Source organism: Salmo salar, chromosome 19 (genome assembly GCF_965601325.2).
Source record: "Salmo salar chromosome 19, fSalSal1, whole genome shotgun sequence".
Taxonomy (NCBI): Eukaryota; Metazoa; Chordata; class Actinopteri; order Salmoniformes; family Salmonidae; genus Salmo; species Salmo salar.
In genome coordinates, this window is record NC_138309.1 from 65661513 (window position 1) to 65733601 (window position 72089).

Genomic DNA, 72089 nt, shown 5'->3' on the forward strand with positions numbered 1-72089 from the left:
GATACAAGATCAAGTAGCTGAGCTGAAACCAGATCAGAAAATTATTTTTCTGCATTGCATTATTCATCAGGAGGTGCTCTGTAAATGTGTTCTGAAAATGAGCCATGTTGTGGATACAGTCACTACAGTGATACACTTTATAAGAGCTAAATCTTTAAACCATAGGCAGTTTGTCTTACTGTTGGAAGAGACAGAGTCGGGTCATGCAGATCTCCCCTACCACCCAAACGTGAGATGTCTGAGTTTGAGGAAGGTGCTTGAAATGGTGTGAGACCTGAAGTTGGAGATTGCTGAGTTTTTACAAATGAAAGGAAAATATGTGGATTTCCTTCAACTGCAAGATAAAGAATGGTTGGCCGAAGAATGGTTGGCCTTCACCGTGGACATCATGGCCCTCATGAATGAACTGAATTCCAAACTACAAGGGAAGGGCCTTTTTGCACATCAGATGTACAGCCTTGTCAAAGCCTTCAAGGGAAACTTACTCCCCCTGACCCGCCAAGTAGAAGACAACAATCTCACCCACCTTCCAACACTACTAGTCTGTTCCTCATCAGATGACCAGTAGTTTTGAGGATTTCAAAGTGTTGTAAAATGACATGCTGTTGGTTTCCTCTCCTTCACCTTCAATGTGGAAAACGCTCCCACTGACCTGCAACTTGAGCGTATCGATCTTCAGTCTGATGCAGTGATTGGAGAACTATTCAAAACAATGTCACTGACAAGGTTCTATGCATCTCTCGATGAACAAAACTTTCCAAAGATTAGGAGTCATGCTCAGAAGATGTTTGTACTGTTTGGGTCAACCTATGTACGCGAACAGACATTTTCAGTGATGAAATATAACAAGTCAAGGCACAGATCATCTCTCATTGACTCGCACCTCTCAGTAATCCTGAGCATAGCGACGTCAGAAACTATACCTGACTTCACTGCTCTAGTCAATGCCCAGAGATTTCACACCTCACACTGATTGAGTAGTTTAAATGTAATGTTGAGCTCTCTCTCTTTCTTGTGTTTTTGTGCATACCCGTTAACAAGAGTTCTGTCCGTGGTGTTGAATGCACAGTGTACTTTTCCCTCCGTGTAGTTTATTGAATGTTTAATAATGAAAATACCTACCAAAAGGAGAACATGGTTGTGTTTTATTTCTGTGCATGTTAAAAAAGTAAAATAAGTAGCATATCTGGATGTGATTTACAGTAGATATATCTGTCGACACAGTCATACACATGATGTATAATCCTGTAATATCATTCTGGCCCGCAATGGCAAAAATATATTCTACATTTTTTTTTAGTCATTTAGCAGACACTCTTATCCAGAGTGACTTACAGTAATGAATGCATAAATGTCATACATTTCATTTCATGCATTTTTTTTTTTTGTACTGGCCCCCCGTGGGAATCGAACCCACAACCCTGGCGTTGCACACACCATGCTCTACTAACTGAGCCACAGGGAAGGCTAATGTGGCCCTCCATCGCAAATAATTGCCCAGGTCTGCTATAAACCATACAGTACTTCCATTTGTACTGCATTACTGCCCTACATGTCTACCATATACATCAGCTTCAGGATACCAATATTGAATAAATAGTATGACGTGTGAAAAACTATTTCAAGCGATCAATATCCTACTGATAAAATATGCATCGCCAAAATGAGGGGGCACCTGGATTTGAACCGGGGACCTCTTGATCTGCAGTCAAATGCTCTACCACTGAGCTATACCCCCGTTAACGATAAACCTTAAGATTTAAGTTTATGTAGTCTACACCACAATTGCCTTTGCTGTTGTTGCACTATGGTGTTCTAATAGTAAGGTGTTTTATGAAGAAAGGCAGCTAAAACAAAAATATTTCTAAACACATCTACCAGCACGGAAAATCTCAGATATGTTACAATGTAAATACGTGGCAATGTAAACCGCTGCCATGACACCAAAGGAGCATGTTCTCAATTTAACACTAGGTCGATCAAATCATTCTAGGCGTTTGTCTAATTCACCACAAAATAATAGGGGGTAACACATTTCTGGTTTCAATATTTGTGTATTTATGTATGTAGCCTATTATGTACTTTTTAAATGGGGGTGTGGGTTACATGTCATTTTTGTCATTTTCTTCTCGAATAATGGTCAACACATGGCATTGTTGTTCTCTGACTGAGCTTGGTTTTTTTTCTTTGATGGTTATTCGCCTAGCTACTAGTACATGTTGAAATTACTGCAACGCCCTAGAACTTGGCACACTCATCCAGGATTGCAACTTCAGTAGGTCTACCCCCTAAACTACAAGTTGCGAATGACTTGAATACCATAACCATACTTGTGCCAATGTTGTTTATAACAGCAAATACAAGACACATCTGCTGTGCTCCTTATAAGGTTATTACGGAGCAAATGGTCTGCTTGAAGGTTGTACATCATTACAGCGGTACCGCCTTCCCTCTCCGCTCTCCGAAAATAAGCCTCTCCCTCTCGCCTCATGACCGAGTTTTCATTTAATCAATTTCGTGAACGCGCGCGCCTAGTAAGAATTGTGCGCTGTCAAAAACCTGACTATTGGAATTTAGAACATCTGCCGATTTACCCGATGATATTTTGGATAGGTTCCCTTCAATAGGTCTACACCAGAATATTAATTTCATTGCGTCCCGTTATTTCTGAAAGAGGATTTCCCCTTTCGCCATGAATCCGTTATGTGGAAGATGCAGTAAAATGGTTTACCCCACGGAAAAAGTGAATTGTCTAGACAAGGTAAGGAGTGGGCATGGTTCGAGCGCATTTTGCCCTACGCATATTCACAGAATAGAATAAACTATATTGAGTTAGCTATCTTCTTTGTGCAAGCGCGTTTTGGGTTCATGGGTGAAAAAAGCAATGATTGATAAATTATCTAGTTGCACTAAAAGTTAATAAGTTTTGCTGTGTCAATGATAGCCTACAGTCTGCCATTGTCTGTTTACATTATACTTAGTCTTTTGGAAAATGTACAATGGATAGGCCAGCATATAAAACATTGTCTGATGTGGGTAGTATTGCTTATCTATCCAGCTCTGGCTAAATGTATCCAGTCCATATATAATAATACAATTTACTCCATGTAACATTTTAATGCCCTGTTTGGGAGCTGATTCATGTTGTAATCGGCTGTAACATGCAATTACAACTGCAAGGTGTGCATGACAAGCTAGACATAAATTCTCCTCTTTACATGACCAGTGAATTGGAAGCTCAACAAATCTCTATGTCCCTCTCTACATCTACAACATGGTGTTAATAACCCTGGTATTGTGAACAGTAGGAACATCATTTTGTTGTGTGTGTGTGAAGCTCATTGCATTTGTCATAGACCTGCCCAAGATCATATCATGTCTATTATCAAACACTTGAGGTTTGTGGCATGTGCTTATCTACCAGATAGGATTTTTGGTTATTGTTATTCTGTGTGTGTGTGTGTGTGTGTGTGTGTGTGTGTGTGTGTGTGTGTGTGTGTGTGTGTGTGTGTGTGTGTGTGTGTGTGTGTGTGTGTGTGTGTGTGTGTGTGTGTGTGTCAAATCTGGAACGTTGAAAGCACAAAAATCCCTCCAAATATATTTTACACTTGCTTTACGGATTTCTTCTAAATCAAGTCTGAAAACTCAATTTCCCATGTCACCCCACTCCGAGACCACACAGGTCAGGAGGATATGGTGGTTTTGTGAGTCATGGAACAGTGGTGCAGCTGTGCTTTAATGTTAGAAGAATGGAATTTTCCCATGCTGTCATTGCAGATTACATTTAATTTGCCATTACACTTGGATTTGATTTTCCCATAGGACAAACATTCCAACATTCATAGATTTAGTCATAGTTGAGTCGTGACACTAGTCCTAAATCATGTAATTTAGCTATTTTACCCTAATATTCCCCCTCTCTCCCTGCTCCCTGTCTCCTTCCATCTCTCTACCCCATCCTTCCATCTTTCTCTCTCTTCATCCGTCCATCTCGCTCTCCCTCCATCCGTCCATCTCTCTCTCTCAACCCTCCATCTCTTTCTCTCCATCCCTTTCTCTCCATCCGTTCTTCACAGTACTGGCATAAAGGATGTTTCAGCTGCGAGGTGTGCAAAATGACCCTTAACATGAAGAATTACCAAGGCTTCGACAAGAAACCCTACTGCAGTATGTGAGTATATCACACAGCATACCATTGATATTATCGTCCATGTTTGTGTTTGTCTGGCAGGCACTGCAAGCACGTTGTCTGGTGTGCTAGGTGCTTTTCATTTGAATTTTCATTCATGCAGGCAGGCAGACAGACAGATAGACAATGATCCCGCCAACTCCACTACAATGAGCTACGGGAATCACAAGACAGTAAGGCTATTGTCATGTCATTGAAAAGGTGATATAGAGAAGTGGGACTAGGCAGACAGACAGACGGGCGAAGGGAGGGAGGGACAGAGACAGAGACAACTCTGTCAGTCGTATGAGGATTGCTTCTTAGAGAGAGAGAGAGAGAGAGAGCGAGAGAGAGAGAGAGAAAGTCTTACATTTTCTCCCACACTCCCCCATGGTGACTAGATAAAATTAACCAAGAAAGGATTGTGCACAGGATGTATGACAGCGTGCAGTTGGCAAACTGACAAACACACACAGACATGCTGCGTGTCCATGTGTGTGCGCACACGTGTGTGTGTGTACTCACAGTAGTGTGTGTGTGTGGTGGGATTACCTGCTAATCCAGGATGTATTTTGCCTGTGTGCACACACCCTTCTCCAGATGGGGGCATTATAGGAGGGCCTTCTTAACATAGATTACCTTAGCTTCAACCACCCAAGTTTAGTTTGGTCAGTGCTCTGGAAAGGCCCAAAAATGCCACTGAAAATCAATTGACACTGGCAAAAAAGCCCTAGAAGAACGAAAAATGTACATTCTTACCCTGTGTATGTCTCTTCACATCCTGCTCTAATATCTCTTCTCTGTGGCTCTTTGTTTCAGGCACTACCCGAAGAGCTCCTTCACCTCCGTGATTGACACCCCAGAGAACCTGCGACTCAAACAGCAGAGCATGTTAAACAGCCAGGTTAGAACACAGATACTACTGAACTCTATGGGCCAGTTTCCTAGACAAAGAGTAAATCTGGTCCTGGACTAAAAAGCACAAAGTACTTTCAATGGAGATTGTCCATTGAAAAAGGCTTTTTTACTGTAGTCCAGGACACTATCTGTGTGCAACTTGCCTATCTGTGTGTATATACCCATATAATTAATTTATTTAACCATTATTTAACTAGGCAAGTCAGTTAAGAACAAATTCTTATTTACAATGACGGCCTACCTCCTTGGCCAAACCCTCCCTACCCAGACGACGCTGGGCCAATTGTGCGCCGCCCTACGGGACTCCCGATCACGGCCGGTTGTGACACAGCCTGGGAACAAACCAGGGTCTGTAGTGACACCTCTAGCACTGCAATACAGTGCCTTAGACTGCTGTGCCACTCTGGAGGTATAAGCGTTTATAAGAGTGCAAAGGCCCTCAAATCAACATCGAGGGCCTCTTTAACCAAATTGAAATTGAAACCAATGTATTTTAGACTAGGAATCAAAGACAACCCAGATTCACGTCCTGTGTGCAGAGATAGACTTTTAAATCCTGACATTAGACCTTACCTTGCAGGGCGCATAGACACTTGGTGTCGTACTGTAACCTCTCTCTAACCTTTTTCCTCCCGTCATTGCTACCCAGGTACCATAGTAATCTTTCTTTAATCCTGTGGCATGACCTCTTCTATCTTTCTTTTCCTCTCTCTATCTCCATCTCTTACTCCGTCACTCAGTAAGACAGATTGAACCCAACTCTCTACCCCGCTGTCATGACAATTGGATTCCTTCTACAACTGATGAATCCCTCTTTACCCTCCTTAGAAACTAACACACTCACACAGACACACACACACTTCATTGACGTTTGCATAGCCCAATTTGAACTCACATATTAGTAATGAGGCCATGGAACACACACACACACACACACACACACACACACCACACACACACACACACACACACCACACACACACACACACACACACACACACACACACACACACAAACACATACTTTATCTATCCAGCAATTACCAACATGGGTACTGCAGACACCCTACTGCAAAAGGTTACAAACCTAGGGGTCGAGATCAAGTTTCCTGGGGGGTTTGCAGGGCCTTACTTAATTTGAGGGGTAAAAAAATGCGATCCTTATTAAATAAATATATTAAATGTATAATGATGAATATCTCTGCAATGCTTTAGGCTAGAAACAACAAACCATAAACATTCAGAGCAACAACCTTCAAATGAGTCACAAATATTTGTTGCCATCAATTGAGCTATTCACTTTCTGAAAACTGCATAAAACCATAAAGCATTTGGCTACTTTGATAGTCCACAGTGTTTTGAATTGTAACGAGGGTCGTATAAAGGGGACCAAGGCACGGCGTGTAGAGTGCTCATACTTCTTTTTAATGAAAACACTTAAACAAAAAAACAACAAAACGACAGCCAACAGTTCCGTCAGGTACACTTGACAAAACAGAAAACAACTACCCACAAACACAATAGAAAAAAACCCATCTTAAATATGATCTCCAATTAGAGGCAACGAGGACCAGCTTCCTCCAATTGGAGATCAACCCAAAAAACAACAACATAGAAATAGAAAAACTAGAACTAAACATAGAAATAGAAAACATAGAAAACCACCCAAAACACCCCCTGTCACGCCCTGACCTACTCTACTATAGAAAATGACATCTTACAAGGGTCAGGACGTGACATGAATAAGAGGTTAAAATGGCTTATAATACAATATTACGACAATATTACGTCAAATTACCGGAAATTTGCTTTAAATTAGCAAACATTTCCTAGCGCTTCCAGGAATTGATCAAATGTAAAGTATGGTTGGGAATCCCTGTAAAAAGGTTAGGAACCCCTGTCGGGCCAATGTGATCATGGAGTCACATGCATTTAAAAATAAATACAAATATTTCATCTTTATTTAACTAGGCAAGTCAGTTAAGAACAAATTCTTATTTTACAATGACAGCCTACCCCGTCATTGTATATGCTCACACATATGCACACTCTCATGTGGCAATGAGCCAAAACTCACACACTGGCTTTCCTTCCCTATTCATACCTCTGATACAAAGCGACTAGATTAAGCAAAGTACTGTACTGAGTGTACAGAACATTATGAACACCTGCTCTTTCAATGACAGACTGACCAAGTGAATCGAGCTAAAAGCTGTGATCCTTTATTGATGTCACTTGTTAAATCCACTTCAATCAGTGTAGATGAAGGGGAAGAGACAGGCAATAGAATGATTTTTAAGCTTTGAGACAGTTGAGTCATGGATTGTGTATGTGTGCCATTCAGAGGGTGAGACAAAAGATTGTGTGCCAAGATTGTGTGTATGTGTGCCATTCAGAGGGCAAGACAAAATATTTAAGTGCCTTTGCACAGTGTATGGTAGTAGGTGGCAGGCGCAACGGTTTGTGTGAAGAACTGCTGAGAACTGAAGAGCTGCTGGGCTTTTCATGCTCAACAGTTTCCGTGTGTATCAAGAATGGTTGCCCATCCAAAGGACATCCAGCCAACTTGACACGACTGTGGGAGGCATTGGAGTCAACATGGGCAAGCAAACCTGTGGAACACTTTCAACACCTTGGAGAGTCCATGCCCGACGAATTGAGGCTGTTCTGAGGGCAAAAGAGGGGCGGGTGGGTGCAACTCAATATTAGGAAGGTGTTCTTAACGTTTTATACACTCAATGTACATTACCATGAACAAAGATGATCCAAACCAAGATGAACAATCCAATACAGAATCTCATGTGCATAATAACTCATAATCCTTTATGCATGTAGTTATAGCTTAAAGTGCATTGTGCATAGCTAATTAGGCACTATGAATGTGTTTATAATGCATTATGAAGAAGGTATTCATAAGAAGTGTTACCTATAACTCTTCCCTAAAACAATAGTCATGGATAAGGCTGGTCTTATCTTTTCACTTGTTGTATGACATCACATTTTATGTATATACATTTTATATATATTTTATGTATGTTTCTGCATATGTACCAAGATGATTAAATAAACCTAAACCTATTACTAGCCACACTGATACCACATAAATCCTCCCCACAGCCAAAGGTCAAAGCCCCCTATCGCTAAAGACGCCCTGTTCTGCTTGTCTTTCTCTATCACTATCTGTTGCTTTTTCTATTCCTTTCTTTCTCCTTCTATCTCTCGTTTCTTCCAAGGAAACGGGAGTATGTTTTGTGTGTTTTTAGGTTAGCAGCCACTATGCACACACAGCTGTACAGTATGTTTAGTATTAGCGAAAATATTAAGTGGCCAGTGTTACATGTAATTCTTCCCACTACCATAGATGCAGCTGTTTTTATATCAATATCGAATCATTTTTGGGTAACAATTAAGTACCTTACTGTGTTGTTATCAATTAAAATCATCAAAAAGAAACATAAATGGCTTCTTACCAAAGAGCAATTTCTCAAGCAACAATTTTGCTAGGACTATCTGGGAGTGGGGAGCTGAAAACTCCATCCCACCAAAACAGACAGAAATTTCACGCGGCCTTTTCAAACAGCTCTTACACTAAAAGGGCATTATCATCCTTTTCACAATTTCACAGTATTATTCCAACCACATAGTGTGGAAATATATATATAAAACACAGGAAAATTGACTGCACTGGGCCTTTAATGATAGTAGATACAGCCATATCTCAAAGATTAGCAATTCACATTTAAGTGAAAGAAATGCCTTGTCTGTCAATTTGGTAAAACTTTTAGGGGAAGGTTTGACAAAAGGGAAATGTTAATGTGATGTTAAACAATATAAATGTTTAATAACTTCTTAGAATCTTCCTATTGTAGGAGGGTACTTTCTGTGAACACTGTATGGTCCTTTCCCCCTCACTCTCACTCACCCGAGCAAGGCCTTTTTATTGTTCATAAACCATAACCATAAAAGTCGATGCACCCCTGCTCTCCCTCACTGAGAAAGCATATTCCTCATAGCATAGCAAGCACATGACTCACATCTGAGTGTGTGTGTGTGTGTGTGTGTGTGTGGCAAGGAGGAGTTCTCTCTTCTCTGCTATGGGTTGTTGGTAATTACTTTAGTACTTGTGGCTCCCAGCAGTTGGAGGCTTTAAAATTACGGGGTGTCTGTGGAACCCGAAATCTTTGGAACCTTCTTCCTGACAGCTAAAAGTTTGAAGCTTCTCCACATGTGCCAAATTCTCCACTATATGCACAGTTTCTGCTCTACTTGTTCGGGTGCCAAGAACAGGCTACTCTGGTAAATCTCAGTGAGGAATGGAGAATGGTGCTCGTTTATTAAAGTTATATCAAAGCTGAATCAATGTCTGCAAGATCACATAATGATAGTACTCTACATAAAATAACCAAATATAATAGAATAGTATAGCGTCATTTCTTATGAGATTTTAGGATGATTGTGCAAACGGTCAAATTTTTATCTTAGGCGTCCAAAAGTCAACAGCGTGCTCCATTAGGTAGGGCTGTTGCGGTGACCGTATTAACGCCACACCGGCAGTCACGAGTCATGACCGCAGTAAAATTCCACGTGACCGTTGAGTCACGGTAATCTCCTTTTATGAACTCTGGACATGCTTTGATAGTACACAACTTGCTAACAGCCATCAGGTCCTAATGGCCTTGTACTCAGTACTCTACTGTCCCTCTAACCACTCTGACATCAATGCAAATGCAATCGAAAATCATCAAACACTTATCATCAAAACGGTATCATGCTTTTAAAACTCACCTCAATGTGATGATCAATTTCAAGAAAGAAGTTCAACAGCAGGTTGAAACTGAGTGTAAAACATGGTCGTTGTGGATGTTGTTTCAAATCCTAGCACAATGAAATAGACAGCGCTTTCTAAGGTGACGATTAATTCGAAACATCAATACACATGTTAGAGCTTATGCTTAGGCTTATGAGCCCAAGTCCCAAAGGCTTACAGTTAGCCTACAATTATAGTGAATTTGTATTTGATTTTGAACAGCCTAGTAACAGGGCATTTTTTATATTTTCATAACTCACTGGGTGACACATTACCTCTAGCTATACAGAGTATCTCACCACCATGCTTTTCCATCTACTCCTCTCTCTCCTTTATTCCTGTCTCGAGCGTGTAGAGGGGCTGTCAACAGTTTAGGGAAATATGTTTCGTTTTGATTTCTAAGACATTGTAAGGTTTGAATCATTCACAATTAAAGTTGGCAAATAACTCTAAATCTAGCGTATAGGACCTGTTTCAAATGATCACATTTACGCTCAACATAGCCACTTCATATGCACCCCTCGCTCCGGAATGGGAAAAATATCCTTCCTATTTTATTCAGCTAAGTTCAATTATATTCTTCTTACTATAAAATCATATAATATATATAATGGCACAGGACATATCTTGTCAGCTAAATGAACAAGCCTACAGCATATGGCATGGCACATTGCCAGATAACATACATTAGGCCAACTCAAATTCTGTTCTTCTGAAATACATTTTCTTCATATCATGTTTCTTTAGACCTGACTAAAATACATATTGGATTTATTGTGTTGATTTATATTAAATTGATTTATTAAACTTTTTTAAAATGTAGATGTTTCAAAGGCGTGCATAAGTGTTTTGTATGCAGCTAAACTTGTTTATCCTTTTAGGGACAGACGTTCCGCTAGCGGAACGCCTCACCAATATCCAATGGTAGAGCGTGGCACGAAATACAAATACCTCAAAAATGCTATAACTTCAATTTCTCAAACATATGACTATTTTACACCATTTTAAAGACAAGACTCTCGTTAATCTAACCACATTAGCAAGCATATATGTCACAAAAAAACAAAACCACAGCTAAATGCAGCACTAACCTTTCATGATCTTCATCAGATGACACTCCTAGGACATTATGTTATACAATACATGCATGTTTTGTTCAATCAAGTTCATATTTATATAAAAAAAACTGCTTTTTACATTAGCATGTGATGTTCAGAACTAGCATACCCACCGCAAACTTCCGGTGAATTTACTAAATTACTCATGATAAACGTTCACAAAAAACATAACAATTATTTTAAGAATTATAGATACAGGACTCCTTTATGCAATCGCGGTGTCAGATTTTAAAATAGCTTTTCGGCGAAAGCACATTTTGCAATATTCTGAGTACATAGCCCGGCCATCATGGCTAGCTAATTTGACACCCACCAAGTTTGGCCCTCACCAAACTCAGAATTACTATAAAAAAATTGGATTACCTTTGATGTTCTTCATCAGAATGCACTCCCAGGACTTCTACTTCAACAACAAATGTTGTTTTGGTTCGAAATAATCCATAGTTATATTCAAATAGCTCCGTTTTGTTCGTGCGTTCAGGTCACTATCTGAAGGGTGACGCGTAAGCTCATTTCGTGACCAAAAAAATCAAAATATTCCATTACCGTACTTAGAAGCATGTCAAACGCTGTTTAAAATACATTTTTATGCTATTTTTCTCGTAAAATAGCGATAATATTCCAACCGGGCGACGTTGTATTCATTCAAAGGCTGAAAGAAAAAAATGGAGTAGTCTCGTGGACGCGCATCTCCAGTCTCACTGTTCCCAGCCTGACCACTCACAAATTCTCCTGCTGTTCTTCGCCCAGAGACTGCAGACACCCCATTCCACTTTCTGGCACCTTCTGAGAGCCAATGGAAGCCTTAGAAAATGTCACGTTACAGCACAGATGCTGTATTTTCGATAGAGATGCTACAGAAGGACAACAAATTGTCAGACAGGGCACTTCCTGTATGGAATCTTCTCAGGTTTTGGCCTGCCATATGAGTTCTGTTATACTCACAGACACCATTCAAACAGTTTTAGAAACTTTAGAGTGTTTTCTATCCAAATCTACTAATTCTATGCATATTCTAGTTTCTGGGCAGGAGTAGTAACCAGATTAAATCGGGTACGTTTTTTATCCGGACGTGAAAATACTGCCCCCTATCCCAAACAGGTTATGTTAATTAACGGTCACTTACCGCGAGACCGGCAGACTTTTGCATGACAATAACCAGCTGACAAAATCTCATGACTGCCACAGCCCTACGCACCACAAGGCAAAATATTTGTTTTGATGGAAACAAAGCACAGGTATGCTACAGTTTGTTAACACCATCTGCTCTAAAATCCACTCACCGTACGTAATTCAGAACAACAATGTACCTTGAAACAACACTGTACATAACTCAAGAAGATCTAAATGCATATTCCTGTGAAAATGATTGAGATGAAATGGTTGACATTCAGATGCTGCATGGACGTTTCACTGGTAAAACGTATCATTCACGATTTGTCACACCTGCTCCCGCTCTCCCTCCCTGGCGCTCAAGGGCGCTAGGCTGCCCAGCATTGCGCACTCCTACCACCATCATTACGCACACCTGCTCCCCTTGTCACGCGCATCAGCGATTCATTGCACTCACCTGGACTCAATCGCCTGTGTTCCTCCCGTTTATCTGTCTGTTGCCCAGATCTGTTCCCCGCTTCAGCATTAATGTTTGTTTGTAATTTTCTTCCCTGGTTCTGACGCTGTTCCTGTCCTGTTCCGTGTCTGTGCTACATTAAATGTTCAACTCCCTGTACCTGCTTCTCATCTCCAGCTTTGGTTCTTACACGATCGACAGATAGAAATGTGAAGCGAGGGTGACCACAAAAATGTGTGTGCAAATTAGGGGTAAAGAAACACATGCACAGAATGTGATTCGGATCTTCAGCTCTGGGGAAGACCCTTCCATGGACAACCTTACAATCGTTAGAGTGGAGGCAACGGTATGGAGTCACCATTGGTTTATTTTACAAAAAAAGTATCGGCGTTCCAGAATCCAGTGAGGAATATTAGCTGGGTGACCAGACTCTCTGGATGCCTCTTCCCGATAGCCAAACAACCTTCTGCGCATTTTATACTTTATACACAAATGTTTTTATGTAGCTCCGGTAGCTCCGCTGCTGCTTTCCCTTCCCTTCCAGTTCTCACTCACCCCCCCCGGCGATGATCAGACATCTTTGTCTGTTACAGCCTACGACATGTTGTACAAACTTCTTTGTCTGTTGTAGGCCTAACTATAAACAGCATGATCACAAACACAAATCGAATTTGGAAGTTGGAAGCACAGAATCATCTAGAATGTCATTGTATGCTGTAGCGTTAAAATGTCCCTTCACTGGAACTAAGGGGCCTAGCCCGAACCATGAAAAACAGCCCTAGACCATTATTCCTCCTCAACCAAACTTTACAGTTGGCACTATGCATTGGGGCAGATAGCGTTCTCTTGGCATCCACCAAACCCAGATTAGTCCGTCGGACTGCCAGATGGTGAAGCATGATTCATCACTCCAGAGAATGCGTTTCCACTGCTCCATAGTCCAATGGCGGTGAGCTTTACACCCCTCTAGCCGACGCTTGGCATTATGCATGGTGATCTTAGGCTTGTTTGCAGCTGCTCGGCCATGGAAACCCGTTTCATGAAGCTCCCGATGAACTGTTATTGTGCTGAAGTTGCTTCCAGAGGCAGTTTGGAACTCGGTAGTGAGTGTTGCAACCGAGGACAGACGGTTTTTACGTGCTATGCACTTCAGCACTCAGCAGTCCTGTTCTGTGAGCTTGTGTGGCCTACCACTTTGCGGCTGAGTCGTTGTTGCTCCTAGACGTTTCCACTTTACAATAACCTCTTACATCTAGACGTTCCGCTAGCGGAACACCTGCTCCAATATCCAATGATAGGCGTGGCGCGAATTACAAATTCCTCAAAAATACAAAAACTTCAATTTTTCAAACATATGACTATTTCACAGCATTTTAAAGACAAGACTCTCCTTTATCTAACCACACTGTCCGATTTCAAAAAGGCTTTACAGCGAAAGCAAAACATTAGATTATGTCAGCAGAGTACCAAGCCAGAAATAATCAGACACCCATTTTTCAAGCTAGCATATAATGTCACAAAAACCCAGAAGACAGCTAAATGCAGCACTAACCTTTGATGATCTTCATCAGATCAAATCAAATGTATTTTTATATAGCCCTTCGTATAGCTGATATTCTCAAAGTGCTGTACAGAAACCCAGCCTAAAACCCCAAACAGCAAGCAAAGCATGTGAAAGAAGCACGGTGGCTAGGAAAAACTCCCTAGGAAAAACTCCCTAGAAAGGCCAAAAACCTAGGAAGAAACCTAGAGAGGAACCAGGCTATGAGGGGTGGCCAGTCCTCTTCTGGCTGTGCAGGGTGGATATTATAACAGAACATGGTCAAAATGTTAAAATGTTAAAATGTTCATAAATGACCAGCATGGTCAAATAATAATAATCATAGTAGTTGTCGAGGGTGCAACAAGCACGTCCGGTGAACAGGTCAGGGTTCCATAGCCGCAGGCAGAACAGTTGAAACTGGAGCAGCAGCACGGCCAGGTGGACTGGGGACAGCAAGGAGTCATCATACCAGGTAGTCCTGAGGCATGGTCCTAGGGCTCAGGTCCTCCGAGAGAAAGACAGAAAGAGAGAAAGAGAGAATTAGAGAGAGCATATTTAAATACACACAGGACACCGGATAAGACAAGAGAAATACTCCAGATGTAACAGACTGACCCTAGCCCCCCGACACATAAACTACTGCAGCATAAATACTGGAGGCTGAGACAGGAGGGATCAGAAGACACTGTGGCTCCATCCGATGATACCCCCGGACAGGGCCAAACAGGCAGGATATAACCCCACCCACTTTGCCAAAGCACAGCCCCCACACCACTAGAGGGATGTCTCCAACCACCAACTTACCGTCCTAAGACAAGGCCGAGTATAGCCCACAACGATCTCCGCCATGGCACAACCCAAGGGGGGGGCGCCAACCCAGACAGGATGACACACCTAGGACATTATGTTATACAATACATGCATGTTTTGTTCAATCAAGTTCATATTTATATAAAAAAACTGCTTTTTACATTAGCATGTGACGTTCAGAACTAGCATACCCCCCGCAAACTTCCGGGGAATTTGCTAACAATTTACTAAATTACTCACGATAAACGTTCACAAAAAGCATAACAATTATTTTAAGAATTATAGATACAGAACTCCTCTATGCACTCGATATGTCCGATTTTAAAATAGCTTTTTGGTGAAAGCACATTTTGCAATATTCTAAGTACATAGCCCAGCCATCACGGGCTAGCTATTTAGACACCCGGCAAGTTTAGCCTTCACCAAAATCAGATTTACTATTATAAAAGTTTGATTACCTTTTGTTGTCTTCGTCAGAATGCACTCCCAGGACTGCTACTTCAATAACAAATGTTGGTTTGGTCCAAAATAATCCATCGTTATATCCGAATAGCGGCGTTTTGTTTGTGCGTCCCAGACACTATCCGAAATGGTAAATCAGGGTCGCGCGCGTGGCGCAATTCGTGACAAAAAAAATTCTAAATATTCCATTACCGTACTTCGAAGCATGTCAACCGCTGTTTAAAATCAATTTTTATGCAATTTATCTCGTAAAAAAGCGATAATATTCCGACCGGGAATCTCCTTTTCGGCAAACAGAGGAAAAATCACAAAGACGGGGGCAGCCAGGGCACGCGCCTAAGCCCACAGTCCCTTGATCGGCCACTTGAGAAAGGCGGTAATGTGTTTCAGCCTGGGGCTGGGATGACGACATTCAGGTTTTTCCCGGGCTCTGAGCGCCCATGGAAGACGTAGGAAGTGTCACGTTAGAGCAGAGATCCTTTGTAAAAGATAGAGATGGCAAAGAATTCAAGAAATGGTCAGACAGGCCACTTCCTGTAAAGGAATCTCTCAGGTTTTGACCTGCCATTTGAGTTCTGTTATACTCACAGACACCATTCAAACAGTTTTAGAAACTTTGGAGTGTTTTCTATCCAAAGCCAATAATTATATGCATATTCTAGTTACTGGGCAGGAGTAGTAACCAGATTAAATCGGGTACGTTTTTTATCTAGCCGTGAAAATACTGCCCCCTAGCCATAACAGGATAACAGCACTAAGAGTTGACCGGGGCAGCTCTAGCAAGGCAGAAATTTGATGAATTGACTTGTTGGAAATGTGGCGTCCTATGATGGTGCCATGTTGAAAGTCACTGAGCTCCTCAGTAAGGCCATTCTACTGCCAATATTTTTCAATGTAGATTGCATGGCTGTATGCTCGATATGAGCATCCCTGCCCTAAATTTTACATATGCACTAAGGTTGAGCAGCAAACTCTATTACACCTGACACTGATATTGATACACTGTACAAAATCTATTGATACTCTGTACAAAAAATCAAGGCAATCAGCTGCAACATGATTTCTAGTTTACATCTTGTATCATTCACATTTGTGGCTAATGTTAGTTAGGTGACTACGTTAGCTAGGTTAGGGTTTAGGGTTCAGACTTGGGCAGAAATTAGTTCTGTTTTGTAGTTTATTTTAAAATACCAACTTTTCAAATACTCAAGGTAGTCAAATATAGTTTATATAGAGCTTCAACTAAAAGGCAACTGTTTTCTGTGATATTCAAATTCAGAAAACCAAATAATAGTTGAAAGTATTTTGAATACCTCTCAGAAAACCAAATAATATTTGAAGGTATTTGAATATAATGATCATAGGCACATGGTTTGGAGGGCTCTTATATATTCAGCTTAATATAGTTTATAGCCTAAAATGAAATACATGAGGGACATGGAATCACCACAACATTAGAGTAGACCACTTTTGCAGCCTCAAAATGACTAACAAATATATTTTCATATTGAGTGACACATAAGGTAGTACAGTAATTCTTGACATCAAGCTCTTATACATGTGCTGTAACTTTGTGATTATTACAATAACAACATTGTTTTTACATAGGACTTTGGAAATAGCTTTATAATTGCATAATAATGGAGTTATTACATACTTGGAATATGGGACAGTCACTATACCTTGTTTACAGTAGTTACAAAATTCTCAGCTCATTGCTATGCAATTAAAATGCAATTACCAAAGTGTTATGTAACAACATGCTAATAAAATGTTGCTCCAATAGTAATTACAGTTGTATTAAACAGGTACAAGAACAGTTTAATTTTAAGTGTCACTGAGAATGCTAACAGTAACAAAATATGGGTATTAAGTATCGAAAGGAAACAAAATATCCCAAAACTGCCTTCTTGAATCAACTACAGACAAGGTAAGTAGAAAATCATGTTAGTTTATATTCTGAGTAAACCATCCCTTTAAAGATGGTATAGTGTGTGTTTAAAACAAGAACACTTAACCTCAGATGTAAAAGAGGTTAGAAGTTGTTTTCGCTCAGCATCCAACTTGCTGTTTGCAATATTTGCAAATGGCTTTGAATTACTCTACAGTATTTTCAGGTATGGTAAAATTAATTGCAGACTTCAAAATTTTCAGTGGCATGTTGAAAGAGTCGTACAGTAGTTGAGCGTCATAACTTATTTGTACTTATCGGTAGAAAATATTGGTAGTAATTTTAGTAAATAGTTGTAGTCACCTCCAAAGTAACTATGTGTTCCTCGGGAAAAATAGTTACTTTCCACAAAGCATAGTAAAACTATAATTATTCCAGGCCTGTTAGGGTTAGGTTGAGGGTTAACTAACATGCTAAGTAGTTGCACAACACTATGGTTGAGGTTAGCTAAAGTTGTGGTTAGCTAAAGTTGCTTTTTAGCTAAAGTACTCAAGTTGTCCCAGACGCGATTCGAACACACAACCTTTGGTTTGCTAGACGTTTGCATTATATGCCACACATCCTCCCGGGCCATCCTCCCTTCTATGGTTTTGCTAAATTTAGCTGTTAAGTACCAGTGTCCTGCCAAAAGCTCACACTGAATGAGGCCTGAGCCTTTTGCCTTTATCATGACTTTACTGACATTTAGGCAGATAGCTAGTAAACTTACAATTAGCAGACCAAGTGATATGGCCAATTAGCTCATATGGTAATTAGCTAGGTAGTTGGCTAGCTTGCTAATTTAGTCAGCCAGTTGGCTAACATAAATACGCCTGCCCATAAATCAACAGAACTGCTTTGAAAATGCCAGCTGTCAATGAAAGAGAAGAGACTGTCTGTTTGACAAACATGAACCACACAGACAGGTGAAAATAACTACATTCTAAAAGCAAATTCAACCATAGCTAGCTAGATAGCTACTAGCTAACGTTAGTGATGCTATCGCTACCTGTCCTATTTGTTTCCCAGTGCTAGCTAGCTAGCCTAGCGTTAGCCCATCGCAGAGATTTCAGATTGTGTGAGAGCAGAGCAACAACGTGAAATAAAATGTACAACCCTCATAGCTATACAATCAACACCCATTGCTTGCCTTGAGTGAGAATATATTATCTATACCACTTCTATAAATGATATTTTTCTCCTTCAACAAAGATGAAAATTTGCCGTTAGCAGGTGCCATATTACAGGACATGTACCAAATTAGCTTCCCTTCATTTTGACTGTAAGATTGATTTTAATTATATCAACAATACCTTTCTTAAATATTCAAACGGAAGTTGAAGGTCATAATTAATCTTTCTCTGTGATTCGAGTGTCACTATTGACAACTTTGTTGGATTTCTTTAATGTCTGTTCAGTAGTTGTCTATGGCAGAATTATAATTTTAAAACCTATCTTCGTGAAAGAAAACTGGTGAATGGATCTGGGCGTCGTGGTGAGCATTTAGGGAATGTAGTTCTTTGTGGACGTGCGCAATTTCGTTCCGGAATATGGAGGGTTCACGGAGAAAAGCATGCATTGCCCGATCAACACTATCACAACCACTAATGTCATAATTGTAGTACAGTATTTCGATTTCAGCCCTCCTACTGAAGTGTCTGTATGACCTACAGTAAGTAAGCAAGTGAAGAAATGTTGTTAGTATGTGAGGTTTTCTGTAAACCTGTGTGTGTGTGTTTCTGTGTGCGTGCGTGTGCGTGTCAGGCGCTGTACAAAGAGGAGTTTGAGAAGAACAAGGGGAAAGGCTTCAGCGTGGTGGCCGACACACCGGAGATGCAGAGAGTGAAGAAAACGCAAGACCAGATCAGCAACGTAAGTCTATTAACTCTGTATCTACATTTTCAAAAACAGAACTAAACCAGTATAGAATCAACATTCCTAATGAGCTACACCCACTTTCCTATCTCCCCCTCTTCTCATTTTGGACCAAAATATTTTAGCTGCAAAGGTCATTGCTACTAGCCTGGTCCCACATCTGTTTACGCTTAATACGTTTACAGATCTGGGACCAAGCTACATTGCTAATAGTGCTACGTACAAAACTGCAGTCCTTCTTTGCAGGCTGTACTGTTTTGTGCTCTCCCTTATCCTTTTTCCATCAGCAAACATAAACCCATTTTCTCCTGACTGACCAAACTAATAGACAGATTTTGTAAAATGGACTGGCTCAATCTATCTCATTCCATCTCTATATCATATATCAGATAAGGCTAAAAGAATGAGACTATTAGAGACTGTACTATTCCCTAGAGGTATAATGGAGAGCCATGGCTAGAATTCAACACTATCTCTCCTCATTCCGCTCTGCTACTGCTGCTCCGGGGGGGGGGGAGAGGAGAGAGAGAGAGAGAGAGAGAGAGAGAGAGAGAGAGAGAGAGAGAGAGGGGGATAGAGAGAAGGGAGTGGAAAGAGAGGGGAAAGGGGAAATATAGAAAAAGGCAAGAGAGAGCAGGGGGAAGAGAGAGAGAGTGAGAGTGTCTATCTGGGGAACAGCAGCAAACTGAGAGTGGACATTCACTTTCTCCTCATAGCTGAGGGAATTTGACCATATAGGGCAACTCCTTCTTGGGCCCTAAGAAATGTCTGAAATGTGACTTCAAGTGTCAGATTAACAGAATCCTCTCCACTGACTCCCCCCTAGTTCTCTCTGTTTATGTTTATCCTTTCATTCTTTCCTCTTACTGTCTGTGTTTCTGTCTAGATGTGTCTTCTCTCTCTCCGGTCTTTCTGTCTCGTCGTTGTCCTCCCCTCTCTCTGCCTGTCTCACATTCTTAACTCTTTATCTCTCTTTGATTTTTCTGAATACTTGCCTCAGTCTGTCTCTAGCTGTTATTGTCTTTATTCTATTCTAGCTATTTTCTCTGTTTTCTTGTCTTTCTGTCTTTTACATACACTCTATATTTGTTATCCCTATTTTCCTCTCGTTCTAAAGCTCCTTAGTAGTTTGTTTACTTCAGGTCGTTTGAGGACGAGGGGGTTACAGAGGGCTGCACTTCACTTCCTCTGGACATTCAGTCCTCTGTTTCCTCCATCCTCAAATTTCAATGGCTGCATTCCAGTAGTTGTACACAGTTCGGACAGATCGTCTCCTTTCCTTTCATGGCCACTTGTCTCCTATAAGGGTTACTAGATACAATTGCTACTGGTTTATGAGAACTACTAACCCTATCCAGCCCTTTAAGACAAGTGGTCATGAAGGAAAGGAAACAAGGAAAGGAACCATTGTAGGATTTTCTTAGCACATGGTTGTGGATGGGAAAGTGATCTCGTTTTAGAACTTTAGAGCAAACCTCCTACCAAAGTTATGTGATCAGGGCTTAACTTGGTTGCAAACGTATTCATTGTTAAATCACTGTTGTCTTTGAAATGTAATTTCCTCTTTGTTTTTTTCAATACCTCCAAAAATGGTACTTCACACAAACCTAGACTATTGCGTTGTTGATGGCAGAATTTGGCAACATAGTGACCCCTTCTGGAATGATCTATAAAGTGCAGTATTCACTCAGTACAATGTATGATGTCTCCGCTGTCTGTCTGTCTGTCTGTCTGTCTGTCTGTCTGTCTGTCTGTCTGTCTGTCTGTCTGTCTGTCTGTCTGTCTGTCTGTCTGTCTGTCTGTCTGTCTGTCTGTCTGTCTGTCTGTCTGTCTGTCTGTCTGTCTGTCTGTCTGTCTGTCTGCAGATAAAGTATCATGAGGAATTTGAGAAGAGCAGAATTAGTAGTGATGCCCCACCCCCAGTGAATGCCAGTCAAGGTAAATACTCCACACACATGCAGGCACATGCGACGTGCACACACTCATACACGCATATACACATACACACAGACAATAAAAAGCATACTGTAACAGACCTGGCTGGGTTCAAATACTATTTTGGGTATGCCACTAACTTATAGACATTTGGAAGTAAGTATTTGGATATATAGAGAGGGAAAGAAAGAGAGAGGGAGGAAGTTAGGGAGGGAGGGGGAAGAGAAAAGAAATAACAACCCAAAAGCCCATTTTGACTTGAGAATTGTTTCCAACCATGTTTTTGCTCATATGGTCTATTATTCATGATTTTTGAAAAGTCAATTGATAAGCTAATAATGCTTCTCACTGACATTCTCAGTACACAGTCCACTATCAGACAGCCTGATGCTCTAATACTACAAATTGTTTTATATGTCTATGTCTTCCTTGCATCTATAGTATCAGGCCATACTTCCAAGTCATTACCAAAAATGTATTAATTAATTATTCTGAAATGTTGCATAAAGTTGGAAACTTTAAGATTGGCTTCCCGTTGACAACTACATTTTAAGACAGATATTTCTAGAATTTAAAACCTAGTGGGCTTCCGTGTTAGTACTTGTTAGCATACTATATCTACTAACTAGTACTTGTTAGCATACCTACCTGTCTTTCTGTACTGGTTACCATAGTTACACTAATCAGCAGCACCTGGTTTGGGCTGGGATGAAACAGGCGAGCGCAATTAGTAATCAATCAATGATGTCCTAATAGAGCAGTTGAAAATACCAGCACTGTGCATACGAAAAATATTTAATTGGTGGTGTGATGCAACTTGACAGAAATGAAGAATTCAATAATTTCATCATTCACAAGGAAGTTGTACAATATTTTTAAAATAAGAAATATGTATTATTTACAGTGTATTCAAAAAGTATTCAGACCACTTGACTTTTTCCACATTTTGTTACGTTACAGGCATATTCTAAAATTGATTCAATTGTTGTTTTTATCCCTCATCAATCTACACACAATACCCCAAAATGACATAGCAAAAACTGTCATTTAGAAATGTTTGCATATAAATATCACATTTACATAAGTATTCAGACCCTTTACTCAGTACTTTGAATAACTTTGACAGCGATTACAACCTTGAGCCATCATGGGTATGATGCTACAAGCTTGGCACACCTGTATTTGGGGAGTTTCTCCCATTCTTCTCTGCAGATCCTCTCAAGCTCTGTCAGGTTGGATGGGGAGCATCGCTGCACAGCTATTTTCAGGTCTCTCCAGAGATGTTCGATAGGGTTCAAGTCCGGGCTCTGGCTGGGCCACTCAAGGACACTCAGAGACTTGTCCAAAAGCCACTCCTGCGTTGTCTTGGCTGTGTGCTTAGGGTCATTGTCCTGTTGGAAGGTGAACCTTCGCCCCAGTCTGAGGTGCTGAGCTCTCTGGAGCAGGTTTTCATCAAGGATCTCTCTGTACTTTGCTCCGTTGATCTTTCCCTCAATCCTGACTAGTCTCCCAGCCCCTGCCGCTTAAAAACATTCCCACAACATGATGCTACCACCACCATGCTTCACCGTAGGGATGGTGCCAGGTTTCCTCCAGACGTGACGCTTGGAATTCAGGCCAAGGAGTTCAATCTTGGTTTCGTCAGACCAGAGAATCTTGTTTCTCATGGTCCAAGAGTCCTTTAGGTGCCTTTTGGCAAACTCCAAGCGGGCTGTCATGTACCTTTTACTGAGGAGTGGCTTCAGTCTGGCCTCTCTACCATAAAGGCCTGATTGGTGGAATGCTGCAGAGATGGTTGTCTTTCTGAAAGGTTCTCCCATCTCCACAGAGAAACTCTGGAGCTCTGTCAGAGTGACCATCGGGTTCTTGGTCACCTCCCTGACCAAGGCCCTTCTCCCCCGATTGCTCAGTTTGGCCGGGTGGCCAGCTCTTGGAAGAGTCTTGGTGGTTCCAAACTTTTTTCATTTAAGAAAGGTGGAGGCCACCGTGTTCTTGGGGACCTTCAATGCCGCAGAAATGGTTTGGTACCCTACCTCAGATCTGTGCCCCGACACAATTCTGTGGCAGAGCTCTACGAACAATTCCTTCGACCTCATGGTTTTTGCTCTGACATGCGCTGTCAACAGTGGGACCTTATATAGACAGGTGTGTGCCTTTCCAAATCATATCCAATCAATTGAATTTACCACAGGTTGACTCCAATCAAGTTGTGGAAACACCTTCTTTGCCCGCTTTGAGGATAATACAGTGCCACCGACATGGCCAGCTACCAAGGACTGTGGGCTCTCTCTGAGTAAGACATTTAAACGTGTTAACCCTCGCAAGGCTGCCAGGCAAGACGGCATCCCTAGCCACGTCTTCAGAGCATGCGCAGACCAGCTGGCTGGTGTGTTTACGGACATATTCAATCTCTCCTTATCCCAGTCTGCTGTCCCCACATGCTTCGAGATGGCCACCATTGTTCCTGTACCTAAAAATGCAACGGTAACTGAACTAAGTGATTATCGCCCCGTAGCACTCACTTCTGTCTTCATGAAGTGCTTTGAGAGACTAGTCAAGGATCATATCACCTCCACCTTACCTGTCACCCTAGACCCACTTCAATTTGCATACCGCCCCAATAGGTCCACAGACGATGCAATTGACCATCACACTGCACACTGCCCTATCCCATCTGGACAAGAGGAATACCTATGTAAGAATGCTGCTCATTGTCTGTAGCTCAGCATTCAACACCATAGTACCCTCCAAGCTCATCATTAAGCTTGAGGCCCTGGGTCTCAACCCCGCTCTGTGCAATTGGGTCCTAGACTTCCTGACGGGCCGCCCCCAGGTGGTGAAGGTAGGAAACAACATCTCCACTTCGCTGATCCTCAACACTAGGGTCCCACAAGGGTGCGTGCTCAGCCCCCTCTTGTACTCCCTGTTCACCCATGACTGCGTGGCCATGCACACCTCCAACTCAATCATCAAGTTTGTAGACGACTCAACAGTAGTAGCCTTGATTACCAACTACGACAAGACAGCCTACAGGGAGGAGGTGAGGGCACTCGAAGTGTGGCATCAGGAAAACAACCTCTCACTCAATGTCAACAAAGCAAAGGAGACAATCGTGGACTTCAGGAAACAGCAGACCACTGGAGGCTGAAGACATTTGGCTTGTCACCTAAAACCCTCATAAACTTTTACAGATGCACAATTGAGAGCATCCCGTCGGGCTGTATCACCGCCTGGTACAGCAACTGCACTGCCCACAACCACAGGGCTTTCCAAAGGGTGGCGTGGTCTGCACAATGCATCACCGGGGGCAAACTACCTGTCCTCCAGGACACCTACAACACCTGATGTCACAGGAAGGCCAAAAAGATAATCAAGGACAACAACCACCCGAGCCACTGCCTATTCACCCCGCTACCATCCAGAAGGCGAGGTCAGTACAGGTGCATCAAAGCTGGGACCGAGTGACTGAAAAACAACTTTTATCTCAAGGCTATCAGACTGTTAAACAGCCATCACTAACACAGAGAGACTGCTGCGTACATACAGACTTGAAATCATTGGCCACTTTAATAAATGGATCACTAGTTACTTTAATAATGTCACTTTAATAATGTTTACATATCTTGCATTACTCATCTCATATGTATATACTGTATTTTGCTTATGCTGCTCTGTCATTGCTCATCCATATATTTATATATTCTTATCCCATTCCTTTACTTAGATGTGTGTGTATTAGGTAGTTGATGTGGAATTATTAGATTGCTGCATTATCTGAAGTAGAAGTGTTTCGCTACAGTCGCAGTAACATCTGCTAACCATGTGTTTGTGACCAATAAAATGTGATTTGATGATTTATCAAGAATGATCAATGGGAACAGGATGCACCTGAGCTCAATTAAATAAGGTATTTCTGTTTCATTTTTTTTTTTATGGGAAAAGATTGCTAAAAACCTGTTTTTGCTTTTTCATTATGGGGTGTTGTGTGTAGATTGATGACGACATTTTTTTATTTAATCCATTTTAGAATAAGGCTGTAACATAACAAAATGTGGGAAAAGGGAAGGGGTCTGAATACTTTCCGAATGTGCTGTATAATATTCCATTCAAAATTTTGCTATGAAGCATTGCAATTCATTATGTTGAGTAAAACACTGAATATTTCAGAATTTGTGTCCCGGTGTCATCATTGTTTTTCTTAATATACCCAAAGCAGCCTATGTGCCAGAATGTCTCTGCTTCTGCTTTAGAAAGCTAACTTGTCGTTAATGCAACACTGTCAAATCAAGCCAATCTTGAAAGCTTTCTTTACACTCTTGAGCCAGCCAATATTAAGCTGGCAAGAGAGACTACAATGACTGCATTTAGACAGGCAGCCCAATTCTGATCTTTGTTACACGAATTGGTATTTTATGACCGATCAGATCAGCTCTAAAAAATAACTGATGTGAAAAGATCTTACGTGATTTTTCAAAAGACCAATTAGTGTAAAAAATATCAGAATTGGGCTTTCTGTCTAAACGTAGCCTATGCAGCTAGCATTGTTGAATGTAGAACCAGTCAGGTACCCAGTCTACCCAAAGAGTAGGCTTTGAATACAGTACATCCAACACAACAATAAAAGTGTAACGTTTTAATAATTTGATGATTGTACATCAATTGCAAAAAAAAACATGTATTTACTGATGAGAACTGATGTTCTCTTTGCGAAATATCCAATTAAAGACTACATGTAGCCATCTCCCATTCAAACCTGTGTGAGAAAACCCAAATGGTCATAGAAGAAGACAGTTTAAAGGTAGACTCTGCAAAATGACGTTGCCATGAGCAGCACCAGAGATATTCAGATGAGCGAGATGCAAGACTTCGCTTTCACACGGTCAAACACAGTATCTGCGCATATGCATGGATTCACTTCATGCTGTTCTAAGCGTGGTAGCCAAGAATCTCAAATCTAAAATATATTTGTTTAACACTTTTTTGGTTACTACATGATCCCATATGTGTTATTTTATAGTTTTGAGGTCTTCACTATTATTCTACAATGTAGAAAATAGTAAAAATAAAGAAAAACCCTTGAATGAGTGGGTGTGTCCAAACTTTTGACTGGTACTGTATATTTTCTTTGAAATACACTGATAAATCCAAACAATTCAGATTTATATTTCTTCAATAGGTGTTTAATTGATGTGAAAATAAGTGGTTTCTCTAATAGGGGTAGAGTTATAAACTGTCTTGGTCAGGGGAGCCTTCAAGGACAGCGACACTGCATTACATGAATCATGGATCAATAGATCGCTTGATGAAGCCATCCATGTTGGTGCCCTTGTACCGGTGCTTGCCGGAGTCGTAGAACCCCCGTCTTTTGCTCTTGGAGGCGACCTTAGCACTTTTCTGGCTGTGTTTATCCAGGCAGTCGGGATGAAAGCGCCAGCCGCAGATATCACACTCTTTCAGGTTGAAGTTGGCTGATTGCAGTTTTGAAACTGCAGTAAAGGTTTCAGTAACTGCAGTCGACTGTGGGATTTTGTGTGCAGTGATTGCAGAATAACTGCAGTGTACTGAAATTGAACTACAATTATACTGCACTGTAGCACGGCAGTTACAATTATACTGCAGTTATACTGCAGTAAAAAAACTGTGTTATTTTGGATGCAGCATTTGCAGCATTTATACATTCTAACTACAGTTGTACTGCAGTTATACTGCACTCTGACTGCAATCTTTTTTTGTAAGGGATGGAGCAGCTCACAGAAGAATGACATCGGTAGCCGGTAGGTAGGATAGACTTTCAACTTATATCTACCAATAAATGCTAACTATGGCAACAATGGGTATGCAAACCAGGTATCAAAAAATGTTGGTCCAATTTGCGATGTGCAATTCAGTCATCATGCGCTGTTTGCATGAACATTTCTAAAGGCTTTCCCAAAAAAACATCCCAATTAAATGTTGACCGCAATGTAGGCTTACCTGATAGAATGATATAATGCTGATTTGTATCAATGGGGAGGGCATTTGCTTTGGTCAATTGAATTAAAGGGCAACTACACCCTCCATAAATATATTTTTGTTGATTTTTCCCAGACCTCAAATGGTCTGCTGATGTGGTTAAGCATTGTTGTGGACTTACAGCATAACATTTTTGAAAGTGTGATGTTGAAAGTGAAAATCTGAAAAATCGATGGGAAAACAGGATTTTTCACACAGGACGCCTTTCCTTTACACAGGACCCACTTCTACAGGCACCACTACACCACTGCATAGGGTCGATGGAAAGACAGCATGTCCATTCACTCTGACATAATAAGCCAGTAGGTCCCAGTCATAAGAATACAAAAACACAACCATTAGGCTAAGCATTTCCCAGTCGAAATGTACAACTGTTACTTCCCAGCTCAATTTTTTTTCTCAGGTTTAGCACACAAAGTAACCAGTGATCTAAAGTTGAAATGCAACAATGTGTCACACACATAAGTTATTTTCAAAGAGATGGCTACCAGCATGCAAACAGCAATAAAAAACACAGTTCCACTACCTCTTGTTGAAAGTTATTCTTGAAAAGGGAGAAGCTAACAAATAAGCAACAACATCCTCTTCAATAACACCTGCTGCAGCCGCTGCAAACTAGCCTACAATAAAAGCTAGCTAGCGAGACCTTGGGAAAACTAATGTTCGCTATTACACAGTTGACCTGTTGGCCTTCAAGAAGGCAAAAGTTTCCATACATTTTTGTAAAAACGGTCCCACCCATTACAAGTCAATGTAATTGGTTGATTCCACTGTCACTCCAACATTTTGCCCTAATACAGTTGAATGGCAGATGCCTTCTATCAAGCTTCTGATGGCCTAGCCCTCGCCAGTGGCTGACTTTGCTAGCTAGATGTATCTCCTCAGAGTCCACCAAAGAAGAATCCTGAATGGATCTTTTTTTCTCTTCAGTGTTAACCCTTTCCTTTTGAACAAAAACTGAAGAGATTAAATCAGAACATGATTGAAAAGAATAATATAAATAATGATTTGTATTATTTTATAAATCCTTAGCTTTTCTCTTAAAGCGTAGAAGGCTCTCATTGATCCCCACTGTTTTTGGGTTAGTAATGTTTTTAGACTGGCTCTATTTGAACTCTTGTTATGGGGACGATTTGACAAATTTACAATCATGGTCTTGAATTGGACTCGCATTTTTCAGGTCTCGGTCTTGACTCGGTCTTGTACCGCTCGTCCCCCTCCCGGTCTCAGTCTTGACTCGGTCTTGCCCCCTTTCGGTCTTGGCTTTGACTCTGACTCTTTTCGCTCTAGTCTTGGTCTTGAATCGGTCTCGAACACAACACTGTATATACCACTATTTCATAAAAAGAAAAATCACCACCCCCATTCCACCACTTTGACCGTAATTGATCCTACACCAGGCCGATGGCCTGGGAGGACAGGACTCTTTTATTCAACACATTTTGTAACTCTTCTGCAGTATAACCTCGCACACCAAAGTACTTCTCTGCAGCTGCTACCACAACATCTATTTTCTGTGATTTACATTCCATTTCTACAGTACAGTTGATAACCATGGCAATGAATGAATGCTAAGAAGCCAACCTTACTGAAGCACAAATTCATATCACTCTGTATTGGCCTAGGCCTACTACTCACCCTTGACCCATCATCCTCTACTCTCTTCACTGCCTCAGCATACAACACCTTCTGTTCTAGTCTGACCCTGGCAACCTCAACCTGTCTCTCTTGCACCAGGGACTTGTGATCCCCAGCAACATGAGTACTCACACAATTGACACACACAGTTTTTTCCACCGAAACTACACATTCCTTTATCCCATACCCTCCAGCACACTTCTCTCTCAGAATCTCCCTCCTAAACACTGCTGCAACATGACCAAAAGCTTGGCATCTGAAACACCTTGTGGGTTCGGCACAAAAGCTTTCACAGGATAACTGACATATCCTAACATCACTTTATCAGGTAAAGACTGCTTCAAAACAAAATGACAGACAGTGTCTTTTCAGTTTCACCAAGCTCGCCTCTGGGTCTGCGTCACACGAAACGGTGGGCATCACAGACATAGGGAATTTTCAATTTGCTCCACCTCAACACATAACATCACCCCAATAATCACTCCTTTCAAAGGCGCCCTGCTCCCAATTGCAGGTCACAGCTCTCTGCACTCGGCTCTTCTCCTTCTTCCTCACTGTCCATAACCACGTCTATCCTTTCATCGAGCTCATTCCGCGCCTTCATCCGCTGTACTGCTTGCAGAACACGCACTGATGGCCTTTCTCCAAAACCCATCTTCTGTTCCTTAGCCCAATTTACTAGTCTAGCAACAGTATCTCTGGCCTCTTCATGCTCCCAAAATGTGCCACAGTTGTCAGCCAGGTCTCTTCCTCGTCATCCATCCGAAAACTCCCAGCCTCTACCTCTTCTTCTCCTGAACCAGATTCAAAGTCACATGGAGGAAACACGTGAACAGTTACCTCGATGTCATGTGATATCTGTCATTTTTAATACTATTCTTGGACTCGAGTCTGACTTTACCTGACCGTTTATTGCAACAATAACTACATTTCCATCCACAATTTTAATGCAAGTAAAGTCATACCTTATAAAAAATTATCACGACAGCTATGATGAAAAGAGGTGGTTTCGGTACAATTTTATAAATGCCGAAAGATCATTTGTTCCTTCGACATAGTGGGATATTTTTTGTCTGTAAAATCTACTTAGACATTTCTGTTTCATTTTTGACAAGATATATTTTAATTTAGGCCTATAATTTATTACCCTCTGAATTGGTACGATGTTTATTGTGCACATGAACGTTCGCAAGACTCATGAAGTAGAATTTCTGTTTATTTACGGCTGCAATATATAACTTTTTGGGTGACCTGACCAAAGAACCCGATGGTCACTCTGACAGAGCTCCAGAGTTCCTCTGTGGAGATGGAACAACCTTCCAGAAGGACAACCATCTCTGCAGCACTCTACCCATCAGACCTTTATGGTAGAGTGGCTAGATGGAAGCCACTCTTCAGTAAAAGGCACTTGACAGCCCGCTTGGAGTTTGCCAAAAGGCACCTGAAGGACTCTCGGACCATGAGAAACAAGATTCTGTGGTCTGATGAAACCAAGATTGAACTCTTTGGCCTGAATGCCAAGCATCACATCTGGAGGAAACCTGGCACCATCACTACGGTAAAGTATGGTGGTGGCATCATTATGCTGTGGGGATGTTTTTCAGCAGCAGGGACAGGGAAACTAGTCAGGATCGGGGGAAAGATGAATGGAGCAAAATACAGAGATATACTTGATGAAAACCTGCTCCAGAGTGCTCAGGACCTCAGACTTGGGCGAAGGTTCACCTTCCAACAGGACAACAACAGTAAGCACACAGCCAAGACAACACAGGAGTGGCTTTGGGACAAGTCTCTGAGTGTCCTTGAGTTGCCCAGCCAGAGCCCGGACTTGAACCCGATCGAACATCTCTGGAGAGACCTGAAAATAGCTATGCAGCAACACTCCCCATCCAACCTGACAGAGCTTGAGAGGATCTGCAGAGAAGAATGGGAGAAACTCCCCAAATACAGGTGTGCCAAGCTTGTAGCGTCATATCCAAGAAGACAAGCCTGTACTCGCTGCCAAAGGTGCTTCAACAAAATACAGAGTAAAGGATCTGAATACTTATGTAAATAAGGTATTTCATTTGTATTTTTATACATTTGCAAAAATCTAGATTGATGAGGGGGAAAAATTATTTTATCCATTTTAGAATAAGGCTGTAACGTAACAAAATGTGGAAAAAGGGAAGGGGTCTGAATACTTCCCGAAGGCACTGTGGTTTCAATGTCGCAAAAAAAATATATTGTGACTTATGTAGTCTAATGGAAACGGCAGATATAGGAAAAATGTTCTAAAGATTGACAACATTTTTATCTGTTCGGTGGATTTTCATTTTGTCAAACTTTATTGCGACAAATGATGCTGGAATTAAATGATAACTAGTGTATAATGTACCGTGTCTGTAAAATATATATAGTATGTATAATCTGGATGTAGAAGTCTAAGTATCGTTCTCCATTAGTTTACTCCAATTGGGAGAGGGGTGGCAAGGTTATGGTAAATAAAATAAAATTGGTAAAAAATATATGGGTTTTGGAAGGGATGCAGACAATTACATTGATAGAACCCACAATCTATCTGCACATTTTTTTTAATCCTGGTTAGCATAGCTAGCATAATGAAATTGGTGGTGGTAGTCAAAGTAGTTTTTAACTTCAAAGCAGTTGATTGGTGACAATGAAATTAACATTTAAGGTTGACATCCATACAAGCATTATAACAACAGCCTAAATGTAGGCAAATTTTGCTGGGGGCAATGAGGAGACTGGATCTTTCCCCAGTGCGTTTCCATAGCAATTCCATTGTTTTGGGTTGAGTTCGATGGAACTCTTTACCACATCTATGTCACAACTGATCAGTGCACCTTGAACATTTCATTTGAACCATTTGGTGGCTGACCACTAAAACTATAACACAAATCTTCTAAACAGTGGTGGTAGAAAGTGCTATCAAAGCAATTTGCTTGCAATGAAGCCTCCAGAAGTTTACAAGGAATTACTGCAGGCATACCTGAAACTGAGGGAGAAGGAGCAGATGAACCAGGTGATCATCTGGATGATGAAAAGATATATTCAATTAGAGGATCTGTGCTCACAAGATGACCTCAGTACAGCTACTTTAGTACAGCAAAAGGCTAGACCGCATCTGCCATCCAGACTCCCTGTGCCACCGACAGCAGTTTATTATTTTACCCTAACTCTACCACCCCGCTCCCCTAATTGGAGTAAAGATAATGGACAACAACACGTAGGCTTCTACTTCCAGCCTATACATACAGTACTATATAAATTTTACAGACACAGTACATTCTACACTAGTTATCTTTTTTTACCCTTCAGCTACCCTCAGACCCTCCCGTCTATCTCTGAAAACCATCCAGTTTTGATTCCTACTTGCCATACATTTTTCAACTGTGCTGTGATGTTTCACAAAAGTTCCGAAACTTTCTATTCTCATAGTTTCTCCAGACTGTAAATTAAAGATTAACATTTTTACTAAGAGTATTATTATATTATTGATCGAATGACTATGGCTTTTTAAATCAGCCAGCAGTGCTATTTGCAGAGTCAGCTTTAGATAAATGTTGTGATTTTTCAGCCATTACTAAACATGCGACCAAAACCAAGCTACATATGGGCTGTACCAAAACAAGTGATCTATGGATTCTGTCTCTTCGCGGCAAAATCTGCAGAGCTGGGATGGTTGTGTCCATGGCCGGCCCGCTCATTAGGCAGGATTAGGCAGGCGTGCCAGATTGACAAGGGTGGCATTTTCGGAGCTAAACTGGCCAACAACGACAAATAAAACCTCACATAATTCTGCCCAAAAACAATGAACATTTCTCTCAACCAGTGGCATATGGTCTTTTTAGGTGAGCGCTGATGCCGCCCTTTGATAAGCAGTGGCTACTTTTTAAAGGCGGGCGCAAAATATTTTGATTCTCCATTCCCAGCGCGCCTCTCCAGGGTGCTGTCGGAGAGACGCATCTCTGCAGTGCTCCACCAACGTTCTGTAAAAAATCATGTAACATAAATCATATAGCAGATAGAGGATATGGTAGAAAGAGTATGTGGCCTTTTGTGTAGCCTACACGCTGAAGATAAAATGTATGACAATGTAATGAGATGGACACGTTTTACATCATGCAGGTTTCTCCGATCAAATAGCCTAAGCTAAATGGCACTCAATCCCCTCAAAAATACATTGTCATGTTAACAAACAACATATTCTAAAAACAGGACAGGTCAAAGTAAAATGGACAATATGGAATGGACAATCACAACTGTTGTCCAGGAGTTTCACCCCATTGTCATGATCAGTAGTTTGAAGTTTGTATCCATCAATTTTTGACAAGCTTATCATAGTGAAAAATAAATTACTTTTGCATTTCCCGCTGTGCAAATAGGCTCGCGATAACTCCTGATAAAGTTGGGTAGCTGATATTCAGAGCTTAAATAGCCAAATGAATTAGTCACAGGAATCAGGACTAATAAAGCCAATGCAATGGCCTGTTTTACAAATGGTGGGCCTACCACATGGATGGGCATTCATAAAATTCCATTGTGGGCTGATATGGTAGGCTATACCCCAGTAAGCACGAGCCAACGTTATTTGGACGTTTATTTTTTTCCTGCCCAGACGTCGTTTTTTGGTGTTTTACAAATGGTAGGCTTGCCACATAGATGGGCATTAAATACAATGCCATTTCAGGCAACACTGTAGGCAACACCTCAGTAAGCACTGACCGACGCCTTTTGGATGTCTTTTTTTGGTGCAGTTCCGGACCGCCCTTGATTTCCACATCCACGGACATTGGTTTTTGTCCATTCCAGACCAAATCTGAACCAATCATAAACATCTATGTTTGATTCAGATTTGGTATGGTCTGGACAGGGCTGTGGCGGTCACATTTCATCAGCCGGTGATTGTCAAGCAAATAACTGTCGCTATCACGATAATTGACCATTAATGAACATCAACACATTTAGCATCTCCTGGCTTCTACACATACAGTTGAACTTGGAAGTTTACATACACCTTAGCCAAATACATTTAAACTCAGTTTTTCAGAATTCCTGACATTTAATCCTAGTAAAAATTCTCTGTCTTAGGTCAGTTAGGATCACCACTTTATTTTAAGAATGTGAAATGTCAGAATAATAGTAGAGAGAATGATTTATTTCAGCTTTTCTTTCATCACATTCCCATTGGGTCAGAAGTTTACATACACTCAATTAGTATTTGGTAGCATTGCCTTTAAATTCTTTAACTTGGATCAAAAGTTTCTGGAAGCCTTCCACAAGCTTCTCACAATGAGTTGGGTGAATTTTCGCCCATTCCTCCTGACAGAGCTGGTGTAACTGAGTCAGGTTTGTAGGCCTCCTTGCTCACACACGCTTTTTCAGTTCTGTCCACAATTTTTCTATAGGTTTGAGTTCAAGGCTTTGTGATGGCCACTCCAATACCTTGACTTTGTTGTCCTTAAGCCATTTGCCACAACTTTGGAAGTATGCTTGGGGTCATTGTCCATTTGGAAGACCCATTTGTGACTCGTTTTACTGTGGGTATAGATACTTTTGTACCTGTTTCCTCCAGCATCTTCACAAGGTCCTTTGCTGTTGTTCTGGGATTGATTTGCACTTTTCGCACCAAAGTACGTTCAGAACGCGTCTCCTTCCTGAGCGGTATGACGGATGTGTGGTCACATGGTGTTTATACTTGCGTACTATTGTTTGTACAGACGAACGTGGTACCTTCAGGCGTTTGGAAATTGCTCCCAAGGATGAACCAGACTTGTGGAGGTCTACAATTTGTTTTCTGATGTCTTAGCTGATTTCTTTAGATTTTTCCATGATGTCAAACAAAGAGGCACTGAGTTTGAAGGTAGGCCTTGAAATACATCCACAGGTACACCTCCGATTGACTCAAATTATGTCAATTAGCCTAACAGAAGCTTCTAAAGCCATGACATCATTTTCTGGAATTTTCCAAGCTGTTTAAATGCACAGTCAACTTAGTCTATGTAAACGTCTGACCCACTGGACTTGTGATACAGTGAATTAATCTGTCTGTAAACAATTGTTGGGAAAATTACTTGTGTTTTGCACAAAGTAGATGTCCTAACCGACTTGCCAAAACTATAGTTTGTTAACAAGAAATTTGTGGAGTAGTTGAAAAACGAGTTTTAATGACTCCAACCTAAGTGTATATAAACTTCTGACTTCAACTGTAGCCTACACCTTCACAATAAATCCATTATTTATTTTAGACAGGTCTAAAGAAACATAATATGAAGAACATGTAGTCTATTTCAGAAGAACAGAATAGCAAACTCTGAGTTGTCTTTATGTTAGGTCCTGATGTGGCTATGCCTGTAATGGGTGCGTGCTGGTGGCAGGGAAGTCAGGCGCAGGAGAACGAACTTGGTATAAACGGAGTCGTTTAATTAGTGCTCACAAAACTCCGAAAACCAAAATATACAAAATGATAAAAGTGGGTACAAAACCCGTCGCGCACCAGAACATAACTTGCACATCACATACAAACAAACAATCACCGACAAGGACATAAAGGGAAACAGAGGGTTAAATACACAACATGTAATTGATGAGATTGGTTTTGTCTTGTCTTACATCACACCTGGTTCCAATGGAAAATGAAAAATGGATCAGCGATGGCTAGAAGGTCGGTGACGTCGACCGCCGAACACCGCTCAAACAAGGAGAGGGACTTTGGTCTTCCCTGTGGCTCAGTTGGTAGAGCATGGTGTTTGCAACGCCAGCATGGTGTTTGCAACGCCAGGGTTGTGGGTTCGATTCCCACGGGGGGCCAGTACGGAAAAAAAAATGTATGAAATGAAATGAAAATGTATGTATTCACTACTGTAAGTCGCTAAAATGTAAGTCGTGACAATGCCAAATGGCTGTGGGCTACACTAGTTCATTTAGCAGAAAAGATTTGTTTATAATTCCGTGGCATTATTTTATAGTATGAAGAATACTATTGAACAAAGCTGAATAAAATATAAATATTTTCTCCAAACATTTGAGGGAGTCCCCTTATGCTATTCTGTGTTGCTATTCTGTGTTGAGCGATTAACAAAGATAGGTTTTAAACGTTTTTTAATTTTTTATATATATATATTTAAAAAATATATACATTTGTATATTTGGGTTTAACCATAATATTTGTTGTAATATTTGTTTGTATTTTCTGGTGGATTAAACAGAAATTGAAACAGCTTTCTATGGGTTATTTTAAATACAGCAATATTTTGGAGATTATTTCATTTTCAAATAACCGAAAGTGAGACGTTGTAATCTGAATATTGGGAGTGAGGCTATTTTTTAACACAGGGTGAGCCAGTTCGGATTTAAGTGTAACTTTTGTATGTACGGGAGTTAGCATTTACTTCTTCTAAACCTGAAAACGTATAAATGTTGTGCTGCAAAAACAGCCAAATATATCAAAATCGGACTTAAGTAACCACATTGTGGGCCTGTTACAATACATAAACCATGATGGATTTGAGGAATATCCAATTTGTTAGATCAGATTTGTTGACTGTGCGCCAATCTGCTCAATGGAATGGTCTGCGTTCCATTTACTCCTTTACCGCATCTATTGTTTTTTATTTTATTTTATTTTTATTCAAAATACAGATCAACAATTTACATTCTTACATCAAAACATTACATTAAAACAGAACGCAGGTATTAATGATAAAATACTGGAACAAACAAAAAATATATAAAAAATGAACTATTCTAGTGCAATTGTAATCACTCAGAAAAAATCGTATTATAATTATGTAGGAAAATGTTATTCTTGTTATTGTTCACTAGGGCTAATGTTTTAATAAAATAGTTAAATTCAATTAAAAAAAATGTAATTCTATGATATCTAAATTTGTGACTATGGACGATATCTGCGTTTTCTGTGAAAAAGGTGAGAATCTGTCTCACTTGTTCTTTAAATTTGTGTCAGAATTTTGGGAAAACCTTGCAAAATACTTATTTACCATTATGAACACTACCTATGTTTTTGACATGAAAGATATGTTACTATTGCAATGATGACAAGACCACTGAAATGATTGTGAATTTTTTATTCTTGTTGCCAAATACTTCATACACAAACAAAAATACCGCATCTATTGTGGCTCACATTGTTGTGCTGTGGTGATGTCATAATAGCCCAGAACTGCCAAGAGTTGATTTCACTAGCTGATGTAATTATAATTTTGGTTTATATGATAAAAAGCTTGTGGTTTAATTATAACAGACCATCTTTTGGGTTATTTTAACAGTCTGCAAATTACCCCCTAAGTTTGTAAGATATGTTATAACCTGTTACATATCAAAGAAATCTCCTTGACTTCATCATTTTGAGGTTTATATGATATAAAAAGCTTGTTTATTAAAGTACACCATATATTAAAATCACTTTGAGCAAATTACCCTCTGAAATTATGTAAAATATCCACACGAAAAATCCCCTAAATCAACGGTTATTTTAGCCTCTCATCTAGATGCTACTGTATACTATTGTGTATAATAGTTAGATCTTTTTATATTTTGCCAGTCAATCAATCGAAAGGTTATCACTGTAATGTTTATCAATCGAAAGGTTATCATTGTAATTGTCATACATTGTTCCTTGAATCTCTTTACAAGAATGTGGAGTGTGCGATGTCTGATCCTGTGTCTGTAGATCCGCAGCCAGCCATCCCTCAGACCTACAGCTCCCAGCCGGATCCTGTGTCTGTTCCCTCTGCTGCTGCTGTACCACCACCTAGTGGAGGGGTAAGGAATAACACAGCAGTACATCACTGTATTACATTTGATGTCATACTGTATAGTCCACTGTTCTTTGTCTTCCTCTCTGTGTGCCCTGAGCAGCAATGGTAGGAGTGTTTTATGATTTTTTTTTTGTAGTGGTGATATGATCTGCTTAACTCTAGTGTGTGTGTGCACGTGTTTGTAGAGGTAACACCCACACAATTCTGTAGCCCTATGTTGATGAATGTGTGTGGTGTGCATGCATGGATATACAGTATGTCCCCATATGTGTCTACAGAAGCGCTACCGGGCTCTGTACAGCTACACGGCTGCTGACGCCGATGAGGTGTCTCTCCAGGAGGGCGACCTGATTGCAGACGTACAACAGATAGATGAGGGATGGATGTACGGCCGCATCGAACGCACCGGGCAACAGGGCATGCTACCTGCTAACTATGTCCAACCCCTCTGAAACCCTGGGCCTCGTTCAATTGGTTGAAACATTCAGAACACTGCAGACAGAAATGTAAGCATGGGTTGTGTTCATTAGACACCAAATGGAAGAAAATGGATTGAAAGAAGGCCAATTCGTAAGTCGCTCTGGATAAGAGCGTCTGCTAAATGACGTAAATGTAAATGTGTGACTGCCCGGACGTGTCCAATAAGAAGCGCTCAATTTACTTTTATTGCAAAGCATTTAAAACCCTTTCTGTTGCATGTCATAATGAACAAAACCCAGGTTGAAGGTTAGTGTCCTCTCTAGGTTGTATTTTTCTATCTGCAACGTTCAGAGTTTCATTCCACTGCTGAACTTAGTCCAGGAGAAATGGGGAGATGAAAAAAGGGGGGGGAAAATATGGGAAACAAATCACAGCCCAAGAGAGGGAGAGGAGGGAAGAAGGAGAAAAGAAAACAACTAGTGCCATTAAGACTTGAATATTGTCTCTGACCATGTTTTTGCTCATATGGTCTATTATTCATGGTTTAGCTAATAAAGCTTCTCACTGCCATTTTCAGTACACAGTCCACTATCGGACAGCTCAATGCCCTAATACTACTACACCTAAATAGTTTTAAAATGTCTAGGTCTTCCCCGTGGTTTATTTCTAGTGACATAACGACCCCAGTGAGGCCATACCATATTAAGTTTGCATCTATTAGGCAGTGTACAATATAGAGTTGAATGGTGGCTGCCATTCTTCCAAGTCATTCCCCAAAATGTATTAATTATTCCGAAATGTTGCATAAAGTTGGAAAGTTCAGGATCGGCTTACAGTTGACAATTGTACATTTTAGGACAGATATTTCTATCATTTAGAACCTAGAGGGCTTCCGTGTTAGAATACCTAAAGGTCTGTGTCTACCGATTACAATAGTTACACTAATCAGCAGCACCTGGTTTGGGCTAGGCAGAAACAGGTGTGCACAATTATCAAGCAATGGTATTTTATTAGGATCCCCATTAGCTGTTGTGAAAGCAGCAGCTACTCTTCCTGGGGTCCACACCAAACATAAAATAGAACATTAATAAACAAGAACAGAACTAATGATGTCCTAAAAGAGCTGTTTAAAATAATCACTGCTATGCATACAAAAAAATACTTAATTGGTAGTGTGATACGGTTTGACAGAAATTAAGAATTCCAAAATTTTACAATTCACAGGGATTCAAGGGTGTTTTATAAGTTTGAAAAATTAAATGGGTATGATTTATATTATTCTATTCTAAGTTTTGCAATGAAGCATTAAAATTCATTGGAGTAAAACTGAAAATTTCAGAATTTGTCTCATTGTTTTTCTTACATACACAAAGCAGCCTGTGTGCCAGAATGTCTCTGCTTCCGTTTTAAAAAGCTAACTTGCCTTGAATGCAACAATGTCAAATCTAGCCAATCTTGCAAGCGTTCTTTGAAATCTTGTGCCAGCCAATGTGTAGCTGTCAAGAGGGACTACTTCAATAGCCACGTTTAGACAGGCAGCCCAATTCTGATCTTTTTTCACTAAATTGGCCTTGATTAGAATTGGGCTGCCTGTTTAATCACAGCCTATGTAGCTAGCATTGTTGAGGTACCCAGTCTATCCAAAGAGTAGGCTTTAAATAGAGCACTTCCAACAATATTTTAAGTCAGCAAAATTTTATTAAATCAACATTAACAGAAAATACAACAACTTTATTTTCCTGTTTTCATTTTGTCAAGTTAAAAATGGGCTACTATTGATTGTACATTAATTGCTAAAAAAATGTTTGCCAAATATCCAATCTTACTACCTGTAGCCATCTCCCATTCAAACCTGTGAGAAGAGCTTTAGACCGATGCACAAATGAGACTCATTTCCTGATGAGCTTTAGAAATGTGAAATGAACAAGTTCTGATAAAAACAAAATACCACACTTAAACAAAACAGTCAATAAAACTTAAGTCATGTAAATATACTGTCAATCTAAAACCAGGTCCAACCATCTTTTATTTTCCTGGTTTGGGCCGATCCTGAAGAAGGACACTCTTGTCCACAGTCTCCTGTAGTTTGGGTGGCAGCCACAACAGCTGCTCTCGCAAAACATCAGCGTTACATCCTATGCAGTCTTTACATAATCTATAAAGAGAAATTGAAGTACAGGTTTGTTAAAACATCAACGGCTAACCAGGTGCTGGAAACTAAAAAGGTGTTACTATAGCTAGCATGGCAACCATATACAATGTGTGTAAATACAGACTTGAGAAAAGTAGTGATTGAATATCTAAAAATAGTTCTCTCTGGTTAAGGCTTAAATAATTGGTTTTAAAGTTTACGGTTTCACATAAAACATGTGAAATCTCTATTGCACATTTACAGTAAGGCTCATTTTTGGTTAAGTTCTTTATAAAAAAAATAAATAAAAACATTTACAAAAAAGAAATCAGCACTACTTCACAGTGGAAAAGCACAGCGAAATCCCACAACACAAACACTGGTGAAACAAGTAACGTTAGGATCAAAGTCGGAGCATAAATAGCACAACATGCTCAAATGGTCACTGTGGACTTTGTTAAACCACTTAGCCATATATGGTTGGGTTGAGAATGGACCAACACGTACACACACTTGCACAGGCGACCACTGAACATGTGCCAGTGCACTGGCTTACACATGTGGTCACAGATGTACAACAGTTTTGTAACGGTATGACTTTATGTAGCATTGTTCCTAGATTATAGCTATGTTGATTTGTCCTGGTATCAGTGGTTAAAAATGATAATATAACACCAAAGGCGAGTGAGTATATTCCCATATCAAGAGACATCACAATCCAAAATCAAAGTTTGTCAGTTGTTTTCAGACCTCAAAAGTGGACCTGTTGAGGATAACTCCACATCCCAAGTCCTCTTTTGTAGATTCGGCTATGATATGCCACCATCCAAAACCATTCATTTGAGAGTATAGCTGGACCTACACAACCAATGTCATGGGATCTGGACTCATCTTTACTTAGGCTACTTTTTGTGTCCTGAAAAGATCTAACAAAATTTGATTCAAGTGCAGCATATCACCAGGTGTGTGGCTTACCTGAGTAGGGGGTATGGCTGGGTCTGAAAGACTAGAACATCTTTGCAGTGGTTCTGTGATGGAGACCTCAAAACAGTGACCTGAAAGCAGAGGGTTGGCGTAGTGAGATGGGTAGATGAATGGATGGAGGGTATGTAGTGACATAACAACCCCAGTGAGGCCATACCATATTAAATCTAAACCCAAACATTGCATTTGCTTGACTAGGTTCTTATGTGCTGGATCCTGTTTTAAGTCCATTCATGATCCATATAGAAATGTATGAATCCATACATTTATACACAAAAGCTCAAGTCCACCTCACACCCAAGCAGTTGCGTTGGAAATCACCTTAACTCCATTTGAGCTTTGTTTGCGTCAGTCTAAACCAGCTCAAGTTTTGTCTACTTAGAAAAGGATTATAAGGCCCCTAAACAAGATGTTAAATAGGGAACGATGTGTTTTAACGTGTCGTTTCAGAAGTTTCCACATAGAAATGTATTCCTTGTGTTTGTGGCTTGGTTAAAAATACATTCTCCTTTCAAATATTTCACAAGGAAATGTAATCTTGTTTGCCACGTGAATAGACAAGGCTCTTTATTGTATGGAATATAGCTAGTGGACTCCTGATATCTCCAGGAGTGATAAGTATAATTTGTTGTCTTTATCTGTTCTGGTCTTGTACAGTCTTTTTGCTAGCTAGGGCCATCTACTTTAAGTGCTGCTTGTTTTCCCAGTGGCATACTTCGTGTGTGAACTGCTGACAATTTGCCGATTATTGACACATCAACCAGGATAAAGTGGCTGGGCAATTTGTGACTTGGTTTGGTAATCACTGGCTGTATTGGAGGATGAGTGGTTTCACCTCTCCAAGGCAATCAGTACAGGGAGGTGTGCTCTCCACCTCTGCTAGGCAATTAGCAATTATTGTTAGTTCTCCAGTCTCCCCTGGTTTGTCAGCGGCAGCTGTAAACCGCGATTGTGTCGATTTTGTCACAAAACTAAGACCGCCGCCGAAACAAAGACGGTTCGGCAGAGTTATTCAATGAAAGAGAGCTTCACACCACTCACTTGTGTATCTTACCTAGTTATTTACAGATTTTCATTTTGCTCTTTTGTAGCTTTGTCAACTATGTGTTTGCACCTCTCCCTGTAGGCTTTACAGACTCTCCTCACCCCTTGGCTGCAACCCTTCTAATTTAGTGTACCCTGCGCGCACAACCCATGTGGAATTTCCGCCCATCTGCAGTCAAGAACGCAGAGTTCATCTCAGCAAATGCTACCCTTCAGTCCCTTGACTTTTTTTTGCATTGACGGAGACATGGATCACACCAGAGAACACTGCTAGCTGCTCTCTTCATTTGACTGTTTTCGCTCATAGTCTGAGTGTATCAGGTCATCGTGCTACTGGCACAGGTCTACTCATTTCTCCTAAGTGGAGATTCTCTTTTCTCCCTCTCTCAAGTCTATCTCCGCATTTGAATTCCATGCGGTCACTGTCCACTCATGCGTAACATTGTCATCCATCGCCCACCAGGTGCAACTTGGAGAGTTCCTCAATGAGATTGACACCTTGATAAGCTCATTTCCTGGCGATAGCTCACCACTCTTCGTACTTGGTGACTTCAACCTCCTGATGTTTGCTTTCGGTTAATTTATTTCCAACTCTCTCATTCCCCACCTTGCCTCTTGACCTCACACTTTCCCCATCCCCTCTAACTCACAAGGCAGGCAATACGCTTGACCTCATCTTTACTAGAGGCTGCTCACCTACTAATCTCACTGCAACCTCCCTCCAGGCCTCTGATGACTACTTTGTTTCCTTTTCCGCCAAACCTAACCACTTAGCCCCTACCCAGATGGTCATGCGCTGTCGCAATATTCGCTCTCTCACTACTCTTCTATCATCTCTCCCCTCTGCTAAATCCTTCTCCCTTCAGTCTCCTGATTCTGCCTCTTCGACCCTACTCTCCTCCCTTTCCGTATCCTATGACTCACACTGTCCCCTTTCCTCCCAGCTGGCTTGGCCCTTCCCTCCTGCTCCGTGGCTGAGTGACTCATTGCGAGCTTACAAAACAGGGCTGTGGGCAGCTGAGCGAAAATGGAGGAAAACTAAACTTCCGGAGGACCTATTATCCTTTCACTCCCTCCTCTCTACCTTCTCTTCCTCTGCTAAAGCCACTTTCTACCACTAAACTTCAAGATTCTAACTCTAACCCTAGGAAATGTTTCTACCTTCTCCTCCCTCCTTAATCCTCCTCCCTCTCTGCAGACGACTGTCAACCCCTTTGGAAAAAAAGGTGGACGACATCTGCTACTCATTCACTCAGCCTATTGAGTCTACTGGTCTCACTCACAGAACTACCCTACGCCTTGACCTCTTTCTCCCCTCTCTCTCCAGATGACATCCTGCGACTAGTGTGGTCTGGCTGCCAGACAACCTGCCCGCTTGACCCCATCCCCTCCTCCCTTCTCCAGACCAACTCTGGAGACCTTCTCCCATTCCTCACTTCATCCCTGACCACTGGCTGCGTCCCCTCAGACTTAAGATGGCCCAAGTTGCTCCCCTCTTCAAGAAACCAACACTCGACTCATCTGACAAACTACAGACCTGTATCCCTTCTTTCTTTTCAAAACACTTGCTGTCTCTTTTCAAAACACTTGCATGCTGTCTCTGATAACATTTCTCGTTATCTCTCTCAGAACAATCTTCTTGACCCTAACCAGTCAGGCTTCAAGACGGGTCACTTAACCGTGGCTCTCCTCACTGCCAAAGCTAACTCTCTCCTCTGCTCTCATCCTCTTCAATCTATCCTCTGCCTTTGACAGTGAACCATAGGATCCTCCTCTCCACCCTCTCAGGGCTGGGCGTCTCAGGCTATGCACACTCTTGGGTTTTATTCTACCTGGCAGGCCGCTCCTACAAGGTGACATGGAGAGGATCTGTCTGCACCACATACTCACTACTGGTGTCTCCCAGGGCTCGGTTCTAGGCCCTCTCCTCTTTATACACAGTCTCTTGGCTCATTTATGTCCTCACATGGTCTCTCCCATCATTGCTATGCGGATGACAACTTCTTTTCTCCTTCCGCCCTTCTGACACCCAGCTGGCGACACGCATCTCTGCGTGTCTGGCGGATAACTCAACTTGGATGTCGGCCCACCACCTCAAGCTCAACAAGTCAGAACTGCTCTTCCTCCTCGGAAGGCCTGCCCACTCAAAGTCCTCTCCATCACAGTTGACAACTCCAGTGTCACCCTCCCAGAGTGCAAAGAACCTTGGCGTGACCCTGGACAACCCAGTCCTTCTCTGCAAACATCAAAGCAGTGACCCGCTCCTGCAGGTTCATGCTCTACAACATCCTTAGAGTACAACACTACCTCACACAGGAAGTGGCGCAGGTCCTAATCCAGGCACTTATCCTCTCCTGTCTGGACTACTGCAAATCGCTGTTGACTGGGCTTCCCGCTTGTGCCATCAAACCCTGCAATTTATCCAGAACGCAGCAGCCTGCCTGGTTTTCAACCTTCCCAAGTTCACTCATGTCACCCCCCTCCTCCACACACTCCAGTGGCTTCCAGTTGAAGCTCGCATCCACTACAAAACCATGGTGCTTACCTGTGGAACAGCAAGAGGAACTGCCCCTCCCTAACCAACACTCTGTTCTGCCACCTCAGGTCTCTTGGCCCTCCCACCCCTACGGGAGGGCAGCTCCCACTCAGCACAGACTTGAGATGAACATGAGTACATTAAGTATTGTAGTGATTGTTGGAACAGTGCAAGGTTAAGATCCGCAGCATGAAATTGGGTCGCCATGACCAAAGGCAGTGACCGTAACTACTGGTCCAAGAAAGCTAGTTCCATTAGGAAATCAGTTATCGGTCATATCAATGGCAGGTTTTTTTTTTTACAGTGTCTTTCAACCATAAGATTACTTATTTGATCAAATTAAAATGAATCAAAATGCACACAATTCAACCATCGTTCAGACTCCATCTATCAAGCTAGGGAATGTGAAAAGCATCCTTAAGGACTTATTTTTCCCCAGTGTAGACTTATACCTACCGAGTCCATCAGGAGGACGTAGTCTCGACTCCCCCCGAAGACAACCACATCACCATCCTTTCCCCGACAGGCCGAATGCCACAACCTTTGGAGGTATACCACGTTCAGACAACTTTTTGTTTTGTTTTATTGAATAAAATAAATATCTGCTCAATAATTGGTGGCACCTAACGAATAACGAAATAAAAAACAGGAACGTCGCAAGCATTACAATAAGCTATTGCTTGTTGAATCTCTCGGTTCAAAACGTCTGCACAGAGATGGCGTGTTACTGGAAATTAGGCTAATGCCAGTGAGAACATGCACACACAGTGGCTCGATGGCCATCCCCTACCTGGGCTTGTCATGGTGTAGGTGATCCATCTCTCTCCATGTATTTGTCTGAGTGTCAAACTCCCATCCGTCACCTAAAGGAAAGATGTGTAAAAGATTTTTTACAAACCACCTTCAATATAAGTAAATCTTTACAACAGCACTACTCTCGGAAACCCAGAACTAAAATCTTCAGTAATGCGTCAGACGCTCGATTAAGTTCTGGGTGCAGACATGTTAGGAGAAAAATACTAGAATGAGGGGTGGAAGCAAGGCGGTAGCGCCACCCCCCCCCCCCCCTCTCTCTTTGCAAGTTACAGGGTAGTCTATGGGCCAATTGTGCCACCCACTTCCTAAAGTCAAAAGATGTGAACACTTGCAAAATCGTGATTTGTCCAAATGATCAGTGGTGATAAATCTGCGCAGCAGAACAAAGTTCTTCGTTAGTCATCGCATCCCACAGTCTGTTGACAGATGCTAAAATACCAGTTATGTTACAGGCGTCTGTCCACGAGAGATTACAAAAGCACTTTAGCATTTTAGAAAGACGTAAGTGCTATAAGGACCGATGGGGCTGTTATGAATCCTTATTACACCCATAATGCATTAGGGTTTGATAAAAATAAAAATGTTTAAAAAAACTAAATGAATGTATCTATTTGTTGATTCAATGAGGTAACACTTTTGTTGGACACAACTAGCCTGGTAAACAAAAGTGAGTGTAGCACTGCCTGGTTTATCCAGGCTAGCTTCAGACTTACTTAAAGAATCCCCGGTGATACTCAGCCCACCAAACAGGAAGAGAGTGTGGTCAGACACTGGGGTCAGGGTGTGCATGGAACGCCCCACGGGCACCAAAGACGAGGGGAAGTCACTGGAGGAATGCAGTGTTTTACACAAACACACAGATATAGCACTAAACACATGCTAACAAGGTCAAAACTTCTTACAGAGACGAGCCCCTGGTTGTTGTAGGTTGAGTAAACATATTAGATCCAACAGTCTTGAGGCACGCTAGAGACCCAGGTTCAAACCTATAAAGTCACATACTTTATATAGATAGAGAGTAAATGAGCTTACATCCGTGTCCATATCCAGGTGTCCAGATCAAGACAGTGGATGTCCAAATCTGTGTCCTCCTGTCACAAAGATGAAATGTTTTGAAATCACAGGGACATAAGTCAGTCACCATCAGCAAATCCTAGTCTCAATCCTCCTCCCAAGATGCAACATTGTCAGCTTCTTTTCTCTTCTCCTGATAGGTCAATACAGTTGGCAAACACTGATATAAAGATGTTCAAAGCAAAGGACCAGAGTTGATTTCAAGATGGCAGATCCAAAAAGAGATGTAGACCACCCATAAACAGCAGGAATCTAATGGTGGTCCACTCACCAGACCTCCGCAGATGTAACCTTTGTCCCCTAGGGTGGCGCTGGTGTGGGAGGCTCTAGGAGATGGGGTCTGACCCTACGGAAGGAAGCCAAGAGGGAACGTGTCATCAAGAGTTTTATCAATGTGTCAACATCAGAAAACAAGTGACAAGATAGTTGCTACATAGTGATGGTAGATGGGGTTAGTTACCCTTATACAATGTAAACTAGTAAAAAAAAAGTAACTTAAAATCATGATTAGGGACATGGCAACAATAATAAGATCATTCATTTAATTCACATGAATGTAGTAGTACCACACACACTCACATGGGTTTCAGGTTCTTCCCACGTCGCAGTGCGTGTGTCAAAAACGTTGACTTCGCTGTTCCAGCCCCAGAACCTAAAGAATGCCGTCCCAATCATTGCCTGAGGAGTTAACACCCAAGTAAAACATAAACAAGTAAACATATGCCATAAACATTCACGTAAACATGTTCCAGTATCAGTGAAAATATAGTGTATTTATATTGTTTATTTCTTGTTTATTTACCCAGGATGATTCATGGACTGTGAAGTTCCTTGAGTTGTTGACCTCTCTTATGGTTTTACATCCATACCCTCCAAAGTAGATGAGCCTATAAAACAATATCACAAAAGATCACTAATGGCACCATCGTTACTAGATCCAGCTGCTTGCTGCATCTAATGATTAATAAATGCATCCAACTTAACCCTCTCACATATATTGCAAGCAGTGTGAAAACAGTGAACACAGTGCACACTCACATAATGTTTGCATTGTTTCGTTTGTTCACAATACACCCATCACTGGAATCTAGGTCAGTCCTTACTACTAATGGCTATTGTCCTCCCATAGAGATGTAATAAGTAGGTAAATTAGCAAGTAAAATGAGGGATTCCAACTGAGTGAATCTGAATAGGCAGTTAATAGACATTGTCAGCTAGAAGGTGTGAATGTTTGGCGAATGGCTCAAGAGCACCTTTTGTTGTGGGGCTAGCCTTAAATGCTAGCAACAATGGGTGTGGGGAGAAGGCTTTAAAATGCCCTCTTCCTCTGCATCATTGTCACATTTCTAGGCCTAACCAGTCTGGATAGTGATCAATGTCATAAATATAGGGTTGCAAAACTACCGGTAATTTAGCAAAGTAAATCAGAATTTTCAATCATTAACAGGTAATCAATGCCATTGATTACCTGCTATTTATTTATTTATTTATATATAAAAATAAATAATACATACACACACACACACATATATATATATATATACACATACATACATACATAAATACATACATACATGTTTCTAGTTAATAGACCATATGGTTCAAGAGAAAATAGCCTAACGCAAAAAAAGCATCAACCAACAATGCCATTATTTCAATTAACACTGCAACTCTTCCAACTATTGACTTTTTCCACATCTGCCATCAGTTTGGCGCCAAAACATTTACAGCAAAGGTGTATTGACATTTTATATATATATATATATATATATATTTGTTTTATTAACCTTTATTTAACTAGGCAAGCCAGTTAAGAACAAATTCTTATTTACAATGACGGCCTACCCCGGGGCGGCAGGTAGCCTAGTGGTTAGAGCGTTGGACTAGTAACTGAAAGGTTGCAAGATCGCATCACCGATCTGACAAGGTAAAAAAATCTGTCGTTCTGCCCCTGAACAAGGCCGTCATTGATAATAAGAATTTGTTCTTAACTGACTTGCCTAGTTAAATAAAAGGTCAAATAAGATATTTTATACTGAAACCTTCATATTAAACACCAATGGTATTCACTAAGTTGATGGGTTTGTCATTTTATTTTGTATTTAAAAATCGAATTTTATATATGATGAAAATTCCATCAAGGCATAATCTACCGCATACACAAAACCGATTAGTGAAGGTGCTGGAGGAAAACCCCAAACTGGAAAAACAGGAAAAAGTCAGACGCAATTTTATTTTAATTTTTTTATAGAAGCTAAGCTTTCGGTCAGTCAACCATCAGAGCATCTCCACAAACAGTGGGACAGGTAAGGCCAAAAAGATGGCCAGAGAAATTTAGACACCTGTAATTATCTGAAGTACTGAAAAAGGCCACTAGATGTCATGTGATTAAAATTCATTAAAATCATTAAAAGTAAAAAAAAAAATGTGTGTGTACATTACTTTAGTGCTTGCAGAGATAGCACACTAACAAAGTTCTGTAGCCATGTTGGTCTTTGTGTGTGTGTGTGTATTACCATCCTTGTGAGTACCGGAAATCCCTCAAAGTCCCCACAACAATAGTACTACAAGGAAAATTCTCCCTCGTGGGGACATTACCCCACAAGTAAAAATACTAGTTTAGGGTTAAGGGGTTTAGGGTTAAGGAGTTTAGGGGTAAGGAGTTTAGGGGTAAGGAGTTTAGGGGTAAGGAGTTTAGGGGTAAGGAGGTTACGGGTAAGGAGGTTACGGGTAAGGAGGTTAGGGGTTACGGGTAAGGAGTTAGGGGTTACGGGTAAGGAGTTAGGGGTTACGGGTAAGGAGTTAGGGGTTACGGGTAAGGAGTTAGGGGTTACGGGTAAGGAGTTAGGGGTTACGGGTAAGGAGTTAGGGGTTACGGGTAAGGAGTTAGGGGTTACGGGTAAGGAGTTAGGGGTTACGGGTAAGGAGTTAGGGGTTACGGGTAAGGAGTTAGGGGTTACGGGTAAGGAGTTAGGGGTTACGGGTAAGGAGTTAGGGGTTACGGGTAAGGAGTTAGGGGTTACGGGTAAGGAGTTACGGGTAAGGAGTTAGGGTTAGGGGTTACATTTTGAATGGAAATCTATTTTAGGTCCCCACAAGCATAGTAAAACATGATGTGCGTGTGTACCTGTCTCGGTTTAGCCAACAGGACTGTTTGTCTCTGGGTGAGGGGGTGTTTCCCCCGGCGCCTGTCACTTTCCTCCAGGTGTAGCATCCTTCCAGCAGGTCAACACTGTACAGCTGCAGACAGAGCAACATTACGCTCTCATTTTAACACAAGCAGAGGACTGTTGCTCCATAATGTATTACAGACATAAAAGGTATAGGCTCTGTCCAGAAACAACCCTTTTGAGGATGGTTATTTCTATTTGACTCAACATTCCATGATGTACACTAAGGCATTGTAGGCAGAAAAGATGGATGCAGCTTAATGCATGATTAATATAATTCACCAATACATTTCTTGGTAGTCCAAAAAAATATTGCTATCAGGTTTCTAAATTCAAAGACTCAATCGTGGACACACTTACCGACAGTTATGGCTGCTTAGCGTCGTGTATTGTTGCCTCTACCTTCTTGCCCTTTGTGCTGTTGTCTGTGCCCAATAATGTTTGTACCATGTTTTGTTACTACCATGTTGTTGTCTTAGGTCTATGTAGTGTTGTGGTGTCTCTTGTCATGTGTGTTTTGTCCTATATTTTATTTGCAATCCCAGCCTTTTGCCTTTTGGTAGGTCGCCATTGTAAATAAAAATGTGTGGTCGTATCGTTTTTTCGGTGGCTACACAACTAGAGATGCACGTGTCATTTGGTTAGCTAGCAAGAAATGTGAATCGCCCTTTGCCCCAGCTAGCACAGTGGATCTGGGCCGATTCCGGCTGAGAGTCGGGGCACTAGGCTGAGTCAGACTCGGCCGACGTCATGTGGCCCGAGTCTGGGCTGCCTTAGGCAGTATTACTTATGGCTAGGAGGAAGGGATTAAGCTCGGGCCGATTCCGGTGTGAGTTATCAGGCCCAAATGTATTACTTGTGTCGCGAGCCAATTCCACTGCCTCGCAGTGCAAACTGCGTTGCTACAGATGCTAGTTCGATACCCGTGCCGGCCGCGACTGGGAGACCCATGAGGCGACGCACAATTGGCCCAGCGTCAGAGTTAGGGGAGGGTTTGGCCGGACGGGATGTCCTTGTCCCATCGCGCTGTAGCGACTCCTGTGGTGGGCCAGGCACAGGCAAGCTGACACGGTCACCAGGTGTTTCCTCCGACATAACATTTTTTATGGTGGATGGGTATAATTTGTATGCATAAAATGTATAATAGTAATATTGAGAATTACTAAATCAGGCTGCTTCTGGGGGGATTCCGGTAGACGGAAATGGCCCGATGTACTTGGGCCAATTCTGGGCAGTCGTTCCTTTTGATTCCGGGCCGGGTCTGACACCCGATTCAATCAGTTCCAGCCTCCCGGAAGAGGGCCGCTTCTTGGCCGATTCCTCATTGCTAGCTGGGGCTGAACGACTGTTATCCAGTCAGCATTTCTCTTGCGTTTGAAAATCCACTCTGGACAGCTATCTACTTTGATCTCTCTGCTAGTGTGAGTAAAATGGTCAGTGAGGTGTTCTCATTTGTGTTTGGAAGTAGCTAGGTAGCATGCTAGCCAATTTTAGCCAGTTAGCTTGGGTGCTTGTTTGGGACAACGCATGCATTGGCGGGCAAGCTGCAGAGGGACAATCTGGCTGTTCCCCACTGTTTATCTGCTGTTTGTCTGCTAAATGACTAAAATGTTTATCAGTGCAATTTTGACAGCCAACTAGCTGAAAAGTTTCAGAGGGTTCAACTACTGTTCCTTCGTTAGATTTGAGCGCATCTTGCTCTGGCTAGCATTAGTCGTTGATCTTGTTGTTGATGTGTATACAGGGAAAGATAGCCTACCTTTTTATGGTTGTTTAGGACTGTAAAGTTACCAAATTTAAATATTTGCAGAAATCCATTGAAGTGTATTTTGTGGCTTTTGCCGAATGTGTTCTAATGATCTATAGTCACGCTTTTGCAAATGCCTGTAAACAAAGTCCAATTCAAAGTGAATGATGGCATGCCCTTGTGGCAAATGGCTTGTTTGCATATAACCTCTGACTATGGCGGACCAGTCTGCCTAGACTCAGGTCCTGGACAAGACAGATGTTTTTATTTACTGCAATGTCTATTAATTGTGCAAATGCACAGCCACTTTCCCACTCTATATTGCTATAGAATTTTCAAATGCCTTTGTATAGATAAATTCTTAGAATGTTTGAGAATTATGAAAATGACCATGTCAAAATCATCACTTGTCAGAAAATAAATAAAATAGATATAACCATCTTCCTGAGAGTGTATATGAACAGATTTTTAATAAGATTTCATGTTGCTAAAAATGCAGTCAATTCCACTTTAACAGCTCCCTCTCAGAACACATGGTTCCCTCACTCTGGAAGACCTCTGAGATCTGACCAGCTCCAAAGAGAACAACCCAGCGGAACTGTATGAATACTACCCTGGGGCAGTTGGGCATAGGACAGATGCAGGCCCAATACACGGTCAGACAGTAGGCCGCAGAGACTTTGACTATGTGAAAATGTAAATGTGTGTCATAACTTTTCCGTACTGAATGTAATATATTGCGTTTTTGTACACTGATGTCACAAAATAAATGTTAATGGACAATTATGTATATTGTATTGTTAATGTCAGTCGTTGTGAAGTGCCTTGAGAGCCTGATGCCAACACGTCTCAGGTCACATGGGAATGGAGTCCTTGACCCAATGCAGTTTGTATACAGGAAGAACAGACCAGGGGAGGATGCAGTCCTGACGGTGTAGCACAGCACCATGACACATTGCCGTGATCCACGGTACGGATAGCCACGCTAGCTAGGTACTGCTAGGTATCAACAGCCAATCCAGTACGGGCTGGAAGCTATAGTGAGCTTCGATTGGGCAATCACGCTGCGATGAGTAATTGCATAAAGTTCTGCTTTCCCCAATTTAGGGCCTGCCCTGTTCACTCGCCCATGCTTGCGTCGCCCAATGTTCACCCTGCCCACTTCCCTTCCTCCATTGAAAATGAATGGCTTCAACGCCCATATCATGTTCCACGTGGACAGAGAGGAAAAGGCAACGCGAAAGGATTTACTCTGCCCAAAATCTGTCGACGTTAGATAAGCCCTTTTTATGTGGGTGTCTATGAAAATGTAAAATGATGTGAGGCTTATTTGATCTAATATACGTGTTGTCATGTTTAGGCTATTACAAATGTACTGATATAAGTGGATGCACATGGCATTCCGGCAACTGAGAAAAACGACTTAGTTGTGCCTGTTATTCACATGCGCATCTGCCCTCTCATTGGGTAGAATGGTCCCACCGGATTTCCACTGTCACTCTTGTGTGTGCACATCCTTTTCCTGGGATTCTCTTCTGCTTTTCAACTGCATGCAGCCTCAACTTCTCTGTGTAAAACTCTAACACCTACAGGTAAACCCCAGCATTATCTTGTGGGTGCTGGACTTCCTGCTGAACAGGGGGCAGTATGCCAAGTTCAACACAACATCCCTTCCTCTGTGCAGATCTACTGGTTCCAAAGAATGAATCTCTCCAGTGCTATTCTCCATATACACCAAATGACATGAAAAGGTTCAGACAGAGACTGCTTGGCAGTAAAATACGCCGACGACGCCACCCTTGTGGACTTCTCAGATTACACAATGCATTCCCAAAACAGAAGTAAACAGGGTTTATGAATGGTGCTATAACAACCTCACACTCAACAAAATAAATGCTCATTGATTTCCAGAGGAAGCCAGCTATTACTGGGTGTTGAACAGGCAGAAAGAGCGGGGAGTTTCTAGTACCTAGGGAATATCTTGGACAGCACACTCGCTTTTAATGGCAACACTGAAAACATTTTTTTTTTAAATCCAACAACATCTGTACCTCCTATGCAGACTAAGACAACTTTGTGCTTAGTTCCCTCCTGTACTCCCCATTCACCCACGACTGTGTGGCCGCACACGACTCCAACACCATCATTAAGTTTGCTCACGACACGATGGTGGTAGTCCTGAACACCAACGACAATGAGAGTGTGGTGCCAGGTCAACAACCTCTCCCCTCAATGTCAGCAAGACAAAGGAGCTGATCTTTGAACACAGGAAACAGAAGGACGAGCACGCCCCCATTCACATCAACGGGGCTGTAGTGGAGAGGATCGAAAGTTTCAAGTTCGTCGGTGTCCACATCACTAAGGACCTATCATGGCCCAAACACTAACCCAGTCATGAAGAGGGCACGACAACACTTCTTCCCCCTCAGGAGGCTGAAAAAAATTTGGCATGCGCCCACAGATCCTCAAAAAGTTGTTCAGCTGCACCATTGAGAGCATCTTGACTGACTACGTCACTGCTTGGTATGGCAACTGCTTGGCATCTGACCGCAAGGCGCTACAGAGGGTAGTGCATACAACCCAGTAAATCACTGGAGCTGAGCTCCCTGCCATCCATACCAGGCGGTGTCAGCGGAAGGCCTTAAATTGTCAAAGACTCCAGCCACCCAAGTCAGACTGTTCTCTCTGCTCCCGCACGGTAAGCGGTACCAGAGTGCCAAGTATGGGACCAAAACACTTCTGAACAGCTTCTAACCCCAAGCTATAAGACTGCTGAACAGTTAATAAAATGGCTACCCGGAGTATTTGCATTGACCCCCTATATTTTTTGCACTGACATTCTTGCACTGGCTCTATGCAGACTCACTGGACTCTAGCCTCATTGTAATTTATTGTTTTACTATTTCCTTTAATTTGTTGCATTTTAAAATCTGCATTGTTGGGAAAGGTAAGTAAGCATTTCACGGTAAAGTGTACACCGGTTCCATTGTATTCGGCGCATGTGACAAATAAAATTGGATTTGAACTGCATGTCAACACCCAGGGTCTTCAGGGAATCTTTGATAGACGGGCAATGGAAAAGGCCAAACGATTCATAGAGGACCCCACACACAACCTTGCCCAATTATTTGAGCTGCTGCCCTCCAGAAGGAGATATACTCTAAGGTATCACTGTTCAGCAAGAATAGGAGCAGGTCAAGTTTCATTCTGACGGCCATCAGGCCGCTGAACAGTGGGACATAGGACAGATGTAGGTCCAATACATGGTCGGACAGTAGGACACAGCAACTGTGAATAGGTGTGCGTTAACTATCCATATTTTCTGCTTCACATGCATTATAGTGTATTGTTGTTGTGTATTTGTTTGCAGACTTCACAAAATGAATTTCCATGTAAATAGACAAAGTACATTGAATCGTATAGCTTGAATTACACTTCAGAAGGCCGCAGGGCCAGACGGATTACCAGGACGTGTACTTCAAGCATGACCAACTGGGCAAGCATTTTCAACCAGTCCCTGACTGAGTCTGTAATACAAACATGTTTCAAACAGACCATAGTCCCTGTGCCCAAGAACAATAAGGTAACCTGCCTAAATGACTACCGACCCATAGCACTCACATCTGTAGCCACGAAGTGCTTTGAAAGTCTGGTCATTGCTCACATCAACACCATTATCCCAGAAACCCTAGACCCACTCCAATTTGCATACCGCCCCAACAGATCTACAGATGATGCAATCTCTATTGCACTCAACACTGCCCTTTCCCACCTGGACAAAAGGAACACCTATGTGAGAATGCTATTCATTGACTACAGCTCAGCGTTCAACACCATAGTGCCAACAAAGCTCATCACTAAGCAAAGGACCCTGGGAATAAACACCTCCCTCTGCAACTGGATGCTGGAATTCCTGACGGGCCGCCCCCAGGTGGTAAGGGTAGGGAACAACACATCCGCCATGATGATCATCAACACCGGGGCCCCTCAGGGGTGCGTGCCCAGTCCCTTCCTGTACTCCCTGTTCACTCATGACTGCACGGCCAGGCACGACTCCAACACCATCATCAAGTTTGCCGATAACACAACAGTAGTAGCCTGATCACCGACAACGATGAGACAGCCTATAAGGAGGAGGTCAGAGACCTGATCGTGTGGGGCAAGGACAACAACCTCTCCCTCAACGTGATCAAGACAAAGGAGATGATTGTGGACTACAGGAAAAGGAGGACCGAGCACGCCCCCATTCTCATCGACAGGGTTGTAGTGGAACAGGTTGAGAGCTTCAAGGTCCTTGGTGCCCACATCACCAACAAACAATCATGGTCCAAACACACTAAGACAATTGTGAAGAGGGCACGACAAAGCCTATTCCCCCTCAGGAGACAAAATATTTGTCATGGGTCCTCAGATCCTCAAAAGGTTCTACAGCTGCACCATCGAGAACATCCTGACTGGTTGCGTCACTGCCTGGTATGGCAACTGCTCGGCCTCCGACCGCAAGGCACTACAGAGGGTAGTGCGTACGGCCCAGTACATCACTGGGGCTAAGCTTCCTGCCATCCAGGACCTCTATACCAGGCGGTGTCAGAGGAAGGCCCTAAAAATTGTCAAAGACTCCAGCCACCCTAGTCAGACTGTTCTCTCTGCTACCGCACGGCAAGCGGTACCAGAGCGCCAAGTCTAGGTCCAAAAGGCTTCTTAACAGCTTCTACTCCCAATCCATAAGACACCTGAACAGCTAATCAAAGGGCTACCCAGACCCCTCTTTTACACTGCTGCTACTCTGTTTCTAATCTATGCATAGTCACTGTACCTACATGTACATATTACCTCAACAAATCAGTGCCCCCCACACACTGACTCTGTACCAGTACCCTGTATATAGCCTCACCTCTTATTTTACTGTTGCTGTTAAATTATTTTTTACTTTTATTTTCTATTTTCTGCTTAACACTTATTTAGATTTTTTTTTATTAAAGAATTGTTGGTTAATAAGGGCTTGTAAGTAAGCATTTCACTGTAAGGTCTACATCTGTTGTATTCGGCGCATGTGATAAATAAAGTTTGATTTGATTTGACTAAAACGATCAGAGAGCAAGGTGGAGCTACTACCATACTGCTTATGCCTATCCAATTATTATTAGTGTACTAACAACTACCACGAAAGGGTTGCTTTCTTGTCATACCAAAGAAAACACTTTCCCAAGCCCGGATTTAATAGTCTACCAAAGACCATTTCGAACTCCCTTTTCACAAAGTCAGCTTCCAATTCACTTCCAATCGACAAGCAGCCACATTCTCATGAACACAGTTCATACGAATGGCACTAATGCATTCCTGTCTTTTTCTCTGTCTGCACTTCTCTGATATCATGTTACAGCCCAGGCTGCATGTCACAGAGTTTTCATAACAATGCTACGTGGCCATGAGCAAAACAAAAACACGTCCGACAGCTTTTGGCCTTTCTTGGTTCTCTTAATAGGCCCCTATCAATCACACAATCTGATCTGAGGTCAGTTTCACGCTAACACTTTGTACCTCCAAGGGGGAAAGGATACAGCTGGGTAAAGGCATCCGCATACATAGGTTCGGTTTGCTCCTTGCCGAACTTACCTAAGAAAAGTGAACGTCTATGCTCGCATACTCCCTTAAAATACCTTCGCTTGGAAAACAAGAAAAAAGAAGTAATACTACTGTTTGTCCCTCTTGAGACACAGTAGCAAAAGTACACTTCTTCAAAATAGTCTGAATTAATAACATTTTGTAATTCATTTTGACATTTTTGCTAGGATGGTCATAGTCACACAATTTTACATTAAAATGTTTGGTGCAGTATTTCTCAAGTGAAAAAATGTGCATGAAAACGAGTCGTCTGTCGTTGAATGACAACAAACACGTCATTGAAGAATCGCTACTGTTGACCAATCGCAGACAAAGAAGCGTAGACTTTGGCTCCACAACTTTACACATGCATGAACAGCTGAAAAGAAAAACCCTGCCAAACACCAAAACAAACAAAAATATCACAAAATGTTGTCAAAATATGCAGAAACTGTTTTGACTCAGAAGCAAACGGTAAGCTTTAGGGTGACCTGATCCTAGGTCAGTGGGTGGATAATTGCTGTCTTGGGGTGGGGGAGGGGGGGGTAAGAGAAAAGGGGGGGCGATTCTTACCTGGTTGGTGTGTCCATTTGGGTCACACCCTCCAAACACGTAGAGAGTGCCGTTGTGATAAGAACCACAGGCGCCTGATAAGGCCGGAGGGATTTCTCCCTCCATCCCCCTCCGCTCCCTGACACACACACACACACACACACACACACACACACAAATGAAAGCTCCGTAGTGCGTATGTCTGTGGGGGTGGGTAATGTGTATGTCTGGGAGGGGGGGTAGTCTGTTCACAAAAATCGAAATAGGGAAGAGTGATAGCATGTACACAAGAAAGGCTTCGGCACTGCAAACTTGGTCAAGTTAGTTAAGATATTAACGAAAAATAAACAATGAATTACAAAGAAGTGTCAACAGCAGCCGGCAGGTGAATCATTGAATTTTAGAATAATTGAAAGAAATGAACAATGACTAAAGAGCTTGAGTCCAACAGGAAACAGCCATTAAGATTATTATGAGACGCTTACCATATTCCACTCTCCAAATCGCACAGCCAAATCTCATCACTAGGTAACAGTGTTTCTGTTCCGGAGACTGACTGTCATGGAACATACAAAAAAAAAAAACATCTACCATCAGTAAGATAGTGTAACACTCTATTGAAACATTGTAGCAATTCACACTATAGATTAAACCTACTAAAAAGGTTCGGGCAGTGGTAACATTAATAAAAACAGAAAAGGTAGCCCAACATTACACATTATTGTCCAAAGACCTTACATGTTCTGTTTAGAGGCTTTGGCAGCTAAAACAACCAAATACTCAATCTCATAAATAGGGTCTCAATTGCGGTACGGCTCTAGCAACATAAAGCCCTCCATTTTTTTTTTTTTTATATACACTGTTTTAACCAGTTTTACAGTTGCAGCAGATTGTATTTTTCAGTGACAAGTTTGTGGCGTCTGTCTTCGTTACACACAGGTGTCCGGAGACTCAGATAACTAATTAAAAACACAGGTAGCCTATGCCTCGGTCTTCCGTTTGTTTTCTGTCAACAAGCGCGGTAATATGCCCGTGTGGGAACCCTAACCCTATAAAAAGGTGTGTAGTAATTTCACATGATGTATTATTAGTTCTCGCTGTCGGTATGAAAGAAAAGTTCATTTTGTTTCCAAAAACCGTACTGAAAGCGATGCGTTTGAATGTTAATAACGAGATTTGAAGCTCAAAAAAAAAAAACTAACCCCGGCTATAAGATATTATCGTCGATAGGAGCTGAAAATGGTTACGTCTATGAATTAGTGAAAAGAAAGCCGAGTCTCTCAACTCCGCGACGTAGGTCTACATCGCGAGAGAAACCGCGAGGGAAAAGGTGTCTGAACATATTAAATGTGATGCCTATAGCGTTTTGCTCAAATGCGGCTTTTTAAAAAAAAGTATTATTATTTTTACTTTGCCCCATGTAACCTTACCTTACAGCCTCCCCACACATAAAGAAAGCTCCCTTCCACGAATGCAGTGTGATCACTCCGCTCCAGCGAGTTCAACATCTCGACACCAGTTCCTGTAGCCATCATCTACTGCGACTAAAGAATAGCAACCGTGTGTCCCTCGGTTTTACTTTCTCCAGATCATAGGACTGCTAATGTCTTTGAGATGGGATGGACTTCTTGCTACATGCAAAGGCAAGCCGGAGTGTGCAAACGTGCTTTTCAGGATTAATTTAATACTCCTGGGCTGCGTTTCTATTGTGAAATTTAAATCGTTTCAGAACATTATGTGACTGGGTGAAGGTCGCCGTTTCAATTGAATAAATCTCCTACATATTTTTTTTAGGCTATAATACACTAGCTACATTTTGAATTGATAGAAATAGACACAATACCCTACATTTTATGTCGTATGTTTGAATGATGAACTTCTAATTGTTTAATTTTATTAGGTCGAGGTAAAAACCAATATAATAATTCTGCTCAGTTTAACATTAGACAAAACACTTCAAATATAGGCTACACGTTTTTCTGTCTTCTAGTAGCCATTGATTGAAAACTCAGCAAAAAAATAAACGTCCCTTTTTCAGGACCCTGTCTTTCAAAGATAATTCCTAAAAATCCAAATAAATTCACAGATCTTCATTCTAAAGGGTTTAAACACTGTTTCCCATGCTTGTTCAATGAACCATAAACAATTAATGTACATGCACCTGTGGAACGGTCGTTAAGACACTAACAGCTTACAGACAGTAGGCAATTAAGGTCACAGTTATGAAAACTTAGGACACTAAAGTGTGACACAAACAACAACACAGAGTTACACATGGAATAAACAAACATACAGTCAATAATACAATAGAGAGAGTACATACAGTGTGTAGACTGGGGGGTGAGGCAATAAATAGGCCATAGTGGTGAAATTATTAGTATGGCAAATTAAACACTGGGGTGATAGATGTGCAGAAGATGAGTGTGCAAGTAGCGATACTGGGGTGCAAAGGAGCAAAATAAATAAAATAAATAACAATATGGTGATGAGGTAGTTGGATGGGCTATTTACAGATTGGCTATGTACAGGTGCAGTGATCTGTGAGCTGCTCTGACAGCTGGTGCTTAAAGCTAGTGAGGGAGATATGAGTCTCCAGCTTCAGTGATTTTTGCAGTTCGTTCCAGTCATTGGCAGCAGAGAACTGGAAGGAAAGGCGGCCGATGGAGGAATTGGCTTTGGGGGTGACCAGTGAAACATACCTGCTGGAGCACGTGCTGCGGGTGGGTGCTGCTATGGTGACCAGTGAGCTGAGATAAGGCGGGGAATTACCTAGCAAAGACTTATAGATGACCTGGAGCCAGTGGGTTTGGCGACGGATATGAAGCGAGGGCCAGCCAACGAGAGCATACAGGTCGCAGTGGTGGGTAGTATATGGGGCTTTGGTGATAAAACAGATGGCACTATGATAGACTGAATCCAATTTGCTGAGTAGAGTGTTGGAGGCTATTTTGTAAATGACATCGCCGAAGTCAAGGATCGGTAGGATAGTCAGTTTTACTAGAGTATGATTGGCAGCATGAGTGAAGGATGCTTTGTTGCGAAATTGGAAGCCGATTATAGATTTAATTTTGGATTGGAGATGTTTAATGTGAGTCTGGAAGGAGAGTTTACAGTCTAACCAGACACCTAGGTATTTGTACATATTCACATATTCTAAGTCAGAACCGTCCAGAGTAGTGATGCTGGATGGGTGGGTAGGTGTGGGCAGCGATCGGTTGAGAACATGCATTTAGTTTTTCTTGCATTTAAGAGCAGTTGGAGGCCACGGAAGGAGAGTTGTATGGCATTGAAGCTTGTCTGGAGGTTAGTTAACCTCTCTTGGGAAGGGGGCAGTATTTTCACGTCCGGATAAAAAACGTACCCGATTTAATCTGGTTATTACTCCTGCCCAGAAACTAGAATATGCATATAATTATTTGATTTGGATAGAAAACACCCTAAAGTTTCTAAAACTGTTTGAATGGTGTCTGTGAGTATAACAGAACTCATATGGCAGGCCAGAACCTGAGAAGATTCTATACAGGAAGTGCCCTCTCTGACCATTTCTTGGCCTTCTATAGCCTCTTTATCGAAAACAGAGGATCTCTGCTGTAACGTGACATTTTCTAAGGCTCCCATAGGCTCTCAGAAGGCGCCAGAACGGGGAATGATGACTCTGCAGTCCCTGGCTGAAAAACAGTAGGGGTTTTGGATAGTGGTCGATCTGAGAACAATGACACGGTTGTGCGCGTGCATGTGAAGACACCATTTTCTTCTTTCAGTCTTTGAACGAAAACAACGTCTCCCGGTCGGAATATTATCGCTATTTTACGAGAAAAATCGCATAAAAATTGATTTTAAACAGCATTTGACATGCTTCGAAGTACGGTAATGGAATATTTTGAATTTTTTTGTCACGACATGCGTCCGAGCGTCACCGTTCGGATAGGGACCTGAACGCACGGACAAAACAGAGGATATTTGAACATAACTATGGATTATTTTGAACCAAAACAACATTTGTGGTTGAAGTAGAAGTCCTGGGAGTGCATTCTGACAAAGAACAGCAAAGGTAATCCAATTTTTCTTATAGTAATTCTGAGTTTAGTGAACGCCAAACTTGGTGGGTGTCAAATTAGCTAGCCCGTGATGGCAAGCTATCTACTCAGAATATTGCAAAATGTGCTTTTGCCGAATAGCTATTTTAAAATCTGACACCGCGATTGCATAAAGGAGTTCTGTATCTATATTTCTTAAAATAATTGTTATGTTTTTTGTGAACGTTTATCGTGAGTAATTTAGTAAATTCACCGGAAGTTTTCGGTATGTTTGCTAGTTCTGAACATCACATGCTAATGTAAAAGCTGGGTTTTGATATAAATATGAACTTGATTGAACAAAACATGCATGTATTGTATAACATAATGTCCGAGGAGTGTCATCTGATGAAGATCAAAGGTTAGTGCTGCATTTAACTGTGGTTTTGGTTTTTGTGACATTATATGCTAGCTTGAAAAATGGGTGTGTGATTATTTCTGGCTGGGTACTCTCCTGACATAATCTAATGTTTTGCTTTCGTTGTAAAGCCTTTTTGAAATCGGACAATGTGGTTAGATTAACGAGAGTCTTGTCTTTAAAATGGTGTAAAATAGTAATATGTTTGAGAAATTGAAGTTATAGCATTTTTAAGGTTTTTGAATTTCGCGCCACTCGATTCCACTGGCTGTTGACTAGGTGGGACGATTTCGTCCCACATACCCGAGAGAGGTTAACACAGTGTCCAAAGAAGGGCCAAAGGTATACAGAATGGTGTCATCTGCGTAGAGGGGGGTCAGAGAATCACCAGCAGCAAGAGCGACATCATTGATGTATACAGAGAAAAGAGTCGGCCCGAGGATTGAACCCTGTGGCATCCCCATAGAGACTGCCAGAGGTCCAGACAACAGGCCCTCTGATTTGACACACTGAACTCTGTCTGAGAAGTAGTTGGTGAACCAGGCGAGGCAGTCATTTGAGAAACCAAGGCTGTTGAGTCTGCCGATAAGAATGTGGTGATTGACAGAGTCGAAAGCCTTGGCCAGGTCGATGAATACAGCTGCACAGTATTGTCTCTTATCGATGGCAGTTATGATATCGTTTAGGACCTTGAGCGTGGCTGAGGTGCACCCATGACCAGCTCGGAAAATAGATTGCATAGCGGAGAAGGTACGGTGGGATTCGAAATAGTCGTTGATCTGTTTGTTAACTTGGCTTTCGAAGACCTTAGAAAGGCAGGGTAGAATAGATATAGGTCTGTAGCAGTTTGGGTCTAGAGTGTCTCCCCCTTTGAAGAGGGGGATGACCGCGGCAGCTTTCCAATCTTTGGGGATTTCAGACGATACGAAAGAGAGGTTGAACAAACTAGTAATAGGGGTTGCAACAATTTTGGTGGATAATTTTAGGAAGAGAGGGTCCAGATTGTCTAGCCCTGCTGATTTGTAGGGGTCCAGATTTTGCAGCTCTTTCAGAACATCAGCTATCTGGATTTGGGTGAAGGGGAAATGGGGGAGGCTTGGGCAAGTTGCAGTGAGGGGTGCAGGGCTGTTGACCGGGGTAGTGGTAGCCAGGTGGAAAGCATGGCCAGCCGTAGAAAAATGCTTATTGAAATTCTCAATTATCGCGGATTTATCGGTGGTGACAGTGTTTCCTAGGCTCAGTTCAGTGGGCAGCTGGGAGGAGGTGCTCTTATTCTCCATGGACTTTACAGTGTCCCAGAACTTTTTGGAGTTAATGCTATAGGGTGCAAATTTCTGTTTGAAAAAGCTAGCCTTTGCTTTCCTAACTGCCTGTGTATATTGGTTCCTAACTTCCCTGAAAAGTTGTATATCGCAGGGGCTATTCGATGCTAATGCAGTACGCCACAGGATGTTTTTGGGCTGGTCAAGGGCAGTCAGGTCTGGAGTGAACCAAGACTATATCTGTTCCTGGTTCTGGAATGGGGCATGCTTATTTAAGATGGTGAGGAAAGCACTTTTAAAGAATAACCAGGCATCCTCTACTGACAGAATGAGGTCAATATCCATCCAGGATACCCGGGCCAGGTCGATTAGAAAGGTCTGCTCGCTGAAGTGATTTAGGGAGTGTTTGACAGTGATGAGGGGGGGTCACTTGACCACGGACCCATTACGGACGCAGGCAATGAGGCAGTGATTGCTGAGATCCTGGTTGAAGACAGCAGAGGTGTATTTGGAGGGCAGGTTGGTTAGGATGATATCTATGAGGGTGCCCGTGTTTACGGATTTGGGGTTGTACCTGGTGGGTTCATTGATAATTTGTGTGAGATTGAGAGCATCAAGCTTAGATTGTTGGATGGCCGGGGTGTTAAGCATGTCCCAGTTTAAGTCACCTAACAGCATGAGCTCTGAAGATAGATGGGGGGGCAATCAATTCATATATGGTGTCCAGGGCACAGCTGAGGGCAGAAGGTGGTCTATAGCAAGCGGCAACAGTAAGAGACTTGTTTCTGGAGAGGTGGATTTTTAAAAGTAGAAGCTCAAATTGTTTGGGCACAGACCTGGATAGTAAGACAGAACACTGCAGGCAATCTCTGCCGTAGATTGCAACTCTGCCCCCTTTGGCAGTTCTATCTTGTCGGAAAATGTTATAGTTATGGATGGAAATTTCAGGGGTTTTGGTGGTCTTCCTAAGCCAGGATTCAGAAACGGCTAGGACATCCGGGTTGGCAGAGTGTGCTAAAGCAGTGAATAAAACCAATTTAGGGGGGAGGCTTTTAATGTTAGCATGCATGAAACCAAGGCTTTTTACAGTTACAGAAGTCAACAAATGAGAGCGCCAGGGGAATGGGAGTGGAGCTAGGCACTGCTGGGCCTGGATTAACCTCCACATCACCAGTGGAGGAGTAGGATAAGGGTACCTTCTAAAGGCTAAAGAACTGGTCGTCTAGTACGTTCAGAACAGAGTGTTAAAGGAGCAGATTTCTGGGCACGGTAGAATAGACTCAAGGCATAATGTACAGACAAAGGTGTGGTAGGATGTGAATACAGTGGGGGTAAACCTGTGCATAGAGTGACGATGAAAGAGATATTGTCTCTAGAAATATCATTTAAACCAGGTGATGTCACCCTATGTGTGGGAGGTGGAACTAAAGTGTTAACTAAGCCGCATTGAGCAGGGCTAGAGGCTCTACAGTGAAATAAGGCAATAATTACTAACCAAGACAGCAATGGACAAGGCATATTGATGTTAGGGAGAGGCATGCGTAGCCATTCTCTACTATTTTGCGTGCTACGCACTCATTGATGTGGATTCAATCTATAGCTGCTGTGTGTGTGGACTTGACCACGAGCCCCGCACACTACGGACGGCCTTGACACAATGACCTACTTTGAACCAGAGCGGAGGCCTTTTAGGGTACTGGGAGGGTGAAACTCATTCACCCTTCCCTTAGTTAAGTAACGTTAGCCTACACTGTCCTACCAAGCAAAAAGGCAGTAACTACTCATTTGGTCGAAAATGAAGTAGTAATTTTTGCTACATTTAAATACATGCTTAATCACGTGTATCCTGCCTCTATTGTATTGTGTTTCGGAGAAAATTGGGGTCATATTAGCAGTAACTGCAAAAAGTTACTGTGAAACCAAGGTAAATGGCAGTAACTGAACTTGCTGCCCTTTAGCTTGGTTTTAACCTGCCCGTGGCTGTAGTTACTGCCTTTTACCTTGGTATCATATATTTTATTCTGATAGTGATACAATCGAACCTGTATGACACTGACTGACAGCTACACACACATACATCTCTAATCTAGGGACACAACATCATGGCACAAAATGATGGTTGAACTTGCCCTGAAACCCCGACACCCAGACACTTGTAAGAACTAGCTAGCTAAGTAGATCTGAGAACGTCATTAATTAGCTAGCGAGCTAGCGAGCATTGACTAACAATGCTACCGGCTCTCATAAGAGAAGATCAGCAATGGATACTAACTTCAATCTATTAGCCCTATAATTCATTATATTCTGAAATGTCATCTGATGGTTTCTTTGAATCAGTACACCACACACACAATCTCTAAAAATTAAATTAAAATGTTACTTAAAAATGAAATGTAACTATTCAGCATTTGATCAATTGTAGCTAAATGTCATTTGTGTCTTCTTATGAAAATGTAAATACGTTTCAAATTAATTCTTAAAGCTGTAATTTATTCAACATTGTCTATATAAGTGTCATTAAAAAAAATACAAATAATTTCCTTTGCAATCTCATGGTCATTTTTTATAATTAGTATTACCCTACGCCATACTTCTAGCATGTTCCAATACATCATTATACACTGCTCAAAAAAATAAAGAGAACACTAAAATAACACATCCTAGATCTGAATGAATGAAATAATCTTATTAAATACTTTTTTCTTTACATAGTTGAATGTGCTGACAACAAAATCACACAAAAATAATCAATGGAAATCCAATTTATCAACCCATGGAGGTCTGGATTTGGAGTCACACTCAAAATTAAAGTGGAAAACCACACTACAGGCTGATCCAACTTTGATGTAATGTCCTTAAAACAAGTCAAAATGAGGCTCAGTAGTGTGTGTGGCCTCCACGTGCCTGTATGACCTCCCTACAACGCCTGGGCATGCTCCTGATGAGGTGGCGGATGGTCTCCTGAGGGATCTCCTCCCAGACCTGGACTAAAGCATCCACCAACTCCTGGACAGTCTGTGGTGCAACGTGGCGTTGGTGGATGGAGCGAGACATGATGTCCCAGATGTGCTCAATTGGATTCAGGTCTGGGGAACGGGCGGGCCAGTCCATAGTATCAATGCCTTCCTCTTGCAGGAACTGCTGACACACTCCAGCCACATGAGGTCTAGCATTGTCTTACATTAGGAGGAACCCAGGGCCAACCGCACCAGCATATGGTCTCACAAGGGGTCTGAGGATCTCATCTCGGTACCTAATGGCAGTCAGGCTACCTCTGGCGAGCACATGGAGGGCTGTGCGGCCCCCCAAAGAAATGCCACCCCACACCATGACTGACCCACCGCCAAACCGGTCATGCTGGAGGATGTTGCAGGCAGCAGAACGTTCTCCACGGCGTCTCCAGACTCTGTCACGTCTGTCACATGTGCTCAGTGTGAACCTGCTTTCATCTGTGAAGAGCACAGGGCGCCAGTGGCGAATTTGCCAATCTTGGTGTTCTCTGGCAAATGCTCTGGACACTACGCTGACAGACACAGCAAACCTTCTTGCCACAGCTCGCATTGATGTGCCATCCTGGATGAGCTGCACTACCTGAGCCACTTGTGTGGGTTGTAGACTCCGTCTCATGCTACCACTAGAGTGAAAGCACCGCCAGCATTCAAAAGTGACCAAAACATCAGCCAGGAAGCATAGGAACTGAGAAGTGGTCTGTGGTCACCACCTGCAGAACCACTCCTTTATTTGGGGTGTCTTGCTAATTGCCTATAATTTCCACCTGTTGTCTATTCCATTTGCACAACAGCATGTGAAATGTATTGTCAATCAGTGTTGCTTCCTAAGTGGACAGTTTGATTTCACAGAAGTATTATTGGCTTGGAGTTACATTGTTTAAGTGTTCCCTTTATTTTTTTGAGCAGTATATATTACAAGATAGGTCATCATTTAATGTAATTTAAACAATTGCAGTGCTGCTGTCACATTTATTCTTATAGCAAGACATGGGCTACTTGTAAAACACAGTATGTAATGTGACTGATGCAGAATCTACATCTCCAAGTAAATGCAACTGGTATCTTAATGGAAGACACACAAAGGATGCAGTTTCAACTCTGTTACACTGTCAGTAATTACACTGATCTTTTATTAATATCATAAATGAGAAGTATAGTAAACTAACAAATGAAAATGGCAGACACTGCTCTTTGCTTTTGTATTACCCTGCAATTTGTAACATATCATGCCAAGGAAGAAGGCAGTAACTGCCATTTACGGGTCAAAGGTCATGTCAGAGGTCAGGGTGAACATGAATAAAACATTTACTCATAGTAAGACAACAGATCACCACATCTTCAATGATCTCCCTAGAATTAATTTGGCTGGACAATTAAAAAAAGTTCTCAGTTCCACAGCTTTTAAAAACATAGCTTTACCCTTTTTATATTTTTGGACTTGTCCAATTGGAACTTTAAGATATAGTTAAAATAAAGATTACTGTGTGTGTGTAGCCGATATGAAATGGCTAGCTAGTTAGAGGTGCACACTAGTAGCGTTCAACTGGTGATATCACCCACTCTGAGACCTTGAGGTAGTTGTGTCCCTTGCTCTGCAAGGGCTGTGACTTTTGTGGAGCGCTAGATAACGATGCTTCGTGGGTGACGATTGTCGTTGTGTTCAGAGGGTCCCTGGGTCAAGCCCAGGTTACAATTTATATTCCAAATAAATCAATTAATTGACTGGCCTCGTATCTTAAAATAGTAAAACTAACTTTGAGAGTCCAGACAGAGGGAATATTCATAAAGACTGAACACATCACAATTTTCATTAAAAGTTGTTAGTTAGACAGAAAAGTTTATTTTAACTTCTGTGAAGATGACATACCCTCATAGTTCAGTCTACTCACTAGAGCCCCTAGTACCCAGAACTATTTTGTTTGAACATGGAGCTGTGTCATACAGAGTGTTGCCATACTATGGTCAAATTAGGGCCATTTTATAGAAAGGGGAAGGAAAAGACGGTGTAGGGGAGATTGGGGTAAGTTGAGCCATTTTTTACATTCAGCATCACTCCATAAAGGGAAATAGATTATTCTTTCGAACAAAGATATCTACATACACGGCATGTACCAAACATTAAGAACACCTGCTCTTACCATACGCCACTTAACATATACTAAATCCAGTGTCTCGGATTTACGTGAAGAATAATAAGAAATGCTCTGAGACCAGGCCGTGTGGCGTGGGTTATTTCCCTAGGACTCAATGGACTCAATAGCCCATTGTTGATTGTCCCTTACATGTATGCCTGTTATCTTCAAGGTATTTTTACAACAGAAATGTGTATATTTTTTCATTAGTTACTAAAAATGTTGAGCATGTCATAGTCAAATCATAGCAATACATCACACATCCATTGATCTGAAATCCACAACATGGATGATCCAGAGTAGCTTTACTTTCCTAAGAGTTGTTGACTGAATCTTTTATGATTATTTACGAGTTAAATTAGCACTTGCTTACTGGCCGAGATTGAAGGGTAGTAGCAAAGATTTTTTATAACTAACCCAAGACAGACCACAGCCTTTCGTTTCCAATGGGAGCAAATTAATCGTAATGGGCAGAACAAGCAAGGTGGGCAGAGCTAAACACGAGCTAGCAAGATCATACTGGCACATTGTAGCATGTATTGCACATTTCCGTTAGAGAACGCCTACTCTGTGAAGTGCGAGATCCTATTGGCACGTTGAAGCATGTATTTGCATATTTCTGTTAGGGGAACGCCTGCTCTGTGTAGAGTGCATGTGCAATAACTTCTTAACAATGCAATTTTTCGAAACTTTGGCAAAGGGTAAAGTCTTCAAAACTTAGTCCGCTCTGTTCATAACAGATTCTAGTTTTGGGAACAGAACTGTATAGAGATCAAATATTTAATAGATGAGAAAATTTGCAGAATGTCGGCCAAAATCCATCTTGCTCCATCTTTTCCCACTGCCGGCCACTGGGCTTCCTCTCAACACCATATTTGGTGGTGCGTGGAAATGCCAACCGGATGCTTCAGATTTATACATCTGTTGAAACATCTGGCTCAGTGTTCTATCTGTGGTAGTAGTACTGCAGACCATCCTACAATGGCCAGCTTGGAAGACTGTTGGGAATGTGCATTATCTCAACAGAGGGGTTTTGGCCCGGAGATAGGGAAAAGGGTAGATGAGTATGGATTCAGGGACCTGGTTATAGGGCCATCTGTGGTAATGTGAAATGTCCCACTGTGGTTTTTACAATGGCATATGTAGATTTTAATCTGATCAAAGATAATAAGTAGTGGAGCAAACGGTTATAGTCCTGCCAGAGCACGGAGGAGCGGCGCTCCCTTACTTTTTTTTCAATTTAAAACTATTTCTGGAAAATGTATTCTGATAAATTCGAAAGAAATTATATTGAATTAGCACTACAATTCCATGAAAAACTATAAAATGACAAACCAAATGAATATGTATAGCAGCCTAGATGTAGGTAAATGGTGGTTTCTTCCCTGTCTTCTCTCTGGCGGTGATGAGAATGATGAAGAACTTTAGGCTGTGTGTGTGCACTGCGGAGACCCATCAGAGGCTTGACCACCTTTGTCAATCAGAACGTTAAAAAAAACTAAAACAAGTGTCTGCCTTGATGTTAATAAAAGTTCCATGTACTTACTCCCTCTTTAACCCAGAACACTGTGTGACCACTTTTGCACTTTATCAATGGCAATCTTCTCTGCAGATCCTCTCAAGCTCTAGGTTGGATGGGGAGCGTCGCTGTGCTGCTCTTTTCAGGTCTCTCCAGAGATGTTCGATCGGGTTCAAGTCTGTGCTCTGGCTGGGCCAATCAAGGACATTCAGATACTTGTCTCGAAGCCACTCCTGCATTGTCTTGGCTGTGTGCTTAGGGTTGTTGTTCTGTTGGAAGGTGAACCTTCTCTCCCGATTGCTTAGTTTGGATGGGCGGCCAGGTCTTGGAAGGGTCTTCGTGGTTCCAAACTTCTTAAATTTAAGAATGATAAGTGGCCGTGGCCACTGTGTTCTTAGGGGCCTTCAATACTACAGAAATGTTTTGGTAACCTTTATCGTGGAAATTCTCACCAGAAAGGAAGAGAGAAACTGTAGATTCTTCAAATAACAACTTTATTATAGGGTTTGCAAATCTGGAACAATTAACAATTCGCTCAATGGTGCAGAGTTAAGAGCCCAAAGAACAAGAGTTGGGTCTCAGCTTTTATAACCTTTGTCAGTTAAGCAGGTGTGTCAAATCATGATGGGAACATAGCATACAAACAAATGATAACGTCAATTTTGTCACTACTTTCGGCTGATAGAATTGGCCCCCAAAGACGGCCCTTTGTCTTTGGCCACGTGATTAAGTTACTCAGAAACAAGGGAGGAAAAACACTGGCTTCTTCTTACATGACAGAAACAGACAGTGGACATTTACAGGTTTAAGGCTTATACAGCGCATGTGCATAACAAAGTTTGTAATTCCCACCATACCTTCCCCAGATCTGTGCCTCGACACAATCCTGTCTCGGAGCTCTACGGACAATTCCTTCGAACTCTTGGCTTGGTTTTTGCTCTGACATGCACTGTCAACTGTGGGACCTTATATAGACAGGTGTGTGTGCCTTTCCAAATCATGTCCAATCAATTGAATTTACCACAGGTGGACTCCAATCAAGTTGTAGAAACATCTCAAGGATGATCAATGGAAACAGGATGCACCTGAGCAAAATTTTGAGTCTCATAGCAAAGGGTCTGAATACTTATGTAAATAAGGTATTTCTGTTTTAAATTTTTTAAATACATTTTCTAAAATGTCTAAAAACCTGTTTTCACTTCGTCATTATGGAGTATTGTGTGTAGATTGATGAGGAAAAACATTTTTTAATATGTGGAAAAAGTCAAGGGGTCTGAATACTTAAGCTATAGCCTACAAATAGCTGTACCACTTAGTCGTAGGCCTATTAGGCTAAAGGCCTACTGCAAATTATTGTTGTTAGTTCCTGAACAGGCCAAATGGAAGAGATATCCTTCAGCACCCCAAGTTGGTTCAACTTCTTTAACAATCCTGGCACTGTCTTTTCAACACCACGAAGGGCACTCCAATCGCTTAAAATTACAACTCATCAAGCTCTGTTGCCTAATTCTAATAGTCATACTCATCACTTACTTTTATTACAAATAGAAGATTATCACTTCTCACAAAGCCGAATCAATGTCTCGCAAGATCAGATAATGATTCTTTTTTTATTTACATAACAGAACCCAATATAATACCATAGCATAGTAGGTCTGTAATGTTACTGTTACACCAAAAACACCTCATTTCTATGAGCGAAACACGCCCCTCTGACTCTGTATGTGTAGGGCACCTATCTAATGCTGTCTGGTCAAAAGTAGTGTGGTAAACTGTGGGGTGTTGGGTTGAGCGTGCAGAGATTGACACAGAGACAGGGAGGCTTTAGTCCAAAAAACAACTTTACTAAGACAGAAAATAAATATATCAAAGAAATAACTTAGGTTTTGCTCGGTCTTTCTTCTCTCTCTTAACTGGTGTCCGTCTCTCTCCCGCTGTGTGCCATCGTGCTCCTTTTATTTAGCCTCCACGGCTGGTTGGCACTTTCCTCTAATTACCTCCACTTAGCTGTCCATGTCAGGGTGACCAGCTCCCGTATTCCCAGCAGAGGGAGCCAACGTCGCCTCACGTACCTCCCCTCTATCA

General features: G+C 41.7%; 2 protein-coding genes and 1 non-coding gene across 4 annotated transcripts; 1 reads left to right on the forward strand and 2 right to left on the reverse strand.

Annotated features, from left to right (window-relative positions):
- Positions 1-1666: 1666 nt before the first annotated feature.
- Positions 1667-1738, reverse strand: trnac-gca (transfer RNA cysteine (anticodon GCA)). The gene has a single exon. It is a non-coding gene; the product is annotated as a tRNA-Cys (tRNA).
- An 828-nt stretch (positions 1739-2566) lies between these two features.
- lasp1 (LIM and SH3 protein 1) lies at positions 2567-39321 on the forward strand. Its single transcript, NM_001140542.1, has 7 exons — positions 2567-2761; positions 4077-4171; positions 4988-5072; positions 19090-19197; positions 21066-21138; positions 37481-37572; positions 37847-39321. Exons 1-7 carry the CDS (start codon positions 2693-2695, stop codon positions 38018-38020), a joined length of 696 nt encoding a protein of 231 aa, NP_001134014.1. The 5' UTR covers positions 2567-2692; the 3' UTR covers positions 38021-39321.
- A 345-nt stretch (positions 39322-39666) lies between these two features.
- LOC106579113 (kelch domain-containing protein 1) lies at positions 39667-59305 on the reverse strand. Of its 2 annotated transcripts, XM_014158683.3 has the most exons (13): positions 59077-59304; positions 58132-58202; positions 57668-57785; positions 49701-49813; positions 47376-47460; positions 47153-47251; positions 46845-46919; positions 46532-46590; positions 46213-46325; positions 45474-45546; positions 45140-45224; positions 41095-41174; positions 39667-40143 (listed from the first exon to the last, which is right to left on the reverse strand). In XM_014158683.3, exons 1-13 carry the CDS (start codon positions 59179-59181, stop codon positions 40014-40016), a joined length of 1206 nt encoding a protein of 401 aa, XP_014014158.1. In that variant the 5' UTR covers positions 59182-59304; the 3' UTR covers positions 39667-40013. The 2 variants fall into 2 exon arrangements, 1 of the variants encoding a protein (XP_014014158.1); XR_001322588.3 differs by lacking the exon at positions 45140-45224 and having other exon boundaries at positions 39860-40143; positions 59077-59305.
- Between the last annotated feature and the right edge of the window lie 12784 nt (positions 59306-72089).

What these genes read in the sequence shown, in the direction of transcription:
- lasp1 (NM_001140542.1), top strand. Translation starts at nt 2,693, where the DNA reads ATGAATCCGTTATGTGGAAGATGCAGTAAAATGGTTTACCCCACGGAA. An exon ending in AAGAAACCCTACTGCAGTAT is followed by an intron (nt 4,172 to 4,987) that starts GTGAGTATATCA and finishes TCTTTGTTTCAG; the next exon opens with GCACTACCCGAAGAGCTCCT. An exon ending in TACCACCACCTAGTGGAGGG is followed by an intron (nt 37,573 to 37,846) that starts GTAAGGAATAAC and finishes ATGTGTCTACAG; the next exon opens with AAGCGCTACCGGGCTCTGTA.
- LOC106579113 (XM_014158683.3), bottom strand. Translation starts at nt 59,181, where the DNA reads ATGATGGCTACAGGAACTGGTGTCGAGATGTTGAACTCGCTGGAGCGG. An exon ending in CAGTCCATGAATCATCCTGG is followed by an intron (nt 47,252 to 47,375) that starts GTAAATAAACAA and finishes TTAACTCCTCAG; the next exon opens with GCAATGATTGGGACGGCATT. An exon ending in ACGTCCTCCTGATGGACTCG is followed by an intron (nt 41,175 to 45,139) that starts GTAGGTATAAGT and finishes CTCTGCTTTCAG; the next exon opens with GTCACTGTTTTGAGGTCTCC.